Raw genomic sequence first — 72,089 nt, 5'->3', positions numbered from 1 at the left:
CCACACACACTATCAGCATACTCCACTTTCTGATCCACTTGTCACTCATTGGTTTATCTGTGTGGCCACATGGGTATCGATGTGGTGAGACAGAAAACAAGAGCACAGGGTTTGCCCAACTTCCTTGTCACATCACAGTCCAATTAAAGGCCACTAGCTCCTCGTCTTAATGATGGAATGGCTTGCAAATAAAACAGCAGCTGTGCTGTCACGAAAAAGCAGCATAAGGGAGACGCAATGAAGCTTGTCAAGTGCGACTGCACGGTTTGGTTCTTTTTTTTTTGCCATGTCAATACATCAGGGGAGTTTTATTTTCAGAGAGGCCATTGAGTGCAGCTGCATGGTCACATGCCTCACATTCCTATTTTAGACTAAATGAACCTTTTAATATCCATGCATATATGACACGTGAATCATTTGGGCTGGTTGTTGCACCAAACATTTGATTAAGGTTTATTCAAAAACTTAATAAATGTCCATGACCGGCTCAATGGACAGTGACAACCAATACGCATACAACATACTGTATCGATATACTTATTAACACAGTATGTAAATTTTTACAGAAGTGATTACTGTTACAAAATTAAATGAATATATTGTGGGCTACTATCTTTTGAATGCAAGTAAGTATTTTAAAATACATGTATATAATATGATTTGTAAGAACACACTTAAAATACATCTTTAGGAAGGAAATTCCATCTCAACTTAGTTTTGCAGCAAATCAGTAGACTCACTTGGAAGGTGTGGAGAACCATTCTGTAATTTTTTTCCCCTCTCAGGCTTTCTAAAAATGGCATTTTCAATAAAATGATAGAGCTATGCGGTACAGGAAAATTAGCAAATGATGATTAATGTTTGCCTCAGTGCAGATAGTGGCCACGATTATAGACGTCTCGTACGGTACCACAGGGACTTTTGTATGAGTTATTTTCGGTATTTATCGAGAACTGTGTTTAACATCCCAGGTATCTAAGAGACCTGTATTGATCTTTAACCCTAATATGACCTGTAGAATAACCATATTTCAAAAATGTAAAAGTAAAATACATTTTTAACAAATCTGATTGATTTAAAATATTAACATACTGACACACGCATTATATTAACATGTACATTACCTTGGAAGATGCAATACTGTTTAAAAGGGGAAAAAAAAAATTTCTTCAAACAACAAGCAACCTGGATGTCTTAAACCTTCAATCCCTTGATTTGTATCTCTGCACAGCATACACTCGCCACATGTGTACTCACAGACTGAAAGACTCTGACACTGCATCTTCATCATGATCATCATCCCCTTCAGAGGTTGAGACTTGTAGTGGCACTTGCAGCAATGTGCCAGCATTTGTCTTCCTGCCACAGATTTTACTGGGCAGACAAGATATGACTGGCAGACGCCTCACCAAGTCCTTCTCTATAGACCTACTGTATGCAGACAGTGCAGGTTCACTGACAGTGTGGTATGGGAGCCTCCCGCTGGTACTTCACTTTAGTAAACAGAAGAGAAAGGCACTTGCAGAATGTTTTGATGAAAGTCTGAATAAATGTAAATGTAAATGTGAGTCTATTTCAAGGCCAGAAAGTTTGAAGAATTTTAATTGGCTTCATGTGAGTGATGTAGACTATAGCTTATGTAAGGAGTGACCTGTTCTGCTTCATGCTGTAGTTCTGGACAAGACACTGAAACAAGAGCAAGCAGTGCAAGAGCAGAAGTATAAAACAGCCATAAGCTGGAATTAGAGCCTGTATGAGAGGCTGCTCCACATGCCAGAAGGCAAAAAGCTCCCTTAATTTCTTGGAAAAGCCAGCTGGCTATAGTTCTTATCCATTCCCCTCTGCTTGACACAGTGCATCCCAGTTACTGTACACATGTTTGAAAAAAGCATATGTGAAGTTTTTAACTTTAGGCTATGCATTAATGCTAGCTGGGGAAAAAAAATCAAAGTTCTCTGCATAAAAATTGTGTTTTTGATCAGAACAGAGCTGTGTCAGCCAGCAAAATTACAAAAATATGATCCCTTAAAGCTGGACTTCAATGGTCAGTACAATGTGGTTGGTACACTAGATAAGTTAGATAGCGTTCATTGAAATCCACAGCACCCTAACAACACAATCTTCTTTCATTACTATGGAAAGGGCCCTCCCAATAGCTGCATACTAAATTTTCACTTCGACATAAAAACAATTATTTCTGAATTTACATGGGGCCAAAAAGGTATCTAATTAAGACATTAAAGACACTACAATTTTTAAAACAAACCTGTATTTTCAATCCACTGTTTACATCTACTGAGACCAAGGTCCTATGATCATGCAGAAAAATTAGCCTCGATCTTCTATTGTATTATTTCTTTTCCGAGTTCAGATAGGGTGGGATTGGATGATGTCACAAAAGGGTTTGTGACCACTTGGGATTTCCCAAGACATTGCTGCTGTCCCGTGGTGACCATTAAGGACACTGATCTGTGCAAGAAGAGGGCCCAGGTTTCAGTTGTATTGTAGCCACTATCATAAAGACCACTATATTTAATAAAAAGTATCATGTTCTAGAAAGAAATATCTACAGGCTGTATAAGAGCGATAAGAGAATTGGGTATCTCCTCCATAAGAAGTGTGGAATACATAGAACTAAATTATAAGGATTCTGCCAAATGCAAATAGTACATAAGATGCTACCATCCTGCTAAGGCATATAATTAATATAGCTACAGTTTAGTTTTATGATAGTGATATATTCTCTGCTACTGTCTTTATCGATTCAATAGACAACACAAGTATAAGTAAAGGAGATAGAAAAGTCAATATCAATGAAAACAAGTTGATCAGTATCAATAAAAACAAAACTAAGTCACTCAACACATGCTAGTGATACAGGCAACAGAATGCTGAACACCATATGGAAATAGATACAGAAGGAAGGAAAGCTATAAATGGGTTTGTGAAAAATGGGCAGATATAAAGAAGCTTCTTCCCACCAGCGCAAGCCACTGAGAAAAAATACCCAGGCAATGCTATAATTTTACATGTGCACCATAAAATGGATGTAAAGGCTTAAAAGGGTTTTTTAAGTTGTAAAATATTTTAACAAGAATACATAACTATCAATTAATTTTCAAATTAGAATGTCACAAAGCACATGATAAAGAGTTTTGTCTTGACTCAATGGCTAATAAGCCAGCATGATAAGCAGCAGATGAATCATTCTCCTGAAGCTCTTCATGGTGGTGAAGAAAACTTTTCTGTTACTGTTGCCACAGCTTGTTTTCTAATTGCATAAAGCAGCCAAAAAGACCGGATGCTCCTCCAATGTATCTCTGTGGGAGTCAGCTCAGAGACAAAGAAAGCAATTAGCAGATAGCAATTCGAAATAAGGAAGACAGACGGGAGAAAAAAGAATCACAACATTTTTAACAATATACTAGAAAATAGCATTTCCTACTTGTTATACAATTATGTAATCATTTATAATAAAAATTGTACGTCTGCTCTAAAAATTGTAATAACAGTACACATTCACTGTGAGAACACAGGCTGTTATGTAGGTAAAAGGGATTTATAGTCACAGAAGAACCTCTGCTGATTCATTGTATTAAAATAAGAGTTATTTAAGCTTGTTTGTCTGTGTTGTGACATTTATAAACTCCCTACTCACAGCAGCAGTATAGTATGTACTATACTGCGGCACTGATTATTTCCAGTAAATTATCAAAAAGAAAAGCACATTGAAATTTACAATTCCCATCTTCTTTAATGTGAAAAACACAATATGCGCTGCAAAATAGCAAGAGCAAATTTCAAATGTGATTTTTGAGGATAGGCCTAGAGTGGACCAAGGCCACTATTTTACAGTAAGGCCACTTACTGAGAAACATGCATTACTATGTCTAAAAAAATCTCTGACGCACATTCCTTTTCTTATTTGAAAAAAGACACAGTACTTGGTGACTACGTAACATTTACATGGTATTTTTTGACTTTTGCAACTGCATATGTCAATGAATATTATGCTCTGTAGACAATATAATATATTGAAGAGCTTGATATTAATTATAACATATTGGTAGTTATGGATTTATGTTTGTTGACAAGGCTGAATGTTGTTCTCTGTGGTTTCATGGTGATGTTGGTTGGACTGGGTCCTTGTGTAGAGCCACTGTAATATACGCATGGGGTGTAACATCACGTCCTGTGTATCTTGAATGTAATACAGAGCTCCATATTCTGCTGTGTAGAGCCCCCTCCATAACGTTACTGTACATCAGTCAGATGTACAATATTAGAAGCTGTGCGAAATGTTTTATACTATATAAAGTATACTTCCTTATACTGTAAGTCAGAGATAAAAGTTCTTGGAAGACAAATTAGCTCTGTGTTCTGTAAGGCATAATATACAGTGCAGGGATGGGTAAGATACAGGGATAAAGGCTGATAAAGGACGGAGAATGCAATTCAACCTTTGGACTTTTTGTGGCAAATTATAAAGACTTCCTAAATGGATTTAGAGTGCTGGCCAGGGGGAAAATTCCACTCCTCTCAGCCTATAGTTAGTCACTGTGTGCCTTGTAAAGACAAAAGACACTTGATGTTTGGAAAGAATATGTGTAGCTTATCCCTCTCAGCCAAACAATTATTGATCTAGGCTTTATTAAAGTCTGTGAGACTCGTATGTCTTCATAGAAGTCATTCTCTAAATTGGCAAGACTGCAGCATGCAGGAAAGCAATCTCTCTGAAACGCTGGGCACCTGACAACAGTGTACACCTTAATAACCAGATATTCTAAAGTGGACAAACACAACCCGTATTTGCTGCCATTGTTTTGAGTGAGTCATCATCAATAATGTAAATGGACTACATGGTAAGGAGACGGTTTAAATTAATCTTGCACTTAGTCCTAATTGTCTGCATTCGGTTCTTTATATTACTTCCGTAGCTACGATCGTTGTCATTTTGTTGCTTATCTGAAAATTTAATCTTAAGTGATTTACAATTTTCACCATTTATATAGCTTGATGTTTTATGTAGCAATACAGGTAAAAACTTCTATGTGATGAAAAAACAGGGCACCTCATGGGACTGACAAACACAAGTCTATGTACACTGGCTGAAGCCGCTTGTCCCGAGCAGGGTTGCGGCGAGCCGGAGCCTAACCCAGCAGCGCGGGGACACACCCGGGACGCAACGCCAGTCCATTGCAAGGCACCCCAAGCAGGACTCAAATCCCAGATCTGTCAGAAAGCAGGACCCGGCCAAACCTGTTGCGCCCCCCGTGCCCCCCACAAGTCTATGTACTTAACCATTATTTCACCTACTGCAACTATAAACAATATTAAAGTTAAAGTACAGAGCGCCCGTGCACTGGGTCCTAGGCTTAGTTTGGTCATACTAGATTTGGCTTCATAATATTTTTACTAACTTTGAACTACATTAAAATTAAAACTAATTTAATGTGACTGAAGATTAAAATACATAGCCTCCACAGATTCCTATTCAATGCCCATTGCTGACCAATTCTTTGGATCAACATGCAAAGTTTGTTAACTTGTTAATCATCAAGAAGGAAAACAAACCCATAGCCACTGTGGAAGTGAGTTAAATTAATTTGGTCTCAATCCTATACGGTTTGGGTGTGTTTAACCGCTAACAAAGTGCTGGGCACAGAAGTGCAGATTGTTAAATATGTATTGTATATATGTGTATGTTAACATAAACGATTTTGTGTTCTGTATTTTGTAGATACGGGGGGTGCGGTGGCGCAGTGGGTTGGACCGCAGTCCTGCTCTCCGGTGGGTCTGGGGTTCGAGTCCCGCTTGGGGTGCCTTGTGATGGACTGGCGTCCCGTCCTGGGTGTGTCCCCTTCCCCCTCCGGCCTTACGCCCTGTGTTGCCGGGTAGGCTCCGGTTCCCCGTGACCCCGTACGGGACAAGCGGTTCTGAAAATGTGTGTGTGTGTGTGTGTGTGTGTGTGTGTGTGTGTGTGTGTGTGTGTGTGTGTATTTTGTAGATTGTTTGCTTCATACCTTTTTCACATACTGTTAACTGAGGATGATACAGTTGAAGAAAAACAATCATTACTTAATGCAAACCGACTGTTCATATTCCCCAGAGGACCTCAATCCTCTGCATTTGTCCATCAATGATTGTCCTGGCCCTTCCATCAGCAGGCTTACCAGCAGGGCAAAATAATGTGTTCCTACCTGCATTCAGAAATGACATGTGTTGAATACAGTACCTGAAATGCAGGAGGTTAACAGTCTCTCATGTTATAATTCCTGCACTTTGCACTTCGTTGCTTTCATAATAACATGGTGTTCAGAAGGACCTGCAGTGTAGCCTCAATTGCAACCACTGTCAAGGTGCTGAGAGGTGAAGGACCTCTATTAGTTCCTGGGGTCAGATTTATAGGTGGGTTTTATTTCAGATTTATTTTCTTTCCCCTGAAGTGCTGTAGTTAAGGCGCTTGAGGGGACTCTTTGTCCAGAGCAAAGAGCAATTATAGCTGCCATGACCTGCTGCCCTACATCAGAACAGATTTCCAGTGTATGCTTACTCCAGGAACAAATTGCATTAAAAGGGTTCTTAAAAAGTGCAACGGATTATTTGCTGAAGAGCACCTACTGAACAATCTCACCGCGTTAGAGCTGCATCTTATCTCCTATCAAGTTCAGTGCTTGACTCTACGGGCCGAGAGCAGGGAACGGCAAAGGGGGACTGAGGCAGCGTACGGATTCATTTCACTTCACACAGAAATCAAGGACTTGAGGATGAAGTCTGCTACCTAAAAGAAGGTCTAGGAAGAGTGCAGAAAGCAACTTTTGCTTCCTGTGAGTTACACCATTGTACAAGTGCTGCAGCTTCACCCTCCAGTGTCCTAATAGAGTGAAATGGATTTTGTTAAGTGCTTTTAAGAGCAGCTTACGACACTGTAACCCATTCCTGGTCCTTCACACAGCAGTGAGAAGACTGCAAAATCCAGATGGTCTCAAACGCTGTTCAGCTAACAAAAAGGTGCTTAATTGGCATGGTCATCGAAGACAAGGCCTCACAGACAGATGGATGAGGAAGTCCCCCATATGCCTGATCATAGTTGATGGACTGCAGAGTTTGCACAGCATGCAGAGGCAAAAGGGCACTAACTATAGGCTTTGTACTCCCTTTATTGCAGGGTGAGGCAGGAATGGAAACGCGGTTCAACACGAAATTGGACGCAATGGTCTGTGACTAAGATACGTGCTCTTAACTGAGCACAGTCTGTAACTGGCTTTGACATTTTATAATGCAAGTGATACCCAAAGCCAGAATCCTATCACTGAGAAGAGAGTGACAGTGTCTTTCAGGTAGCAGCACATAATTCAGTACAGAAACTGAAGAACCAAATCATTACACATCTGAAAATTATTTATAGATGTTGATAGGTGCCTACAAATACGTCATTTCCCAGTAAGTCTCGTTTAAATATAGGTCATTTTCATGGGATTGAAACAAAAACAGATGGAAAAAAATTTCACTCTGTAGCAACACCTTGTAGAAATAAGGTGTCTACAAATTGCTGCAAGATATATGTGGCAATGACATATATTTACTTATTTAACTGACACTTTTCTCCAAAGCCCTTTTTCATGTTAAGATACTGACAATTATCTACCCATTCATACAGCTGGGTAATTTTTCAGGAACAATTTAGGGTAAGGATTTTCCTCAAGGGTATTACAGCTGGACATAGGAACTGAACTTCTAACCTTTGGGTCCAAAGGCAGCATCTCTGACCATTACACTAACAGCTGACCTTTACAGAATTGTTTGAGAGTCGAAGAGCTGAAAAATTTCAGCTTTTTATTGTGATATTTACATTCAGTGGGATTTAATTTTCCATACACATTAGGGATTAAAAGTGCAAATTATGTAAAATTCAGCTACATTTGATCGTGCCCTTAATGCAACCCTGTGACCATGACCAGCCAGCACCTGCATATGTGGGATGCTCAAGTCATCCATCAATGGTCACTTGACAGTCATGGATGGCTTGTGCATATATGTCATATAATTTTACAAGATATCATAATATTTACAAGAACGGTGTCTTTCAGTTGGAATAGGGCAGAATCAGATCTTTTCACTGTTCAAATGCTGATCTTAAGCTCATTCACTTTGCAACCAGACAGTTTCAGTCTCATTTGTTTGATTTCAAAGCTTTTCCTGCAGCAGGGAATAGGCTGCCTCATGTAGACACATTGCCTTGAAGGTACTTATTTCAAAGCTCAGGGCACTGTTACTTCCAAATTACTATCAGAAATCGTTCTGTTATGCATGGCGCAGTGTTAATCTGTTTTTCTGAGAAAAGACCACAGGTAAGATACCACTGCAGCATCTTTCGACTACGTTATACCAGTTTTGTTTTTTGGCTGGAACTGTGATTTCATCAAGAATCATTTTTTCTTTGAAAGCTCTTTGGAGAGGCAGACCCACTCATCTGTGAAAGGTACAAACATCTGACCAGAGTGCCCTGTTCAGTTCCACTCCATTAATTAAAGCACCTGCTATTCTCTATGAACAGAAAGCATAACACCATTTCTTGTTTTGCACTTGCATGTTGACCAGACTTCAGAGTTTTGGAACAATGCTGGCCTTTGCACCAGACACTTGTAACGCTTACAACCTTGGCCTTCGCGGCTTTGCTGTTTCTTTGATTCATACCGTGTAAAGCCACTGGCATTCTGAAATTGCATGATGGCTAGAGTTTAACTGAAATCGCTACAAACAAAATTGCTATACGGTGCAAGATAACAGCAGAATGAGCCTGCAGTTGACTTTAAGACCCACAGAGCAACTGAACATCTCTGATTCTCATAATCCTCAAAATTATGATGCAAGGCTGTGGGCTACTGACATACATTTACTGCGTGCAAGGATGACAAATGTTGAGTCCATCGGCAGGGACAGGGAGTAACAGAATTAGTTCGAACGCAGCTGGAGCACACTGTAAACAGGGACATGCCCAAAGGCGGTAACTGCTCATAAGCACCTATGCGTGCTCGTGTTGATGAAAGATCAACTGCGAAAAATCTGCTACAGACACCAAACAGAGGGATGTGGGAGGCTCACTTTGTGAGAATATATTCAGTTAATTTTTGAAGGCCACAGTAAAGTAGACAGGTCTTTTCATGTACGTTCCTATTGTGACTGAAAAAATATTTTTAGATTCATACCTCAGAGTCTTGTTTTTCTCAGCTCTTCTTACCCTTAAAGCACCATTTTCATGCTGGACCCTGGATGGGAGGCACAGTTCACAGGTACGTTTACTGATGTTTCTTGCTGAGGATGCTTTTGGCTGTTTCAATTATATTAGCCGCCTTTCTTGCTAGGCTGGGGACAGTCCTGGATGGAGGCTGCTGATGGTTTGTGACCCTTTGAACCAGTCCTGTCAGCCCTGTGCCAAAGACAATAAATGATAGCGGGTGTCAGACATGATCACATGGTGGTAATGGTGACCCTGCGTTGGTTTTCTTTTTCATCCTGGGCATAGACCGATAGCTGAATGGGTAGGGGGTTGGGGCGTGGGGGGTGACTATTGTGGTAGGTATACAGCACACACAGACACACCCACTAGTGCCAACTGTGTTCAAGAGGGAAAAAAATCACTGACATTAAATCCTTCAGCTAAAACAGGGCTAGAGGAGAGCTTTTTTTTTCCCTCAATTATATTTTTTTTATATGAAAAATAGATAGTAGCCTTTTTCCTTATCAGCAATTATGTTTCTGGTTATTGGGACAGAAAGCGATTTCACTGAAACTTCTCCTATTTGCTGCCAGAAATTTGAAATGCTCTCACTTCAGGACCTAGTTACTCCCACCATGTCACAATGACGTGGCATTTTTTTTTTAGAAACAAGTCATAATAATCCACCGCAACTCTGTCTTCCTACAGCTATGCTTAATTCCTACTGCATTGAAATAAAGCACAACTACAGATTTTCATGATTACATAAAAATGTTAAGGTCACAATAAAAATATCCTTATCTACTGCTCCTTCCCTTTCCTTCACTTCCTGCTCTGTGATCTTGTTTTCGCCATCTGGATGACATCAGACAATTTGTTGTCATCGTTTTTGGTATTGCGAACAAGTATTTTCTTGGCACGAGATTAAAGAACATGTTCAGTATGAACAGCAATTTAGTATTTCACTTAGCCAAGAATGATACAGAGAAGCCAAAATGTTTTTAATATCTCATTAAAAGGGTAATTCCATTATCATGCTTAAGGTACAGCTCTAAGGTGAAAATCCTGATGTTCGTGGCTTCAAGAGTGGTGCTGCTTTTCTGGGCTTTCGCAGAATATGTAGTCTCGGAACGCGCTGGACGTAGAAGCAGACCTTGCTGTATATCGGAGATCCCAGAACTGAATCCGAACCGCCTCATCTTCTCTCCCTTAGAAGCACGGACAGAACGGGCCTAATGCATGCTCTCTGGGCGGAGGGCGGAGGGGGGCAGGGGTTCAGACCTTCTCAAGCACTCCTCCGTCTGCGGCGCTGTGATCTGTGCTTCCTCGTCTCTCCTCCTTACAGGAGAGGAAACACAGCCTCCTTCCAGGGAGGACTGAATCCAATTAAGGATGTTTCAGGAGTTGTGAGGCAGATCAGTGTTAGAAGCCGTCTGTGACCTGCGGCATGGTGCGGTATGGCCAGCTAGCACTCTGCCATCGGTGGACCTGTTAATGGGCCTGTCTCTACTGCTCTCAGCCCAGCCTCCATATCCTAAAAACCAAACAACAAAGCAAGACACGTCTTAGAGACAACACTTACAGTGACAAACACTGTTCCTGCAGAAATGTTTTTGGTATAAATTTGCTGTCATTTTTCTGGTGATTTTTCTTTAACACGTGACAGGTGTTCTATAGGGCAGCACAGTGGCACACGGTATAATGCCGCTCCCTCACAGCACCTGGGCTGTTTGGGTATAGGTTTGAATCCAGCTCAGTGAAGTTTATTTACTTGTTCTCCTGGTGTAAGTGTGAGTTTCCTCCAAGTGCACCTGTTTACTTCCACCCTCTGTCTAAAGACTGTTTCAGGTGAACTGAGAACTCTAAACTGCCCTTAATGTGTGTGTGTGTGTGACTCGTGTCCCACCTGATGTGTAGCCTGACTAACCTTTCACTATATGCTTCAGGGACGGGCTCCAGACCCTGAGCTGGGCAAGTCATTAATGAAAGAGAGTGAGATGCACTGTAAAAATGCCGGACTAACTAGTGCAGTAAGTTATGTCTGTGTAGATGTTTAATGCAAAGGTACGAATTTGCCGTTTGTACGGTGCATGCACACAGATCTGTAAAGAAGGCTTATTTGTGTTCAATTAGCCCTGAGAAGTTCAGCATACAAACTGCAATTATATACATTCACACTCATACGTAGCTTAAAGAAAGAGTGAAAAAAATGAGTTCAGCTTGAGAGTGTAATAGCATTCTGTGACAGGAACCTTTTCAAAGCTTTGTTGAGGATATTAAAATGGCATTGATTTATAGAGGTGAGGCTGGAGCCTTATTGGCTCTTTCTGCCTTGCGGTGTGCGGTTTCACAAATTGAATTTTTGTGAAGAAAAAAAAAGATTACAACTTCCATGGTATAGGAGCATCGCTGTGGAAAGCAATGAGCAATAACATCTGCTTTGTTTGCATGCACAATTTACGCAAAGGTATGCACTGTGAATACTGAAAATCTTTGTGCTTGTCTCATGGAAAGACTGCAGACTGTGCTGTTGGGGCTCTAAATTAGAAGGTCTGATGGAAGATGATGTGCCACATATTCTGTTGGACTCTTCATCATTTTAAAGCAGGGAGAGTGGAGGCTGAAGCCTTCTTCTGAAGCCAAGGCAGTGTGGATCGCATCCATCCATCCATCCCTACCTGGACTGTGCCTTTTTTTCTCTGAATTCCTAGATGGTGATGTGTCGGTATTTTGCATCTGCTTTGGTCACCAAGGATCTCTTTCTTGAATTAGATGTAAATTAATGTCTGACTTGTAACAGTACTGAGGCAGTGTTCTGAATTCCATGTTTTAGCTAACATCACATAAAAAGTACACTGTGCTAAAGAAGATAAAATTTATTGGGGATGGGAGCTTAACGTCAACAAAAGTCATTGTCACAAAAATCACAATTATGTTTATTTGCCTTCATTTTTTTCCCAGCCATAGGTTTTCATACATCTTCGGTGTTTTATTTTATTGTTGGTTCATATTGCATGTTAACATCAAAATAACTATATGCAGCAAAGAGAACAGATTTTTATGTCTCTTTTCATGTATGATGGTTTGCCAGCTTGGGGGGAGGGGGCTTCTACATCTTTCCTGATATTCTTGATTCCTTCAGTGAAAACATTTAAGACAGATCCTCTATTGTTAGAGGATCACACACGCAATGTCTACAACCACTTGTCCCAAGCAGGGTCATGGCAAGCCAGAGCCTGACCTGGCAACGCAGGGCATGTGGCCCTAGGTGGGGAGACACACATCCCAGGCAGGATGCCGGTCTGCCCCAAGGCACCCCAAGCAGGACTTGAACCCCAGACCTGCCACATAGTAGGCCCTGGCCAAACCCACTGCACCACCATGCCCATTGATGTATTTATATTTAACCACTCTGTTTTATTCATTTTTTTAATTGTGAATTTTATTCTGGAAATGTATATTGACCTTGAGTGACTAAAAACATTAGTCAACACCTGTGGCTAAGAGGAATGTGTTTAGATGTCTCTTGTAATTTGTTTCTTCCCTTAGGGAAATAATAAAAGTAGTATGGGATTTATTTAATTATTTTGTTATGCTAAGGACAGCTGGATACGGACACTGAACTTAGTAATAAATGTTTTAATTTTGACTGCTTTGAACATTTATGATGCACAAGCAAAGCCTATGACCTCGAAAGCAAAACATTTATTTGTGTAGTCTAACTCCAAAACTGCATTAATAGCATTAATGTGCAACATTGTGAAAATGTCAGTGAATCTCATAGTCTGCCTTGCAACAGTGAAATAAACACCGATGTTGCGTAAAGGAGTAATCTACAGCAAGGATCCCTAGGGGCATGTTCTCAGAATTTTTAACATGACCAGTTGCACTGGCATTTAACAAACAAACAAGTAAATAAATAAATAAATAAAAATTGAGAAGATTTAGCATGTCATCCTTGCACATTTATCTAAAATCAAAGTTATGCCCAAGTCAATGTGTCTTTATTCAACGAATTCAGCAAACTTCATCAATAAATTTCGCAATAACTGTAACAAGTTAGCAGCGATTTGTCACTCTTCACACTATGTAATTGATAATGGAGAAGGAATCATTGGATGTCATGCAGGAAGAACATTTCACAGATGCCTCAACAATCCTCTGACTCTTTTGTTCATCAGCATGTAACTTTCAAACATTTTTGATCTTTCAGACTACAGTTTTGCAGCCATTTATTACAGAGCACAGGAGGTTACCTCTTTGAGGAGGTAATTTCTACAGTCATTTGATAAAGGGAACCAATAATGTTAATCTTTGCCACATGGTTTTGCAGTATAAAGTTCCTAATTGGTATGCTCCTTCAGTGCGATTAAGAAAGCCATTCATCACTGTCCTCCAAAGCAACATTAGATGGAATCTGTTTTCCTTCACAATACTGCTCAAGGTGATCTGCAACGGATGCTGATGGACATGACTTTTTTGGATTTCATCTGGAAGCACAAGAACGTTAGAAGTTGGCACTGCGAACGGGACACTGTTTAGTGTCGAATTAAAAACAAAAGTGTTTGATTGTAAACATATCGTGGCACTGGGGAAAAACATCTGGAGAGCATTGTTTGCAGGGAAAATTGGCACATGGGAAGGGACTAATTAAAAACCCCCTAAGCATATTTATGTCCCCTGGTCCTACACCTTCACAATTATCCCACCGGGTGAAGTTAAACAGACTCACAGGAGTGAAGACAAAAATATCGTAACCATACACTACAAAGCTGAATTCGTCATTATGAAAACCTTAACCGCACTTCCTATTCTTTTAAAAAAGAAAAAAAAAAAACTGAAGTGGTTGCAAGAATGACAAAAATGTTAACAGTACAATTTTTATTTGTTTTAATCTTGGTAGACACAATTATCCAAACCAACATGTGTACGTCATAAGAGCCAGAAACGATTTAGCACAAACACGGAGGGGTATGCAAGAGCACATTAAGGGGCAAGTAACAGGATGCTAAAAAAGTAAAAAGCTTAAGCAGAGGGCCCAACGTGACTTTGAAAGTCAAGTCGAGGAGGGCAGCAGGCAGAGCTGAACAAAGACTTCCATGGAGAATGTACCAAGGGGGTTACACAGCTGCTTATACACAACAAACTGGAAGATAGTGCAAAACCTTCAACGGCAATGTTTTCAACCATAACAGCAAACATGTCAAAATGAGAGTCTTACGGTATTTTCTTAAAAGAAAAAAAAACTGTGCATGATGTGTACAAAATCTGTCTGCAGTTTTTACACTTCGCACTCTTGTAATATCAATGTAAGCACTGAAAGAGTTCTGCCTCATGCAAGTTCCATTGGATTTTTCAGCAATTTTAATACCAAGGAGTTATGTTAAATTGCCTCAGCCTCACTTAGCAGAAGGTCTAGTTTGAATAAACATCTCCACGAACTCATATCTGGGCAACCATTACCTGCAGTGAATGTAATTAACACCAATGATCTGACCACTCCAGGAAGCACTTGAGCGTTGGAAATGGAATATGAATGACTTCCCACAGTCCAGCAGCAGCGACTTCTTAAAACACAATGGTCTAGAAGGTCCAGACTACACATCTTACAATGTACACAATTTCTCACCGAGAGGGAACTTGCATTTTTTCAGCTTAATTTATTTTTAAGCTCTCTTGTTGCGCAAGTAAGAAAATTAATGCAAAGGTGTCAAATTAGAAAAATAAAAATGGCAAGAATAAGAGCCACATAACAGTGTAGACTGAGGAGTCTAAACCAAACGAACCTCTGCCGAGTGGTGTAATAAAGCAGTGTCCGTCACAGTCTTTCAGTGAGACTATGGAATTGAGGGCAATGTTGATAATATCGTGGAAGAATTAACATATCGTTGAACCAGAGACCCTGTGTATTTCAGTCTAATGTACGTGGCAGAAGATGCCAACAAATTTTTTTGGGAATAGGAACATTATTAGGATTCTTTTGCTCCCTGGAACTACTGATTATCTCATTCTTTTCCTTACTGTTTCAATTTTCTCAAAGCTTACGTTATATTATTTTCTACTCAGTGGAAGGAGACAGGTGGCTTGGCTCTGCCACAAAGGCCTTGCTACCTAATGGGCTCAGAAAGTGCAGCGTAAGAACCTGTTTTTGCACACTGAGGAAGTTCCTGAACTTGTCCTACTGTGATATTAATGAGGTCAAGAGTCAGGCACAGTGGTACTTCCCCACAAGCATATAAAAACATCTTTCTTCATGACTTAATGTTCCAGAACCCCAAGGCATCATTCACATATATATTACATTAGTACCAGCTCAGTAGTGGCTGCAGAAAGTGCATTTCTTTGCAATAATTGGCAGTATTGAAAGTTCTCAGTACCGTATCACTGTCTGAACGTAATTCTAAATGAGACAAACACCAAAGCAATGCAGATCTTTCGATTTACCCATATTTACTTACTCAAGCGTCAGTATTTTAGCACTGAAAACGAGTAAATGACAAATTCAAAAGTAAGCTGTCAAACATGAGCAAACGAATTATGCAGACACTTCTGTTATTAAAGAGCTGACCTTTCCCTAAATATGCAGCTTCACAACTGTGTCTATGTATTCCTCCCTCTGATTGAAATGTCCTAGAAGATGACAAGATGGCCTTAAACCAAAGTTTAAAGCTGTCTGGTGCATTGTCTTGACTGTATTTACATTGTGTTCATTTGTGAGCTTTTCTTGCTCCCGGTGGAAACTATCAGAAGGATGACAAGTACAAATGTTTTCTGGCGCAAGTCTGAACCACAATGATATTGAATTCCACTTCACTTCAGAAACCGTATCCGTCTATGAATTGCCGCTGTCTTTCAGAGACACACATAACTGTGCAGCGCTTCAATTATATATATATATATATATGGTGATGGATGACATAGGGTCCAAGCATGCCAACGCCTGTGCTCCTAGCAGTAATAAATGCAGTCAATATAAATGTAGCAATATTCCAATATCACTGGAGACATAAACACAATCATGTGTCAATGATTTGAACGGTATTTCTTAAGTTATGCCATGGTTAAGAATGAGAACCGGTGTATTGTGCCAATGTTACATGTGGGATTAAAGCTCCATTTGTCAGGGGGCTGTCCTTACACCGGTTAATGATGCGTGTGGCCCCGGCATGTGGATATTGCTGTTCTTCAATTAACTCTGATTAGGGGAAGGTCAGCAGATGGCCGAAACTGGCCCGAGAGGTATCCTAGCAACCGGGTCATCCGGAGAGAGATGGCATACTGGAGGAGTCGTGAGAGAGCGTCTTTGGAGCAGAAAGTTCCTGTTTGTTGTTTTGTCCTTGAGGTTCCGTTTTTATGTTCATTTGGAAGTTCTTTCTGTGCTTTCTGAGCACCTTGTCCCTGATACAGTTCACTTAGCTTTCCTTATGTGCTTCTCCTGAAGACAGCTTATGTAAATCATTACTAGGGCTGTTAAAGTTTCATGAAACTTTCATTAAGGGATACAACAATCCATGTAGCATTAATGTTCAATGGTGTGTAAAAATGAAAAATACAGCACAGAAAGGTATTGTTTGCAGTTCTTCTATTAAGCCCTTTGGCTGAGAAAAGTTGTTCTCTTACATTGTAATATCATGTTTTTTGTCTTTTGTCTCACTATTCTCCTCAGTATACAATGAACATTATATAATGTACAGCTGAGTCTTCAAAAAGTCAGTTTTTCAAAAAAAAAAAAAAACAAACAGCTGATATTGAAAATAATGCAAATAACATAAACAACATACATGTCTTAGTAGCTCTTGCCGTGTTTCAAATATTGTCGAATGGGACTAGAGGCAATCATTTAAAACATGGCACAAGTCAAATATTTTCTTTTTTTTAAAATATTAGGATTCTGAGTTAATGTATGTAAAACTGATTTTGTAGTACCTCTGAATAAGACGTGCATAGATTTCAGGAACTCAGTTTTGAGCTTTAAACTGTTTTGTGAATGCTTTTAGCGTACAAGCAGTCAGATATACTTATAGTTTCTTGCTTCTGAAATCAAACAAAAGAATAAGGCAGGCAGAAACTTTAACCAAAAAAGTCCAGCTTCAAACATCCAGGGCTAAATATTGAGTGTACTCTGATTCTTACGGTAGTTCCTTTAATGTGGAACATATTAAGTAAAACATTAAAATACTTTATTTTAGCTGTATTGACAATCCATATATTTAATAACTATACAGCTGGTAAGATAGTCCAGTAGCTCAAAAAAGCAAAATCATAGAAACATTCAGAACAAATTTGAAAGAAACTCCATTAAAAAAAAAAACTTCACAGTTCACAAAACTTTTAAAACTGTGAAATGTTTTTGAAGTTTTCATGTGAAAAAAAAGATATATATTGTTCCTTTAGTGCTATTTTCCACAGCAATGCAACAAAAAAAATGTTCTCCTTTCTTCATGCATAATATAATCCCTTCACCCACACACTGCAGTAGGGAACAGGGCACAGAGGTAAATAATTGAGCAGTCAGTAAAAAGGCAGCTGTAGATGTGGGCGGTGTACAGTAATTGCTGTGGAGTACCTGTACACTAGCAGTGTGTCCCTCCCGCCAGCCTCTCCCTCCGCACTGAGTCACAGTGCTGTGGGTTTGTGTGGCTCTAACGCTTTCCTTTCCTTTCCTTTCCATCCCATCCCATCCCATCCCATCCCATCTCATCCCATCCCACAAAGTGCAGCTTGTCCAAAACCATGTGTCCATGCATCATCCCATTAAAGATGGGAGACACAAAACTAAACGCAAACGTATCAAAGTGGTGGTAAACTTTATCATTTCATTGTTTTTATTCAGAGATACTTAGTATTTTACCCTTGTACGCAGCTGTACTCTTTTTCCCAATGATTCACTTTAAGAAGCTTACCCAAAAGTGCTGTAGCGACACCTCTTCTAACACCTCAGGGGTCTGAACAGGCAACATTTACATTAAAATCATATCTTCAATGATTGCACTACCTGCTCCCCTGTAATCTCCTGGAATGAAAGTATAAAATTATGAATAAATATATGAGGAGATAATGTTGATTTTTCTTGATTCTGTTGATGGTGTGTGGCTCTTAACAAATCTCTTCCTTTGAAGATGTGTGACTCAAGAGAGAAGTGTTTTCCATTGTTGTTGTTTTCTGTTGTCCAGCAGTGCCGCAAGGGCTGCTCAATTGAATTATCTTTTTTTTTTTTTCCTTCTGTGTGTTAAGTACCATTGTTCTCAATTGTTCCTGCACAAAATGACAGCACAAAATGTTCTAAACCTGCCCTGGGAATTAGCAAAAGCATATTACAGAGCTTGGCGAATAAAGGGCTTTGAATCTTGAATGACCCCATCTGTGGCCCTTAAAGCAAGAATATAGGCTCAGCAAGAACTCAAATGCTGGTTCCGTAGTTCTGGTGCTTGGACCTCTTTCCACATTGCGAAGAGTAGACATACCGCAAACCATGGAGTATCTCTAAATATTGATTGAAATCTTCCCTAAGAAAAAGCTTTAGGAGGTTTATACATTTGTTTGCCTTCACTGTCTGGATGCAGTTCTATAAGCACTGGTATTAACAGAATTTGCTGGCAAATAGTTATATACATCTCACCTTGGAACTGCCTTTCTCTTCTTCAAGTTTTACCTGATTTTGGCACTAAGGCAGTTCCTTTACACAGTGTAATTTTTTTCTGGTTCTACAGCTAAAGAATAAAAGCCATATCACTGCTGGTAACACATTGCTCTATATTAATATACTGTTTTGATGCCTGTATTACTGTCTTTCCATTAAAAGATATGAGAAGAAGTTTATTTTACCGTTTGATGAGGAAAAAATATAAGTTCAATATAAGTTCACTATTATGCAACATTTTAGATGTACTAAACACAAGAAAACAACACACAAACCAATTCGGGGGATGATTGGGAAAAGCTGGAGTAATATTTGGCTGAAATCAAAACAATAATACTTTCATAACCTGGTGTCCCTGTGCTTTTTTTTGTTGAGATAGAATAATTTTGAAAAACTTCAATTTTTTAAACTAAATGTTGATGCTCTACCTTATTTTCCCAGTTCAAAGGCAGAAAAGCAGCAACTGCACCCCAGAAAATGATGAAGACTTTGTATAATGCTGCGGCAGTCAGCGAGGGCTCAGCGAGCGCTAGCCTTTGGGCTGGGGAGAAAGGAAGGCCGTGGTGCCCTTGAAGGCCAGTTCACTGAACCTCTGGCGCACACGGTGCTACAGTGAACTGGGGAAAGAAAGCCCTGGGTGAGAGAGCACACGGCTGCACCCAAGCGTGGGGTTCGCACGGTGCGCTCCCGTATGTTTCACAGACATCGCACTTAAAAACAAGGATCTCTCACATTCACAAAACACTTGCAGAATTTTGCATTTGTTTATATTTCAGTCGCGGTTATTGACGCAACAAATGTCACCGAGCAAAACTAAAGTATAAATGTAATATTCGGTACATTTGGTAAATCTTTCCAATGTGTGATATTGTATTCCTTTTAATTACTTGTTTACTTATGCACCGGCACTCAAGAATGCCAGGTGTCCAATTACTTTTTCTAGTTATGCAACAGTTTAAATGTCATATGTGGACTGTGTAGGAAGAGAAACATTCCAGAATTTTCCTCATAATAGAAGATGCCATGGTTGTGTCAAGTTTGTCTTGTAACTCGGTTAGGCTTTGTTGTTTTTTTTTTTAAACTGTACATAATCTAAAGGAATATGTCAACAGTGAGTTAATATACCGTTTGTGCTTTTAAGTGCTTTATGCAAGCCAACCAGTCACTCCGATTACCGCATCTATTATACCAGGCTTACAGCGACACTGTGGGTACATTATGAAAATGGAAGCAAAGAAATTCAAGAAAAGCAAAATTTATGTTTTAATTCAGTTTACACATAAAAAATGTGTTTACATATCATGCATTTAAAAGGAATTTGCGAAGTGAGCCTAAAAAAGAAAAGAACCACACTAACTCATATAGATAGATGGATAGATAGATAGATAGATAGATAGATAGATAGATAGATAGATAGATAGATAGATAGATATAAGTTAGTGTTAGCATTTATATATAAAGTTTAAAGTTAAAGTTTCAAGTTTATTGTCATAGGTACAAGTACCGTGTACAACTATCATGAAATTCTTCTTGAATGCTTCTGCACAGACTATGGACAAGACAGAGACAATACAAATACTGTACAAACAAAACAATGACAGTGAGTAATGCTAATAGCAATGACAATAAATAACGGTAACAGTAATAACAATAATACCAGTAGACTGCCAGAGAACTCAGAACGTGGGAATGAGAATGCGAATGCTTAGAGTGACAGTGTAATTTACCAATGTGCTTGGAAGGAGCAGTCCAACTCTAGGTACTAAAGGTGGCACATTGGTGATTGTTGTATACTCTTACAGCAGTGCGGTAAAAGCTGTTCCTGTACCTAGCAGTGCGGGTTCGAATAGACCTGAGCCGCTTTGCAGACGGCAGAGAAGAGAAAAGTGCCCGTGCGGGGTGACTACGATCTTTCATGATGCGCATCGTCTTTCTGAAGCAGCATGTGGTGTACGTGTCCTTGACTGCTGGTACCTGGGTGCTGATGATTTCCTGAGCCGTTTTGACCACCCTCTGTAAGGCTTTTTTGTCCTGTACGGAACAGCTGCCACCCCAGGATGTAATACACTCTGTGAGGACGGACTCCACAGCACACCTGTAGAAAGTGGTGAGGACTGTAGTGGGCATCCTGGCTATCTTCAGACACCTGAGGAAGTGGAGATGCTGATGGTCCTTTTTGATGGTTGATGCTGTGTGCTCAGACCATATATATATATATATATATATATATATATATATATATATATGTGTATATATATACATACATTTTTTTTTTAATGAAAAGACAAAAAGATTGTAGTTGTAGCCAGCCAGCAAGGAATCTTTTACACGAGCTCATTCGCTGAAATTTCTGTGAAGTACCAATCATTTTTGGAAGCTGTAACAATCAAAAATAATTACCTGAGAACATTTTACAGTAATGATAACGAGCACATAACCTTTGCTTTTCTTAGAAATAGTTCAAGGCCAGTTTAAATCATATGCACATCAGTGATGCACATTCATTATTTTAGTCTACTTAACAAGCCACGTTGCATGACTACTTTGATAGAAAAGAAGGATTTCTCATTTTGTCATTGTCATTTTATGCCCTTATCTAAATTTGAACTGCTTGCCAATATGCAGATCCTACTGTTGTTTCCTCTTAGACAATAAGTTGTTTTAACTGAAACTGTTTCTCTTACTTAGCTTTTCCTTGAATATTAAAGGATTTATTGCATGATTGTGCACCAGTATTCCTATTATGCTATTTACTAAAGTTTCCTTTCCGTACATCAATGTTTCAGTGAAAAAAAATGATGCATAAATGAAAAATGAAAAGTTTTAAGAGAGTCAGATTTGGAACGGCTGAAGAGATTATACACAGACCCGAATCAGGCTTTCTATTAAATTGATTTATTTCACATCCACTATTAAAATATATATTTCTGACATTATTGTAAAAGAACAGTGTCATTTGAAAAGTCGTATTATGAAATGGATTTCATAGCACAACTTGCAAACAAACAGCACTTCTTGTTCAACCTCTGGCCGGGCCTTTTTTTAACAACACATTTTGGGAAAAAATAAATGAAACTTTCAGTCAGAGTGATTTCTCTTAATTTATTCCTGCCAGTACATGCAGATCTAAGTACATATGGTGCTGAGTTTAAGCGATGCGGATACCCACAGCCTACACAGAAGTCAAGCGCTCAAGGCTTACTCATATTCTTTCCTGCACAGTGAATGCAGCCCAATTACCCATCCGCTCTGGGATGACTTCTTTGGAAAAGGAAACTGATGCCTTTAAAATTCCTAATGAGATGATTTATTCATTTTTATTTTTGCACTTGAGTTCCTTTGATCTTTGGAGCAACGACTGGTTGTTCTCCTTTTGATCCCAGCAGGGGGCGTCAGCACAAGGCTACTGGATGGGCCCATTGCCCAGGTGTGTAGCTCTCCTCTCTACAACAGGCAGGACTTGACTCGGAACCCAAGGGTCACATCTGACAGGCCCGATGATAATGCACACTTCAGAACTAATTGAGAATTAAATGCAGCTGGCTGTTGGGATGGAAGCAAATTGAGCATAATTCCATCTTTTGAATATGCTTTTTCACTTGGATGCATTTTCACATCTAAGTGTTGTATCAGTTACTCAACCTGAATTTCTTCAGAAAACACCCAGCTGTATAAACTGATTAAGTCTAATTGCACAGTAAGTTGCCTTCTATACAGCTGCAAAAATGTAGTGTTACAAACATAATACAGATGATTGGCTATTGACTTGTACTACTATTATAATCAATGCACGGCTGTGCATCCGCTAGGAAAAGCATTGCTGCTGGCAGTCATTAACTTAGCTGCCAGTGGAATAATTACAGAGATGTCAATATATATTTGCAAGCAAACAAACTGGAAAACACGGAGCCCAATAAGTTCATCAGACTATATTGCAATAGGACGGCATCTTTTTAACTGTAAAATTCTTACAGATCATATGAAAATATACTAAGCCATTTTTTTTCTATTCATTACTTGACTTCAGCCGTAATCAACTGAATGTTGACATTAAACCTCCATCATTCTTTGTACTTAGAATATGATTTTTCTGTTGCTGTCACAACAAACTCTGCTAAAACCATTCATTCATTCATTCTAGTAAAAGTATTTTGATTGCATAACTCTACCCATACAACTGTGCCATAAAAACACAAGATGAGAGCTATTACACAGACACACACACACACTCTGAACCGCTTGTCCCATACGGGGTCGAGGGGGGACCAGAGCCCAACCCGGCAACTCAGGGCGTAAGGCCGGAGAGGATGGGGACACACCCAGGATGGGATGCCAGTCCGCCGCAAGGCACCCCAAGCGGGACTCGAACCCCAGACCCACTGGAGAGCAGGACCCGGTCCAACCCACTGCGCCACCGCGCCCCCCTGAGAGCTATTACCTTAATTCTAAATAAAATTCAGACTAATGGCAGCTCTCGTCAAGTTACTTAAACCTTTAAACTCTGTTCTCGATTGAATTTCCTTAAGCCCCTTGCCATGTCTCGCTGAAATCAAAGAAATTTAATGATTCACTGTTTACCCACCAGACTACAAATCAGAAAGTGCAGTCTGACTGGGTACCACTGTCTCACACTATCGGTTCGCTTTGAACTGCCTCCTGTCCCAAAGAGTGCCAAATGAAAAACACAGAGTGAAAAAAAAACTTTCGCAACATCACAATCACAATTATTTCAGTCACAACTTAATCGCTATCCAGTTTGCAGAAATGTTTAAACCATATTTATTGGCTGGTCAATACATTCTGCTACGGTACGGTAAGAATATTGGCTTTACAACAGCACCATCTACCAAATACTGGGAGAAGTGAGTAACTTCACCTCTGCTGCCTTTCCACATTCTCCCACTGCTATTTTTACTGAACACTACTGATGGTAATAGTTATATTGCTTGATGCATGTCTCTCTTTGCTTTCTATATGATTTTTTTTTAATTAAATACTGCAAGGAAATGTGTTGGGAAGGGTGTTAAATAAAATAAGACATTTACCTGACACTTTTCTCCAAAGAAACTTACAATCTTATTACTTACCCATTTATACTGCTGGGTAATTTTACTGGAGCAGTTTAGGGTAAGTACCTTACGCAAGGATACTACAGCTGGGATTCACACCTGCAACCTCCGGGTGCAAAGGGAGCAGCTCTAACCACTATGCCGCTAGCTGCCATAATACATGATCAAAATACAACACAAGTGTTTTTTGCTGTCGTTTTCAGGACACCAGCTCTTGCATGACTCCTGCAACTATCTAGCCAGTAAGATGAAAAGTTTCCCATTCTCCCAAGGACAATATTGTAATCACATTCTTCTATGTACAGGCAGCATCTGAACCAAGTCAGTTTTTAACTCTGCCCGAAATGTTTCTGAAATATTATGCCATAAAGTTCTCATTCTACATGTAAGCCAAGTATCTGAAATGTACATTCTTTCTTTAAAAAAGTTGCTTAGAAGAATTTTTCAAGGAAATTTTTTCTGCAGTTCATGTGTCTACGGAATGTGCTGACCTTGCTGTGCCATGACTCTTTGACAAAAAACATTGAGGAGAGAAGATACATTTCAGGCACAGCAACTCTCTCAGGAACTACAGCCTTAAAGTTCTCAGTCAGTGGGTTTAAATGTGGCCTTAGCTCTGTAGTTGACATTTATTCCTATAAATTGGTCAATCTCACTTGCATTTCGTGTACACCTGAGCGACTCAGTGCATGTGTAAGTGACTGGCTCCCGACTGCATGTAGGATGCACGGTGCCTTACATTTATTTATTTAGCGGACACTTTTCTCCAAAACGACATACATGTCATAGAAAATGCACAAATTATATCACATTAGGAGAAAGCGAGACGTAGTCGCAGACGTGATTCTTAAGTAAACCTAGTTTGTTTCTTTCCGCTTCGTGCACCGATGTTCATCACATGAGTAGGTGCATAAAATGTCTTATGCCTTATGATTCCACAGGTTATATCAGGAAAACTAGTGTACATTTTGAAAATATTGCTGAACACATAAATGACAGGAAGTACACACACACACACACAATGTGTACAACTGCTTGTCCTGAGCAGGGTGGGGGCAGACCAGGGACTAGCCTGGCAGCACAGAGTGCAGGGGACACACTGTGGATGGGAGGGCAGTCTGCCACAAGACACCCCAAGCAGGATTTGAACCCTAGACCTGCCACACAGCAATCCTCAGCCAAACCTGCTGCGCCACCGCACCCCCCCTTGAAAGGAAGTAGTAACATGAAAGAGTACTTTTTGTTTTAGTATAAAAGTGTATCATAAATATATGTTGGATAGTAATCCATATTATTGTTATGTATAATATTAGAATAATACAAAAATTGTTCTTGGTTTTCACATATATATCTATACATTTAAATATATTGTACAAAATATTTGTTATTCTGATACTAAAATGTACTCGAATATTACAGTAAATATTACAATAAATGAAAAAATATTTGGGAAAGAAATATTGAAAACAAGTGCAATATTTTATTCAGTTTGAAGGCAATATCACTTGTTTTTGCAATTGCAGTTGTAGAATTACATAATTATTTTGAACTCCCTTTAAGGTTGCAAAGTACTTGAAGAAAACTCTTTAACTCACCTTCTATTGTCCCCATGAGTAAAAATAAAGCTGAGAGATTGGTTATTGAGGTCATTCATTAGATTATGCATGAACTGGGTGTATATTATAAAGACTTTATGATCCATGTGTGTGGAACAGCCTGCTCTATACCTCAGATTTTGTTTGTTTTTAACCTTACTTTGCAGGTATTTGCATATAATCTAAGACAAAGTTTTTTTAACCAATAAAGTTTAGCCACAGTGATTACACTGTAAGTTCCATTCCTTAAAAAGTAGAGAAGTCACTCTTAGATTTTAATGTTTCAAAACAAGAAACCAAGTACATGATTATGCACCACACAGATGTACAAAAAACTATGACATATGACATATGCTTTCTGTTAGCAAAGTGACCAAGCTGAGTTATTATGAGATGAGCACACTCTTTTCAAACACTATGAACAACTTAAAACATTTCACTGATTACTTGGAAAACTGTTCGTATGTGCAAGGAATATCAAATGTCAGTCTCTTTAGACTTAAGATGTGAAACTGATGGCAAACAGACAAATTACAAATGAAGAGACATATGCAGAGAAATATATTGTAACAAGTGCATCACCGTACATGTGTTTTCTTATTTACGTTACTTCATGTAGCAGACATTCTTCTCCAAAGCGACTTCCAATGAGCTCTACGTAGTATTACCAGTCCACGCACCTTATTCACCAAGGTGATTTACACTGCTAGATATACTACTTACACTGGGTCACTCATCCATACATCAGTGGAACACACTCTCTCTGTGTAACTCACACACTATGGGAGACAGCATGTCTTTGGACTGTGGGAGGAAACCAGAGCACCCAGAGGGAACCCATGCAGACAGAATAAAAACTCCACACACGCTGAGCAGGGACCAAACCCTTGTCCTCTCACACCACCCAGGGCACCATGCCACCCATTTATTTGCAGAATATACAGTGAAGGATTTCATTGACACGTTGTGTATGAGGTTCCTGCTTATGGATTTTAATATTTCAGATGCGTTCAGATGCGTTTCCTGAAAGACATGCTACTGTCGCACATACTGTGGCTGTTTGAGGCTCTTTAAACTGCCTCATAATTATAATGAAATAAACTGTGAAATAAATTATTTTTTTTTAGAAATGTAGAATTCCTGTACACAAAACAATACGTGTGCCTGGGTTTCTCTGGACACTGAGAGGTGAAAGTCCTGTCCTACTCTGGCCTTTGGGTGTCCGTCAGTCCATCAACCGCAGGCGCGTGCACTAGCTTCCCCGTACATACAGCATACAGTAAAACGTCAACAGTCTAGTCTCTTACTTTTTTGCACATTTCTTTTTCTTTAATTTTGTACCTGTCTTTCTTTTCATACTTTACATTTGAAATAAAAAGTTTTTTTTTACTCTAATTTCCTTGTACCGCTTGTTCAAAAGAGGGTCGCGGGGCTCTGGAGCCGACCCCGGAAGTAAGAGGCGCAAGTAGGGTACACCCTAGACGCACACGGACGCATCTTTGAACTGTGGGAAGAAACCAGAACACCCGGAGCAAACCCATGCGAACATGTGGAGAACATCCACACAGACAACTGGATTCGAACCTACCTCCGAACCTACCAAATTATTTGCAATATTACAGTAGGTTTACAAAGTAAAACACAAGCCCATGGGAAAAGTGGAGTACTGTACAGTATTTCGGTAACACTGCCGTTACGCGTAAACTTGAGTTATACCACAAAGCCTCCCTTATGGAATCCTTTTGTAGCAAGCCTTTTTTTGTGCTCTTTTAAGGTCCTTAAATGTAAAAAAATGTAAAAATGACAGAAAATACCATTTCAAGTTGAGTATTACTTTTGGTTCCTTTTCCCAAAACCGTTACATAGGGGAGTAAGCAAAAACAAGACTGTACGGGACACGTGCAACTCGGGCTATGTTTGTGACTAAATGACAGCGCATTTCCATCTTTTAAATGACCACATGATAAACAGCACAGGATTACAGTGACATTCTCATTTGAGGAGTTTTAAACTGTTCGCAGTAATATAGTTAACAGTAAAATAAATGGACATTTAGGGAAAAGTGATGCCTTGAATCACCGTTGAACCGTTCAGTCTCCCTTCTCTTGTTTATGAGCCACTTTATGAGACTTCCTTATTGGACAAATTGCCATTAATAAATTAATTGTAGAAAACGCCGCTAAGTGTTTTATAGGACTGGGCTCTGCAGCTCGGGGAGTGAGGGAGTGGGGGAGTGGGGGGGTCGAGGCTCCGTGGACTCCACCGTACAGGTCTCGCGTGACAAGAAGCGGAAGTGCGCGAGGCGCGCCGCCGTCCCCTGGGCGCGCATTAGGCCTGCGGCTCTTTCATCTTTCATGTCACTTTGCGTCATATTACCCTGCCTGGCCTCTGTTTTTACACCGAAGCTGCATCTCAGGCCCATTGCTTTACTTTTTGCACACTTTCCATTTCCAACCTCCTTCCAAGGCTAAAAAAGATGTCCACATTTACCTTGTTATGCATCACCTGAGGAGATGCTCGCCAGTAACTAACATGCTGTGATCATTGTACAAGCTGCTGTTTTGAAAAGTTATGCTCCAACAAAACCAAGAGCTCTAGAAATAGAGATATCTTAAAACGACTTCCTTTGAGATATTTCTGTTCTGTTTCTCGATGAACTCGCAAGAGCTTTGCGAAAAAGCATCTCTGATTCAGGTCTATAAAACACACAACCATATGATTTTTTAATACTCTGAGTGGGATGATTTTTTTCTCCTCCAGCGGTGGTCCCTCCTTCTTCTGACCTTCTCAGGACATGCTTGTTTCGCTGGATCCTTCACCCTTCACAGTCCCTCCCAACAACACACTCCACATTCCTCACATTTTCCCACCAAGGGTTCAATAACATGCACAGGCGTCGGCGCAGTGAACGAGTGTGTCCTTTCAGATCTCAGTACCCATGAACTGTAACGGAAAGGCATCTTGAAAAGAGCTGCAACCTGGGCAGCTGTGGGAAAGAGACGCTGCCAGCTGAGCTGTTCTTTCAGCACCAGAACCCGATCTGAAACCGGTACCAAAGTTCACTGCTGGCAATAGAAATGCTGCACCTGTCAGAGACAAGAGCGCCTTGTCGGATCTGAGTTGGAAATGATTCACAATTAAATAATTTTAGGTCCTTTCTGCTGGTACAAACCTAACACCGGAAGTCACTTTGAAGCAGGCGATCCCCTAAATGAGGGGTAATAAGAATAAAAGAAATTAAATAAGAACAGTGTGGGCCAGTGGGTAGGAGTTTTGTCTTTAGAACAAAGTCCAGGTTCGAATCCCACTCGATGCTGTAGAACTCCTGCTCATTAATAACTTACCCTGAAGTAAAACAGTAAAAATACCCTGCTGTATTAAATGTTAAAATTATTTCAGCATTGATTGGTTATGTACGACAGCAGGTCGAAATGCTCAAAGGCTTCAGCCAAATCTGTCTTAATATAAGATTTCGGGATCCCATTTTTCACGCGTGAAGCACGAGAAAACGTCTGTTTTTACCTAAGAGACACGAGTCCCATTATAAAAATGGAGCTGTGCCGTTACGTTATGGTAACACGTATCAGTGAGCAAAAAAAAAAGAGAGAGAAATAAATAAATGTCTCGTTTCGCAAACATCTCAACCACAAACAACACGAACTGGGATTTAGGCTGCAAGGCACCTAATTCGTTTTCACTTCTTTACCTGAATCCTAGTAACAACAACGTCGTTTGCGCGACCGTAAAAATAAGTTGCCATGATTATATATATAGAAAATGTTATGTTGGATCATGGAATGTAGTGAAGGGTTTCGCCCTTATAGCCACTGTTACACATAAGGAGCGGACACGTGGGACACATGGCTGTGTGTGTGTGGTGCGGAGATACTGCGTTTCCGAGGAACGCGCGCTTCGCTCCGGCTCTCGGCAGCCCCAGTGCGCAGCCCAGTCCTCCCAGTCCTCCCAGTCATCCCCCAGTTCTCCCAGTTGTCCCCCCCAGTCCTCCCCAGTCCCAATGGCCGCGGCTCGGCTCCAAGGCGGTCACACAGAAATCATTACATCTGGAAAAACATTCCCGGTGTTGTATAATATTCCTTCCAGCGCACTGTGAACAACTTCCAACTGAACTGGACTTCTGTTAATAACGTACATTTATTTAATTGCTACCCGTATATTTATCAGGGAATAACTAGTCAACGACTCGCTGAACAAGTGTTGAGTGTACAAAACAACAGTTTGGACACTCGAAACCAGCACACAGAAATTTCCAAACCCTTTCACAAGTCTGAAGGTGAATTGGTCGGCAGATTCATTCTACTACTCATAATATGAACGATTAAAAAGGAAAAAAAAAAGTGGAAGAGCAGAAATGCGGGACTCCGTAGGGCCTTTTTCTCTCTATGGAATTGTTTAGGATCTGACGCTGGCTGGAGTAATTTACAAGTGTTTCAGTGTATTCTCTCTCTCTCTCTCTCTCTCTCTCTCTCTCACACACACACACACACACACACACAGTACCAGTCCTACTTTAGTGCTTAGCGTCCTTCCCTTGTGCTCCTCCTAGACCAGACCCCTTACAAAATCAGCAATGAAACACTTGAAGGTACAATCGCTGGATGCTTTGCTCTCCTTATTTAACCTCGTTCAGAATGCAGTAGAACACAGACAGGGTATTGACTAAGCAAATATGTCTTTAGAGGTAACACCAGTCCACGAACATTGATCTCATTCCTCCAAAGCCTATTTATCCCTCGTTACTAAGAGTTTGACTAATCCTGCAGAAGTTCTTTCTTGCTGAAGCGTTTAGTCGCATAATACTCACTGCTGGGAACTGGACTCCTTTTCTTTCTCATGCTTGAAAACTTAAGGGGAAACAATTAATAATAATAATAATAATAATAATAATAATAATAATAATAATAATAATAATAATAATAATAATGGCTCAGCCAGGTCTATTCGTCTTAAATGCGTAAAAAATAGTTTCATATAAAAACAGACAGGAAAGCACATGAAGGAAATTGAGCCAGAATTGACAACTAAATATATTTAGTCGTTAGTGGAATAAATCCTTTCAACGCACTCCGTATGTAAAGATGATTATGACCCGACATAGTTCTTACCTCCGTGCGGTGTCGAATTTAGCGCGTGATCTGAGGGTTCGAAAAAGATCAGTCTTTTAACCCCATTGTGTTTACTTGACGAGCGGGTCTTGACAGAGGTTAATGTGCCGTGAAGGGGTTAAATAAATGAACATTTGCCTTTCTTACTTTCAAAAGACAAATTATATATTTTACTTTTTTCTTCCCGTAAAATGTAATAATGAAATACTTTAAACTTGCTGGAGTAAGAATACAATGCATGGAATTAAACATGATATAGACATGTTGCGCGCATCGAAAATAAATAGGTAAGGCACTGGGACAATACTTTTAAAAAAGTACGAGAAATATGTGGTCAGATGGAATAATGTAGAGATGCATAACTAAAGACTGCTCCAATATTCAAAGTCCATCTCCAGTTTCCAAGTAGGGCAGTGACCCCAATAAGAATAATACACATAATAATAAGCTATTATTTTACAGCAATCCCTGTAAGGATGTCGAGCAAAGCTCAGTAATGCATCTTCAATAAAAGTGACATTTGAAAACATGCTGCAGACAGACGCTGTAGATTAATTCATAAATGTCATCACCGAGGTGGGACGCCACTTTGAGGGAGTTTTTCAGTAGCTACAGTACAATCCAGGGCAGAACAAATTAATGGAAACTGGGAACATGAACACACCAAGTGTGTGTGTTGCCACTTTCTCAGTGAACTCCTATGCCATCGGTATCCTGCATTATTAAATCACGACAATGGGATTTGATTACGCGTCTGTGCGAAGAACCCTTCACAAGCCATGCTGAGTTTTAAAATGTTACCTGAATTATTTTAAACACAGTTAAAACCAGTATTAAATTTGATATGAACATACTGAGGGTCTACTGCGAGCACGGAGAAGGATCCGTGTGTGAGAGAAATCACAACTGTGTAACTGCTCAAAATTCCATACATAAAATATCCAAAGACCTTGGAAACATTTTATAGACTATAAACAAACATTAAAAACCGCAGAGCGATGTGCCATCACATAAAAAAAAAATATTTCCATGTATGTTTTGAATGCCTTTGTGATGGAATATGAAAAGCTTATTTTTGTATTTTTCGTCATCTCAAACAAGTGGCTATTTTTGAAAAGTGTATTTCGAGCCTTACACGTCGACCGAGGAAACGAAGCATAATGTGTGCGAAGAATTAGAGATCAGCAAGACAATTGATTTTTTTTTTTTTTTTTTTGCAGTCTATTTTTGATTTTGTGAAAAAAAAAAAAAAAACAAAAAAGCAAATGAACAAAAATGAACCCCGCGAGGAGGTAAAGGGACGAACCAAAGGCAGCAGAATAGCGCAGCGGAGCCGCTTTTCCACGGGAGCCTGAAATACTCTAAATACTCTTAGATTCCACGCGGAGCAACGTGCACTTACAGCCGCACTTTTACAGCCTTTTAATGAGTGGAGCTCATCTCATTTCCCCGAACCTGCTGTCAGCCACCTATTAAAACTCGAAGGCGATTGCAGGAGCAGAGAAGCTTAAGCGTCTTACGTTCAGTTAATGCTCACTTTGCTGAACACAATACCCCTATGCATCGGCGTCATGAAGTCTGTCCAGGAATGTTAACCTCCGCTAATGCGAACGATGGAACAAAAATTATTGCGGCAGGTAAATTATTAATGGAAAACCGTTTCTCCAGGACTGCTTTGTCTTCAGGTGGAAATCACAGTACTACGAATAAATGAGCGGAATGTGCACTGCACAATTAGTTCCACTTATGTTTAAGTTTGGTAAAAAGAAAATATCAGGTGTATGCATTGCACGATTACACAAATATTAAAACACATAACAGTCTGGGCTACGGCAAGATTAAAAGAAAAGCAGAAGAAATTCTGTGAGAGCACATGACATGATAAAACACTGCGCACATCTACCTGTGCACGCATATTTGTTTGGGGATGTCTTTGTATTTTTTTTAGCATGGAGCACTGAAATGTTATACTTGGACGTTCATAAGATGCGTTTGAAGAAAGAGCAGAAGAATTTCGGAGCGCTGAGTTTTGCAGTGAAAACAAAGAGCCCTGATGCGCTGCGCTCGCTCCACCAGCAGGGGGCTCTCCAGCTGAACTACTTCCAAAGCAGAGCTGTCAAAACTTGGCACCATGGGCATTTGTCTTGCTTTACAAACTCTGTGACACAAGCTTCTTCAAAACATATTTTTCTAAAGATCTCAGATACATACCTATCAATTAGGGCGGAAGCCATATCGCATTAAAACTGATAATACTGAACTAAAAGGAAAAATCCATATTTAATAATATTAGGATTCTTCGTACGACCATATGAAGTACAGTAACACACAATGCGTAGAGAGAAACCAAAGTCTACTTTGTGGTGAGATACAATCTCTGTACACAGAACACTTTGCAGAAAGGGGTAGCGCTGATTTTTACAAAGACACACAGCTGTTTACCATATTAGAGTGCACTTGCCTAGGTGGAAGTAGGCTGTTTAAAGGTCATGCCAAAGCATATAAAGATCAGTTGGTTAACATGTCTAAAAGAAGAGTGCTGTTTGCATCAAGAATATGGGCTGCTGGTGCACGGCTTTGTACGTTAGGGAGCTGATACACACAGAGAAATATGAGCTAAATGATCTCATCCACACATGGCCATAAGGAATCTGGAAGAGAAGAGCACAGGACAGTGATTCCTGAGCACACAATTCACTTGAGCATTTCTATACTGACTAAGAGGGTGACTGAAAGAGCAGGGCACAAGGCAGTGTGGTTCTTCAGCAGAAGCTCAGCTGAGCTTTTGGATACTGCAGAAATGCTGGGCTGCAACAAGAGGCTAAAAAGTGTAGGGTTACTGGGCAAACAAATGTTTTGAGCATTTGGATATCGACTAAATGCTTGACGGAAAGAAGAGGGTACAAGACAGCAGGGTTACTCTACAGATAGTTCACCAGCTCAGATGAGTTCAGATGAGCATTAGGATGCAGAATAAGATCTTCACTTACACTGAAGGGTACAAGACAGTAGCTTTCCTCAGAAAACATCCTTGAGTGTATGAAAAAGGACAAAATGCCCAATAGAAGAGCAGAATACAAGGAAGTGGGGTTACTCAACACACAGCATTTGGATGCAAAAGAAATGTTTTGCTGACTGAGCTTTTGGCCAAGTCTCAATCTTTTCTGTTTGACAGTTCTTCTAGCTCCTGAAGACTCCTCTTCTAAAAGTCAGCCGGTGTTTAAGTAATACTATTTCCGTGGGTGCTAAAATTCTCAGATTTCTTTTTCCCCCACAGACATTACAGTTATTTCCAAGCTGAACATATGCAGGTTCATTAGGATATAAATAATGTTCTTTTGAAGTGATAAATCTGATCTATTCCAAAAAAATAACTAATTTCTGAGTACTCCCCACCGGAAAAACATGATGAGGGTAAGGGAATTCTTGAATTTCTAATTCTATAAGAACAAAAGTATTTAAAAAAATAAGTACAAGAGTACTGAAATGTTGAATTTTAAATTACAACAAGAAAAAATAGCAGTTACAGTGGGGGAAATTAATAATGAACCAAAAAGTATGTGTCCTTAACTTTACTGTTGCTCACAGAAACAAATTAACAGCTGAATTATGTCATTAAACGGGTGGTGGACATTCCCGTTTACACAGGATTTTACATTATTTCCTAATAAAAAGTAACGGAAAATTATTTTACAATGTAAAAAATAAAGTGTGAAGGTCTGTAGTCCACAAGGTATCTACTTAAGTACAAATTAGTAAGCGATTACAGTTCTGCGAAAGGAAACCAGTCGGTATATGAAACTAAAATCGTACGGAAATATTTCAAGGTGTTCTGATGCGCTGTCATACGAAACAAATGTAAACGAAAGACTTTCAGTAAAAATTATGAATGCTGCGGATACACACTAATAAGAAGTATTCTCTTTCCGTCTTACACTTCTGTTTATGTGTGAACTTAACACATTAATATATACATAGACACATAATGCGCAAAAGTTTTAGGAACTTAGATGTTTCACAAAAATATTTGTTTTAGATGGTTATTTAATGTCTTCTGCATTAGTGCCAACGGGAAAGAGCATATTTTAAATTTACAACAAGCATTCATTTTGCAAAAAGTTACAGTATTACAGTACGGGTTTTGTATGTCGTTAAAGAAAGAAAGTACACACACACACACACACACACACACACACACACACACACAGAGCCCAAGACCGCTTATCCTGAGTGGGGTCGCGGTGAGCCGGAGCCTGACCCGGCAACACAGAGCACAAGGCTGGAGGGGGAGGGAACACACCCAGGATGGGACGCCAGTCCATCGCAAGGCACCCCAAGCAGGACTCGAACCCCAGACCTGCGAGAGAGTAGGACCCAGCTCGGGACAAGCGGGTGTTGACGATGAATGATTACTAAGCTTTGTAGGAAGTTTATTAATTAAGAGCATTATTTTTGGAAGCATTCTCACTTGACAGCTTCTTTCCCCAACCAAGTGCCTAAAACTTTTACACAGTACTGTATATATAGATGCATATAAATAAACCTTGCACACTCCATATCCTAAAAATGACCCATTTCGTTCAAGATTCAAACGTACGAACGAACACTGAAGACTTGAGAGCAGAGAATGGATATTGACATATGTCATTTTACACTCATTTCGGGTACTTTTCCAGAGGAAGCACGAGACAGACGTTTGCCAAACGAATGTAGCTTGACATCTAAAATGTAAAACAAGCGGGCTTCAGAATAAGATTTTTTCTTCTAAATCGGGAGTTGACGTTTGTGGAAAAAAAACAATAACTCTTGTAGCTCAATAATCAAAACGTTTGATTCAGCAAAAGCGCACAAGTCTGGAAGAATCATGAGCCATCCTGCTTCAGACGATGCATTGCTGAACATAAATACAGTACCTAAATCATTCTTCTGGACACTACTCAACACAAAGTGTACATTTTTAACACTTTTTATAAGAATCATTTTCCCTACCAGTGACAACACAATTCCATATCCTAAAAATGACCCGTTTCATCGGTTTTGACTAACGTTTAGCTAGATAGATAGATAGATAGATAGATAGATAGATAGATAGATAGATAGATAGATAGATAGATAGATAGAGTGCCTCAGGACTTCTCATCTGTTTTTGTTCCCACGACGTTTGCCTTCGCTACTAAAAGCAATAGAACCATTTTAGTCAAAATCCAAATGTAATCATGACGCAGGGTTGAATTCTACACATAAAGATATCTTCCACAAATTACAATACATTTTATGCAGAATCTACTACAAAACAGAGCAGCATGCTAAAAACCAAATATAATAAAGACAGTAATGAAATATGTACCTGTATAATTACAAAAAGAAATGATAAAAAATAACAACACTGGAATTCACATTTGTTGGCAGACACTGTAAGGAATTATTAAACATACCTTTCTTATTTGAATGAAAAAACACGTTTGTGTTCATTACAAACCATCTATTACCTGTCTACGGTGGTTTCAGTTTTCGTCAGTCTTTAAAGTTAAATTTGGGAAATCTTCCAGTCGAGAGAGAGAGATTGCAGGCTGGAAACTATTTTTTCTTAACACAGTTAATCCGAATAAACTTGCCTGAGCTATTATTATTATTATTATTATTATTATTATTATTATTATTATTGTTGTTGTTGTCAACAATTGTCAACTTGGTATGTCAACTTTACCATAATACGTGTTTGGTCTAGAACTAAGACTGTATCGATGGTGACACACTACAGTCAACCTTCTAATCATGCGTTACAAAGAAGGTTATTTTAGTACTGCACATTTCAAATGGTAAAATTAAGAGTAACGCTAAGAATAACATTGGAGTAGCGGCAGAAGAAACTCAGCATTTTCTAGAAACTTCCTCCGTAACCTAGAGTTTCCTGTGTCAAGTTCTTCAAGTGCACAAAATAACGTGGTAACACGCAGTGCGTAGATTATTTTGCAAAAAGGTAGGGCCTGTTGGTTAATCCATTTACAAGAAGAAAGCGCCAGATCAGATGCCATGGATTTTCCATTTTACTTTCAGCAGTTAATTTGCAAAATATCATACGAAATCAAGTATGAAATCACTTGCTCGTGGCAGTGGGGATTAGTAAACTGTGCCATAATTTACTTTTTGTCCTTTCGAGGGCGAACCTATTCACCAGCTAATAAATAATACGAAATACTTGACACAAAAAAGGTTCATCTAAATCGCGGTATGTCTTTTTGTGTCATCTGAACGGATATTATATGGATTTCTTCAAAGTATGAAGTCGCAGTATTAGGAAATATTTTAAAAAGTTAGAAAAGTATTTCCTATGAAGTATCTAACTGGTTTAGTCTTTTTCTGAGCAAATGAACATATCTAAAAAAGGAGTACCTCGTGTGAGTGTGGTAATTTAGCCATTATTCAGACAAAAATAAACTTCTCAGATGTGGATTTTCGAGAGTCTCTCTGTGTTTTATAATGCTCGACAGCTGCACACAAACAAGAAAATGTGCCTGATTTGCATTCATTGCGTTCGAGGCAAACCGTTAATACTGCTGAAATGCAGTGTAAGTGTTACATTAAGACAGGCAAGTCGAGAAACGAAGCCGAAGGTAAGAATAAGAATGAGAATCTGGATAAGATAAGAATGAGGGAACTTCCCTGGAAGACAAGCGTCACGTGACCCTCCGCCTTGACGCTCCAGTACTTGCGGGTGGGGGCTGCGCCAGCGCGTCCGTGCGTGGCCCTTTAGTTATGCACTTTAATAGAAGCAAGATGCTCAATCAATTGTTTTTCCTAAAAGAACCATATAAAAATCAATTTCACGGTTCAATTACTGAAAGTACTCGCAGAGAAACTTTAATAGCCTACAGCGGTCAAACAAAAAAGGTAAATAATTAAAATCGCAATAATAAATCGCAGTAACGTTTTATGTTGCGCTTCGGCAAATGCTTTTCAGATGACGGAAATTATGCGAGTTCTGGCACACGCGCTCGAACGTGCTCCGCTCTCCTTCTGTCTGTGATGAGGGAATGAAGAAACATTTCGCAAATGGGATATACTGTTGCACATGCATCCAAAGCCCCCCTTTATTCACTTAGTGTGGATTCTGACCCTGGAATGTCTCAGTGCGTATTTTGATGTGCTCCCTAATTGACCCAAATAAAGCGCCCCCTCCCCCCGTTTTTTTTTTTTTTTTTTTTCCTGGCAGGGTCCCCTGCTTCCACCAAAGCACGCACCATCAAAACTGCTGTGGATTCATGGAAAGTAACTCCTTGCGCTGAGTAATGCCCATTCGCCAGTGCGCTCGTCCAATGGCAGGGTGCTCGCGGTGCGTTCCGCCTTTGACGCGCGCTGAGTTCTCTCTTCGCCTTCAGCAAGTCCTCTCTCGGATGCCCTGCCGTCTTCTCCGAGGGGCGTGAAACTGAGGAAGCCCTGAAATGGTGGATCTCGGGAGGCAAGACACGGGGAAGGAGTACTTCACTGCGCTTAAAGCCGACACGAGGAGAGTTCTCTGAGCGCTGGATTTTTTTCTTTCCTAACAAATATGCCTAGCAAAGCGGGAGAAGTCCAGAATTTAATATCGGCTAAGGTTTCATCGTTTTTCATCGAGAATTTGCTGGGATCCAGAAGAAGTGAAGAGAGGAACGATGGGAGCGGGGATAGCAGTGCCGAGGTTTCCCACAGCGACCAAGAACAAGGCAGATGTTCCAGTCCGACGTGGTGCGAGCAGTCCAGATGTCCCAGCGGAGACTCTTCTTCAGTGTGGTACAGAGAATCGACGCTACACTGCAACCCGAGTAAGTGATCGTTAATGTTTCTATGTCGAACAGATGCTTCCTACGAGGCTATCTGTGAGCACACTTCTGAAATTCACGGAAAGTACCACCAGGCGAGAGTTTTTCGGTACACGTCAGGAACCGAACAATGCAGAAGAGACCGTTTTGAAATCTATAGCTGCTTATTTGCAGTCTTGATGTGAGAAATCAGTGGGAGTAACCCATGCAGAGTGACTATGGGATAGAACACGTGTGTGTTGTACAAGTTACACCCCAGGCCATATGAACCCAACTGAACCCAGTTGACTTGAGTTCTAGAGATGACCCAGAATGGTTCTTAACCAGTACACCAGATCTAGAGAATATTACACTGGAGATTTTTTTTTTTCAGGGGAAGTACAGTGGAATGAGCATACGGTAGTAAAAGACATGATGATGACACAATGTATGGAAAGTAGGCAGAGTGCGGTCAAGCGACGCCTCATGTGTCCTCCTCCCTCATACTAACCCAGATCTGGCTTACATTTAACCTACTGTTCTTGGAGTATACTGAAACGAGGGTATTTACATCGCTCGCGACTTGAGGCCACGGGGATTCACAATATTAAAGAAGACGTTCAAGGCTTTTAGATTGATTATTATATATAGGGCTTCGTTCATTTCGCTGTGGCTGCTGAATTAAGCACCCCTCCGGAAACCTTTCCTCAGGTTTGTGCTTCATTAAGTAAAGTCAACAGAAGCAGCACGAGCGAACGGATGTTCTTTTCACAAACCACGGGGTTCGGGGCAAGACTTAAAATTCTTTAAAGGCTCTACTCTGATTCGGCCAGTAAATCCGTAACGTTGTAAGGGAGGTACGTTGCCAGGGGAGTGACACGCAACACACAGTGACAGAGTGGGCTACGGTGGCCTACTTTTTCGATCGCTAGGGATGTTTTATTTAAGAAATGACGGCTGAACTCCATAGCATAGCTCGTATCTCAGCAATACCGGGTCCAGCTTCCCCTGAAGTTATCTCAGCCCGTAATTTCGAAATGCGAAACACGAGGCACGCTCGCGGAGAACATGTTTTTATTGCTATTTATTGTAGGTCCAAAGGAGGATACTCGGTGTTCGGAAGAGCGGTGCCATGATTCCCGGACGGCCAGCGATCGGGACTCGCCGCGTGTTTCGGAGGCCGCGGAAGAGCGCGGGGAAACGCCGGGGTGCGGATCGGAACGCAGCAGACTGCAAAGAGACAATGAGGAGGAGGACGAAAGGCTGGCTTCTCATGAACGCCCCGACCGGGCAACTCCGACCCAGACGTCCTCCCGCAAGAAGAAGACGCGCACCGTGTTCAGCAGGAGCCAGGTTTTCCAGCTCGAGTCCACATTTGACATGAAACGGTACCTGAGCAGCTCGGAACGGGCCGGCCTGGCCGCCTCGCTTCACCTCACCGAGACCCAGGTGAAGATCTGGTTCCAAAACAGGAGGAACAAATGGAAACGACAAATCGCTGCGGACTTGGAAGCAGCCAGTCTTTCCAGCGCGACTCAAAGGATTGTCAGTGTCCCCGTTTTATATCACAGTTCTGCACCCGCCAAGTTGTGTTACAGCATACAGCAAGTGTCTCCGCCTTTGGTTAGCTTCTCTAGCAGAGCCACTTATCCGGTTTCTCCCTTCAGTAATTCAGTATCGTTCTTACGGTCGCAAATGTCGAGTCTGATATAATGCTGGATTCCAGTAAATTACGGAATGAGACACGTGCAGTACGTCATATTGCGACTGGCCCACGACACGTGTATTTGCAGCATCCAAAGAACAGTGAAACACACAAGCACTGTACATACATAGAGGGTAAAACATTCATATTTATAGTACACGTTTCATAAGTTTTAAAAGAATTCTTCAAAGTACATGATTCTGTGTGCGAGTTTGCTAAAAATGGGCTTTAACTTAAAGTTTAAGTCTGAACGAGCGGCCTCGAAGGCTCCCTTTAGCTGTTTTTGTAAACACGTTCAACTAGATCACTCACTGTATTCAAATTCAGAGTGACTGCCGGATTTTTGCTCCACAAGAGAATCTGGAATCTTTTCGAATAAAACTGATGATGGCAATCTGGTCGTGTGCTCTGGTTCTTGTACCCTGCTATGGCCCTGTTGCGCTTCACCGCGAGGCGGCCACGGAGCGTCTGGTGATCCACGTGCAGCGCTGACACGACTCCCATTAAAGACACCAGCTACCCATGTGTGTACAAGCCATGGCCTTTGCAGTTCACGAATGGACATTTAAAGATACTCGCATTAATTACGCCGACTAAGTACTTTGTTCAAGGGTACCACAGCAGGAGTGGGATTCGAACCTGAAACCTTTAGCTTGCAAGTCAACAGCCCCAAACACAACAATCCACTGCAAAGTGGAAATTCTTACTTCAGAATTATTGACTTTGCAGTGCAACAAATAAAGACAGTTAAACTAAGTAACTGTACACTGTTTACAGTCTAAAATGGACATATAATTATTTTAATGAGACAGGAGGACCAGTTTTGAGATAACGCATTAAAGTGTGAAGAAAGGGCTTATGATGCGCTGCATACGTGTGCACACATAGTGCTTTCAGCCGTACAGCACCAACATGTGCGCTCACTCTACTGTAACATTTCAATAAGAATACAAAGCATACTTCTGAATTAGTTCAGCTCCAACTCTACGGTGCTGAAGTGAAACTAGCAAACTCTTTGTAACGTAGCAACTACTCACAGTAAGATGTTTAGCAACACAACATCAAAAGAAGTCTAAACTAAAGTCTTTTTTTTTTTTTTAACATCTTTCTCGTTCCAGCCCATTCCATCCGAAACAGTATAGCAACACAACTAGGCCGACATTCTTACAAAGGGACCACATTTCCTAACTTCACAACAAGATTTTACAGGTAGTCGGGTTTAATAAAACAAAAACATTACACCGATTCAGTGATAATATTCAGCATTTGTAATCAATTATTTTCATGAGCATATTTTCTAAAATTACTATTCTTAATTTTAAATAAAATCCAAAAAATTAATACTGTGCGCTAGTTTTCACTTTGAAAAACCATTTAAAAATAAAAATCCTTAATTCCGCCCACCCTTATTCAAACTTTTTTATATCCTACATTGCCAAGTATAAATGTCTGAAAACAACGTAAATATAATAAACGCATCACACAAGCAAACGATGAGATAAATATATCCAAAAGCCGGGATCTGCAAAACGCTAACTAAATACTACAGTATTCCAGCAAACACAAACACATTGTTAAAGTACAAATGCCATTTGGAGATTCTAATACCTAACATGTGAACTTTGTACACGGAAAAAAACTGAACGTGTAATTTACAAAATGTAAATAAGATTTTATTATCATTCAAGAACAACAGTGAGCATTCAAAATAACCATTCTTCAAAACTTTATTACTTTGTGATTACTGAACATATTAATTTAATAATTAAAAAAGCATCAAGAATGCAAGTCATATCCACTATAGCCTACAACCACTAACGCACAAGTAAAATGATACAGATTAAGAGATCAAAAGTTACAGTTTAGGATACTTTAAATTGTAATGTGACAAATTTCACAACATATCAGTTTTTTTTTTTTTTTGTTTTTGCTTAAAGAGAGATAGTTATGCAAGAGAAGAGACGTAAATAGATTAGGATAATTTCTGATCTTCCCAACAAGGGAAAGTCACATAACCTTATCCATTATATTTATTATTCCTTATTAAGCTGACGCCTTTGTGCAAGCGGATTAATTTACCCATTTACGGAAAGTGTTTCTTAGTAGAGCTATCCAGTCCAGGGTAAGTGCTTTATTCGGGGGTACCACAACAGAAGTGGGACTCGAACCTGAACCCGTTAGATTACTACTAATTAAATGTAAAATGTTTACAGTCGAATATTGCCATACAATTCTTTCAATGACACAGTAGCACCAATCACAGGCTTGCAAAGTCCAGAGATGACTTTCCCGGCTCTACCTGCAGCAGCCAAAATGTGGATCCCGCCCTCTTCTCTGATTGGCTGAGACGCTCTATTTATCGTTTGACCAATGGACGGCTGCAATGCCGTGCTCTTCCGGTTGTCGGTGTAGGCGCTCCACATCCACCGTGCCGTCCTACTCATGGAGCGATGATGCTCGGAGCATCAGGACGCCGAGGACGCAGTTTTCCGGGAACGCGCTAAACGTTGCGAACGCAGAGGCACTTGTGCATATCTGAAAATATGAGTAAGGAAAACACGCCATGCCGACCCGCCTCGCTGAAATTTACGATCGACAGCATACTTAACCTCAAGCAAAACGGCAAAGAGTTTGACAGCTCGGGAGTACAGAACGCGGCAGAGCGCAGAAATGATTTTCACCGAGTGGACCAACGTGAAGTTCAGCGGAGACACGACCTCGACTACAGGCTGCCACAAACAGGTACCGTCTGAGCTCATTAATCAGCCGCAATTTTGCACGACCAGCAGCAGTACACCTCCGCTCCGGGGGGAAAAAAAAGAAAGAAGCGCATCAAAAGAGAGGTTAAATTATAATAATGTTAGAAGGGTCCATAACTCAAAGTCAAATTTTAGCATACACTATGATACAGCTGCCACTATATTGCTCGCAGTCGCAGTTACATTTGGTTCATTTACTTACTGCATGTTTTCTGGTGCCGCTTCGCTCCGCAGAGCAAATCAGTGCGAGCTGCTATGACGCCGCCGCTCGCGCTCTGTCGAGGTGCAGCGACGAGCCGCTGAAAACGACGCCGGGCACGTGCGCGAGGACGGATAGCGCGGACAGCTGCGAGGACGCGGACGCGGCGTCGCAGCACAGAGGCGCCAAGAAGAGCAAGGCTATGGCCAAAAAGAAGACGCGCACCATATTTTCCAAAAGACAGATCTTCCAGCTGGAGTCCACATTCGACATGAAGCGATACCTCAGCAGCGCGGAGAGGGCTTGTCTTGCCAGTTCCTTACAGCTCACCGAGACTCAGGTGAAAATCTGGTTCCAGAACCGCAGGAATAAACTGAAGCGACAGATATCCACGGAACTGGAGGGACCCAATGGCGCTGAGCATTTCGCAGATGCTGCGAAGACTGGCCACATCCCGGCTCTGTACAAAGAAAGCAATATCCTGGGCAGGTGTTTGCTGCCCATGCCTCTGCCCATCGTGTACCCTGGAAACAGCACGCCTTACCTGTGTTTCTCGAACGCCAGCAAATACTTTAACCTTTTCGATGGAGATGTATGACTTAAACTCATCATCTGCCTGGGGAACATAAATAAATAAATAAATTAATTAATTAATTAATTAAAAAAATAAATAAATAAACTCAACGCCAGTGAGAGCAGTTGGCATACGACATGGTAGTTTCCTCAGTTTGCCTATAATAATGAAAAATTCGTCGGTCTGGTTTATTTTAATGTTTGGAAACTGAGCCAAGACAGCTATCTAACATATCGAAATGAAAAATCCGGCAATATTACCTTAGCCTAATGGTTAAATAATTTTGATACATTTGATATTTCACGACTCTCTAAAAGTCTTTACATTAGTTTAGTAGTCTGCAAACAAACTGATGAACAATAGCCTATAATATGCTTTACATGGAATATGTTTTTCTTGTTTTGAATATCAGCATAGATCATGTTTACAAATACAATTATTCTTGTTCTTAGCTCATTATTATTATTATTGTTATTATTACTACATCTTCATCTTTACACTACCGAACACCGCCAAAGACAGGTAAATCTTTGCATGCATTTATATAACTGAAAGTGTTACTTTTAAATTAATTAATTCAACGTCTTATATTTAAATGAATGTATAAACGTTTTTATGTTTTTGGCTTTGAGCATGTTTTACTAAAGTGTATTTTCATTCAAAATATACCACTTTCATTTTTTTTTTGCCTCCTATGGCCGGGTAACACTATTTACTATTTCCTCTTGCAACTGTTATTAAACCTTGAATTCGAAAACTACACAGTATACAAGTATAGTTTTATTTTGCACATTATTATTATTATTATTATTATTATTATTATTATTATTATATTTGCTGTTATGGCTTATGCAATAATTATGGATTGGCTTGAACTACATACACCTGCATGAATAGTTAACAGGGCATTTTCTAACTGATTAAAGTGGCTTAAGCTGAAATATCCCTTTACCAAAAAGAAAAGAAGCTCAATAAACTCGTATTGCTTCTTTAAACCAGGCTAGTGGATTTGGGCCTGTTATGAGTGTGTAGCTAATAACTGTGACTAAGCCTGGCTGACATCCATGGGGGAAATGTCACTGTGTTTGACTTTAGGGCCACTGTTGCTTTTCACTTTATTTATCCATGCAAATGAGATTAGACACCATGGTGTAGAGGGGACTCGGGACACTTTTGTAGACAACTGTGAAGGGGCCCGATTGAACCGTAACGCAGTAAGGCTGGCAGCTTGTGGGGGACAGGCAGTCTAAAATCAGAGTATTTTTTAACAACTCAGATTCCAGAAAATAGAAGTTGCTAAGATTGTTATTTCAACTGTACTGTACACTGTACCCTGCAGAATGTTCTAGACGGTGATGAGTGTAACCCAAAAGCATTAGTTTAAGGTCAAACTACGGTTATTGAAATTAGCAAGTTTTATTTTCATAAAATATACATGCGACATTGTATTTATAATTTTAATACAATTCACAGTTTATTGAATGTATCTGGAATGTAACAACACCCTGGAGAAGTTTGGACTCCTATCTGAGATTTAAACATTAAAAGGAGGCCAACAGAGTTCTATTCTGAGGCCATGTTGTACACTGAATTAAGAGTGAATATAACACGGTGATCAGAACTGGATTCACACCACAGTACAAAATCATTTGTCAGACCATACAACTAATTTTGCCAAAGAAATAAAAATAGCAGATGAGTCCTGAAAATTTCTTTGCAGGCCTCCAGCACTTTCCAGGTCAATGGGTCTTGTACCGCACTTTCAGCTTCTTAGTATGTGCGTTGGCAAAGGGAAGGGTACAACAGGGTATTTTCTATCATTTCTACTGTAACATTTAATACAGTAACTAGTGCTCCATATCCAACACAGTAGAATTTATTTTTTTTAAATAAATGTTTATAGGGTTTATGAAGTATGAGCTTCTATTTAAAAGAGACTTTTCAGTTCCAATAATATTTTTATGTCAAATTATATTCTTTGCGCACGTCCGTGCAGAGTTACGTCATTTATGACCAGATCAGAAAATCCTTTCGTATCGAACCTCTTACCATAAACGCCCTCAGTTAATACGGACAAATGGAGGCGCGAACGACGAGACTAAATTTACTGTGGTAACAGTAATATTCACTGGATGAGTGTAACTGGAACTTGGAAGTAGAACAGGGCAGAACTACAAGCCTATATATATATACTATTTACAGCCTAGCAATTCTCAAACAAAAGCGTGAAAAACACAGGACCTTGTACTCTGAACAGTTTTAAAACCGCAGTGTTATATATATATACACGTTGTTAATAAGAGTTTTAGGCATCGAAATGCGCGGGAATTATTAATATCATTAATTCCTTTAAAATTATTAAACACCCGGCTCATTCTGTCCCACTGAAGAAGTGTTTCAAGGATGTGAAGAGCAATAATAAGATTGTACATTAAACTGTATGTGAAAGTATTCAAAGGATTATGTCAAGTGTTTCTGACCACACGATGTAAAGTATAAGTATAATACGGACCGTATCTGTAATAGGATTTAGTGATTATCATACTCAGCTGTCTTGGTCGCGCGCTGCACGTTATTAGTACTGTACTGTACTTTCAGTGTCAGGTAGCCCGAAAAGGCTGAATAAACACATAATTCAAATCTGAAGAAAAGTGAAAACATACTGATACTGTAGCTGACTTAAAAATGTGTCAAAAATCTTTGATTCGTCTCTACTGGACATGATTCTAACAAGAAATCTGAATGAATTTGAGATTGAATTATGCCCGTATTTCCTCCGAAGTATAACATGTAACATGTAGGATTACATAATTAAATGTCTACAGATTTTTTTATTACAAGTGATTAGAAACAGACAGAGTAGCACAAAGTTTACAGAAAACCCCGGGCGACATAAGAAAGCAGAGAGAAAAAGTATTCAGGAACTTCGTTTCTTCTTTAGTTAAAGACACATTGATTCATTAAAACAAATATACAGTGGACTTTTCCGAGAGCCACTGAGCCCAATATTCAAACCGACTGGCATTCATTTTTTTCTCATTTCATCTTACATGTGTACTGTAACTCACTGTTATACACTGACTGCTCCTGGATGCGCATAAAACTACGCATCCACACAGTACCCCTCATTTCCCCCTCATTATAATTGATATTTATTACCCAAATCCGTAAAATAACAACAAACAATACTATTCTGCCTACTCTTAAATGGGATAGTTAATTAAGATTTTTTTTTTTCCTATTTAAGCCTTATTGTCCTAGAAAATAGGATGGGGTTATTTTGTCAAGTACCAACTTCTTCAGAAAGGCTTAAACTGCTGATCTGCACATATAAAGTTAGAGGTCTCTGCTGGAGCCAATGAGTAATTCAGATTAAGTAACCTGATCAGGAAACCAACAGCAAGGCCCCTCCTGGTACTTGGAGTAGCAACTATCAGTCCATCTCCTTAACTATGACACCTACTTTATCAGATAACTAAACACTCAAAAAAAAAAAAAAAAAAAAAAAAAAAAAAGACAAAGCACCTCTGAAACAAATTACTGAATACTTAAAGACATAACTTAATAAAAATAAATAATTGGTCAATAATTGTTCATAATAAAAAGAAATCACTGGTGACCCTTTGATATTCAGCCACATATTTGGCTCTTGGTAATTCCTGCCAGCATGTACAGTATGGGGAGGGCAAATGAAATTCACATTGCAATCAGAAATGCCTGCTAATTCTGGTGCTGGTTTTAAGTCTTTTTCTTTCTGTACCTAGTGAAACATGCTTCCAAAAAAACAACATATGTAGTAGGATATGGCTTCGTCAGGGCAACGTTGTATCATACTTAAAGTCTGTTATATGGCCAAAGTAACTACCATACTGGATTGCACCCACACTTTACCAAACAAGCTCTCATCCACTTCTGAGAAGCAGAAAAGAATTACAGCAGTCAACAGTTCAGAAAGTTAGTGGTTTTGGGGAATGGACCCCTGTACATTTATAATCCTGGGGAGAGGGGGGTGCTTTTCTGGGTAGTCTATGGAGCCATAAAAACAGCCTTATGATTAAAACAAGATTTATTATTCTATTAAGGAAAATTTCAATAGCCATGGTTTATTAATGACATTGATACTGGTACACAGCGACAGCACATGTATGGAAATGTATTTTAAACAAGTGAAAATGGCCCAAAAATATTACCTATATCCAGGCATACAATACATTATGTTTTATACTGTATGGTATACCTTTATCTTTCAGAATACAAACATTCTTCAAAGTTGATTTAAATTTGTTAGCGTTTTAATTAGTTTTACTGTCTGCAAGAAAATATTCACTTTAGAAACAGAGACTATTGTATGACAGGTTTATACATTAAAAGATGTACAAAGGGAAGTTAAGTTTGAAATGTTAAGTATGAACAATATTACAGTATTACATGCAACAATGACAGGTAAATACATGTGCATCCAGCAATCTAAAATCAATCTAAATTCCATTTTTTGTGACAAACCATTTCGAAATCAACTGATATGACCCCGATGATTCGTTTTCACATAGAATTTGAAGGACATATGTACGCTGTATACGGATTTCTATACCCTTAGTTTTGACAGCAACAGTTCAAGCATTTAGAGTGGAGGTGGCGTGTTCTTCACAGCTACAATATTGAATTTCCTGCTGTAGTCTCTTAACTCCATTAATGTCTCTGGTCTGTTAATGGTCAGGACGGAGGTGCCAGTCGGCAGACTTCCTGACTCTGCTGGCGACGGATGCTCGCGCACGCCAGTCAACCTTCTGTCGCGCTGCACTCTGCTCTCAAACCACAAGGTTCAGATGACCTTCCCCCTTCCACATCCACTCTGTTGTGAATTGTTTTGCATCAGGGTTTGTCAGACGGGAAAAAAATCTATTAGAGCCAAATACCTAATCAAAGGCCTTGACATAAAGACACACCATCTGCACTCATTTAGGGATAGTCATGACTAGAGCCCATTGTGAATGTTTTATACCAAGTTATTGATTAATGCTGCTGGTAGCTATAAAATACAAAATACTCTACTAAAGCAGTTTTAAGTTTCACAAGGCCATTCTGGGCAATGTAAGATGGAACTTTGCCGAAATTAATGCTTTCAGAAACCATCAGCAGTTTTCTGTGCCTCAAAAACGATGTGGCACACAAAGCATACATTTCAAATGTGAAAATTGCTAGTTTTTTGCTTTCCTTATACTTTACCAATTTTCATGTGTAAGACTGCAACTTTTATATATATATTTTTAAATAAACAGTATAGATTATTGCATTTAAACACACACACACGGTGAGCTATATTAAATAAGCAATGTCATAATATAGTCATCAAGAGCAGCTAAATAAATAAAAAAAAAATCTTGGTGCTAGTAAACACCACTGAGGGAGCACACCTCTTTTTTGGTGCATTTACTGTCCTTGAGTGATACTTTTGATGATGTTTCCAGGACTAATGTGGTACATTCTTCATACACTGTAATAGAAAATGTACTTTCATTCTATTGTAAAAAAATGACATAAAACAGCGGTAGAACAACACACACCGAAAAATTTCATATTGGCAGTAAAACTTGCACTTGGCAGATTTCTTTAATTGTACACAATAATCATTGGTGTACTTTTAACTGCTGACGTAATTAAATTAATTTCACTAAATTAACTGTAAGACCAGTACCACTAACAGTGGGTATTAAATGCATCCATGCACCACTTAAATGCACTTTTCAAAAACATGCACGGTGTGTGATCTTATCTTCCAGTTTCAGTTTTAATAGGTTGTTTGGGTGCAGAAGATAATAATAACACCTAAAGTGCCCTTTTCACAGCCATTGGAAATGTCTCATGTTTCTGTGCATTCTGCCAGGGTCTTAAAATGCAGCAGCTAAAATGCCCTGTGGCTTGAGCTGCAATGTGCGGATGAATATCGGTGCACACAGCAAAGCGTGGGACCATTCATTTAGCATTTGAAATGCCATGAGGGTAGGAGAACAAGTGTTACGTTTGCTTTACATTTGAAGTTAATTTAGGTTCTGCTATGCTGTATTGTGGCAACCAAATCATATATCTAAAAATCATATCATCATGTATCTAAAAATCTGGTCAATACGGCCTCTGAGTTGATACTGACTCCTACGGAAGGGTCATGCCAGAAGTTAAATAACGGAGGCATATACTTCTGCTGTCAGATGGCATTGACGTATACTTTGACAACTGTGAAAACACAGAGGAATGCTGAAGTGCAAAACTGAACATAACTGGATATTTATTGCATTTATTAGCTCTAAGTGGCGTAAAACTGCTGAGGCTGGATATTACACACATTTTCCCATAGGGATTTTGTCTGTGCTCAGTCTAGTAGCTGGCGGCTGATCATCATACAATGACTGACCCACATAACAAAAATAACAACCTGAACAAACATGTAGAAATAACGTGTAAAGTCATAAACACGGGAGGGGGTGCGGTGGTGCAGCAGGCTTGCCTGGGTCCTGCTTTCCAGTGGGTCTGGGGCTCGAGTCCTGTTTGGGGTGCCTTGCGATGGACTGGCATCCTGTCCTGCGTTAGGCTCCGGCTCACTGCAACCCCACTTGGGACAGGTGGTTTCGGTGTGTGTGTGTGTGTGTGTGTGTGTGTGTGTGTGTGTGTGTGTGTGTGTGTGTGTGTGTGTGTGTGTGTGATAAATACAGAATATAGTCAGAGAAAAGAGCTGGAAGAAAACACCCTCTTGAGAGAGGGGTTGCAGCCTGCTTCTTCCACCTCACAAAAATGAAAAAACGTGATTCAAAGCTGGAGCGACAACTATTATTGTGGCACATTAGCCAAGGGATTATCTGCTGGTCTTCAGTATGACAGTTGGTTTTAAATAAATTAATTACAGCTGCTCATGTTCCAGTCTTTTCCAATTACAAGAGAGGCAAAAGCAAGTCTGTTGCTATCAAACCTCCTTCATAAAGTATCATATATTTTATGCTCCTGGAAAGGATATCAGTATGCATGGTCATAATTTGCATATGCCTGCTCAATACTTTCCTTGGTTCCTATCTGAAAGGACACAAAATTATTATTTGGAAAGACCCAGAAAGCAACACAGAGCAGGGATGTTAATTACTTCAGTTCAACCCAACTGAAGAAACAAGCTGTATTTTAAAAGAACAATGTTAAATTATTGTCTATATACTGTTTTAGTGGGCAGTGCAGAATCTTGTGGTGACTGTATGCAAATCCTTAAAGGTGGTACAGTGCAGATGTAAAGCATAACACTTTTGTTATTTCAATGAGACCATATTTGTTCAGAGTATACAAATATAACTCATCGATTATAATGCATTGTGCTTTTCTGTAATAAACTTTTCATCCTTTACACCCCCCTTCGTTCCACGGCCACAACTGTATTTCAGTTACTTCTATGATGCCATTCACAGATTTATCAGCCTCCTCCCCCCAAGGGCCATGTCGCAGTGTATCCATCAGCATGTTCTGCACTGGGTGCAAGGCCTGCAGCGATGGACACATTCCACAGAGGGCCATGGCCACCGTACTTCACGGAGGAGCGCTCTCTGTGGCGATGGAACCGCTATCGTGTACTCTGAGCATTAAACTCACACTTCTGGTCGCTTGTGGCTCACGGAGTCTGTTCTACACACCGAGCGTTGGACTCTTTCTGCATGATTAGAGAGGCCCTGTGGGTCACTGAAGCTGTGGTTCCTCCCATTAGTTTGACCTCTCTGACCTTTCTCAGTCATCTGACAGGGGTCATTGTCTTCAACAATGAGCTTGCTTGTTCCTTCAAGGCAATTTAGTGCAATCTGAGGAAAAATCTGCCTTATGGTGAGTGGAAGTTTTATTTCTCTTGTATGTATGTATGGATCTAGTGCTGTTCAAATACAGCACTTCTTATTTTGGTTTATAATTTCATTATGTATTCACATGACACATATGCATTCAAAAATCCACTGAATATTTAGCTAGAATTATGTAAATCTAATGAAAAAAACTGTTAATGAGAAATGCACTACTCATATTGAAAGGTTAGAATTAAACCAGTTAACTTTTTCTCCCCTTGTGTCATAATATGAATGCACACCATATTACAGTGTCGTGCTACTGCCTTTTTTCTGGTGTTCTACAGCTGGTTTTGGTCGGCTACTGCTGTCAATGTCACTTTAAAAAGAAGAACCACTGTCATTTTTATGTCATTGCTTAAATACGGACTGCACACACTTAAAATGACAACCAAATGAATGAGCTGTATAATACAAAACATTCTTGTCATGTTTCATGATGTCTTATGGATCTAATTTACAGCATCACAAAATGCCAACTTTGAATTAACACATTATTGAACGCCACCATATCTATTGCATTCCCACATATAAGAATGCAATTTTTTTCCATCTGATTCAACTGGTTGTGTAAATTGTTTGTTTGTTTTTAATTCAATTAAAAAGACTATCAAGTAATGATCTATTTCAGATTGCGGGGAGAATGATAAAGCACTTAGCACTGCTTTAGGTCAATTCTGTCGGCTAGTTTATGATTGCCTCTAAACACAGGATCTATCAATACCAGTTACAGGTCAGTGTTAGTGGAGGTGTGCAGCCTTGCGCAAATAACTGAAATCCAGTACAGAGCAAAACTGTTGAATGAATATAAAAATGTGAATTTCCCTGAAGATGGAAAACTCAAAAAATAAATCATAAAAAAAACCAGAAAGTTATAAATTGGTTAGAGATTTAAAATCGTAGCGGTTCAGTAACCCAACACATTAGGGACTTTTAACTAGCTTGAGGTCTAATTCATAACATTTTTGTGTCTTTCTGCAAAGGAATATGATACGTGCATTGCGAGGGCAAAAAAAATATGTAAAGTTACCAGATGAGATATGTTAAATACCCTTACCTTTATGGAGTTAATTATATCAACATCATCATCAAATCTTAGATGGTGTGCATAAAATACAGACAGATACAGACATTACAAAGAAAGAGTACAACAAATAAACACAACATGATTCTTCCATTCATAAAATGTAGCTCTCACTTGGTCAGAACTGGAAAAAATGAAACGTCTCAGTGATCAGAAACAGCACTGCTCTTAGTGAGTAAAGCCTGAATTTCAGTTATGCATTGCTTTGTGTTGTGGTTGGGACAACAATAGCTGAGACAGCAGGACCTTACAGATGGACTCTCTGAATCCTCCATGGAGACAAGGACTGGGACCAGGATAAATAGGAGTCAAGCCGCTAAACAGGGTCAGGGCCTTGCTGGTTTCTGCCTCAAGGCGGCTTGACTAATGACAGCACTAAAGATCCCAGAGGTCAGCGGGCTCTGATCCAGTGCAGTGGTTGACTCAATCGAGACTATTTAGTTCATGAATTATCAGTACAGCTCTGCCTCTCAGTGTGCAGATCTATAAATCTGTCACAACAGATACACTCATTTAAAAGAATAATAAAAGGACATTTACCAACGACTGCATTACAATGTTTTAAACTGAAACAAACCAATAAAAAACCAAATATTACACTTCACCATCTTGGATGCAGATAGACAAAAGACACTTGTTTTCAATATTTAAAAGTAATTTAAATGTACGCTCTCTGTTTTTCCCCATGCCAGGTTTTTCTATAGGAAATAAGTCACATGTACCACAGAATAACACACCAGTGACTAGTAACTTGTCCTTCCATTGTGGAAACCAAGGACCACATGTCATATTATAATGTGCTTTATAAAGTCTCTTTTTCAAATAAATAGCATGTTTTCAGTCATACTTAAACAGGAGTTTTCAAGGAAAGCCAATTTCTTTTTTTTTTTAAGCTTAAATTCCTACTTGTATGTTGTGGTGAATGAGCAAAATTGCATGTGATGTGTGTAAAACGTTTTCTAAAAGTACAGCATGCAAACGCAAAACTTCTCGTCATGGTAAATTTCACATGAAAAAGTCTTTAAACCTGCTCTGTATCAGAGTAATAAGCATGCATATATATATATATATATTTTTTAAAGTACACTGTGGCTCTATAGTATAACATGCATATAGCATGCATATAAGAGCGGATACTCAAAGTCATCATAAATCAATTTTCAAGAAAAGAATTCCCAAACGGTCTCTGAGGTCTTGGGGGAAGCTTGTAATAAGACCTCTATGACACTGCACATTACAACATAAACAACATCCTATTCGTTAAAGTCTGAAACAGGAGAGGAACACTGGGCATTTCAACATTCCCTTAAGAATTTCAGATGGCTTATTGATCCATTAATTTAGTAGACTTCTGTGGGTTGGGGTAATGCACAGTGCTTCAGTAAATTGAAACGGGGGTAAGGGAATACAATGGCCATCTGCAGAAGATGCGGGGGGGAAGCACACAAGGCAAACACCTCCGACAAATAAATAAAGATGCAGGTCATTTTGCTTAGTGAGGGGCCATTTCAATCTGTCACAAAAAGCACGGTGAGTGAGATGTGAGAGCTCTCATTTCTGATTTATTAATTTGGTCAGAGAAGAGCTGCCAAAGTAACATGACATCATCCCTCCATTTACTACCAAGTCTTTTTTTTTTTTTTTTTTTTTTTAAGTCCAAGAAAGTTCTAAATTCATTAGGATCTACAGGATAAAGTTTAAAAAAGAATATTTTTAAAATATATTCTTTAAGTTCTTTGTCATGGTTGACATTTAAGTTTCTGGAATTTCTAAGCAGAAAAAATACATTTGGTAAACTACCAACATTTGCCTTCAATTAGCACTTAGAGGTTCTGAAAGCCATTGAGGGCCTATGATTCATTTGTGGCAATGGCAAAATAATATCAATGTTTCAATGCACGAGGTCTTGAAAGAAGAACAAATATCCATCAGAACCATGACAGGAATACAAACTAATCTTTCCCACATTTTGTATGTATATAATCAAAGCTGTGCAGCCTGCAATGTTTTCTTGTGATTTTCAAGAGTCCATGTCCACTGCCAAGCAGACAAAAAGGGAAATCAATGGTACAAATCTGAGCAAAACAGAAACGTGAGACTAATGGGCACAGAACTAAGGTGACAGAGCTAGGGATGAAATTCATATTAGTACAGACAGCAGAGGCCAAGACACTGCAAAGCCCAGAGGCCAGCGGGTCATTCTGACAGCATATGCACTGTTAATGGACGCCTATTGATGGGGCAGTGTGAAACCACAGTGAATATTGCATGTCACCTGGTGGCGCAGAGTCTCCAGATTTATAGATTTCTGCTGCTGCACTGCTATGGGCCACAAACGCCCCTTTCATCCTCTGTGTGATCAATAATTCCTTTTTAGTAGGACATTACCAGCACATTAGGAAAAATATGTGAGGCAGACAGGAGGGAAATGAGTGAGATATCGTTAATTAATAAACATGGCAAGAAGCATAAGGTGAAAAAGCTCAGTGGCAACAGGGACAGTTGCCTCACTATTGTTTGTGGAAGTGGGTTCTCCTAAGTGCCTAATGAGCTTGCACAAGTCATCTGTGAGAGACGGAAAGTCAGACCACTTAGTGTGATATTTTTTGCAATTCTTAACAACAAAATTGCAACCAGACTCCAGAATTAAAAACATAATGCATGCTACTTCATTTTAGCACATAGCTGAACATTTATACATAAATTACAGTATAATTTTGTTTAAAAAATCATCTTCAACTTTAATATTAAAATTTTCTAAATATTTTGAAAAAAATCAAGTTGTCCCACCAATCTTACACAAATAAGTCATTTATATTTGCATTGTATAACATGCTAGGATCACTGCATAAGAACATGAATCTGTAGAATCCAATAAATTAAGGACATACTTTTAGAGGAAACATCCGCAAGAGATCCGCTGAGAGTGCTGAAATGTGTGAGTTCATAAAATATTAAAGTCCCCTGTTTATTTTCACAGACACAATAATGGAAGCATACAAATAGCTATGATGAATCTCTAATAAGTAGCAGGTAGTCTAAATGGTGAATGTTGTAAAGTTATTCACTGGTGAAGAAATTTGTTGTTCTGATGAACATTCACAAAGCCTTGAGAAGCAGCTTGTGATGCAAGACACTGAATAAGAAATGACAAAAATTTCATGAGCTACCAGTTGCTGTAATCAACTACTTGTTGAAACCAATGCAATGTGACGTTGACAGGACTGATCAAGCCGAAATGGCTTGTATCATATAGTGGGACAATATAGCAGAGAGCAACCGTCCAATCTCAATGTGGCCCAATGTTACCCGGTGCAAGGAACAAAAAGAGCAAAATGATGAAAACACTTAATTGGGCACACTTGGCATGCACAACCATGTCATTGTGCCGGCTGGAAAGTGGCGCCAGTTTCATTACATGCTAACGAGCATTATCAGTTAAATTAGGTTTTGCACTAAAATAATAATACAGGGTAGTGGAGAAAAAAGAGATTTCTTTATTAATAATGAACAATGGTGGCTATTTATACTTTGATAACAGTCACAATGTTGTATGGAACATTACGGTATGCCCTTCACAAATTATCTTATATTACTATTCGGAACAATACTGATATTTAACATACAAAATAAATACAGGCTTTCTACTGTTAAGGATTACTGGGGCGCACGTAAAAACCTAGCAGATTTTGAGTGGCCCTGACAGTCAAAATGTTTCTCCTCCTTTAGAAACTGAGTCTTGCTTAGTCTTGGAAGTTTTTCCATCAGCGTATTATGTCTGGGATTTCTGAAAAATTTGAGATGCATTGTTCTGTTCATTTTTCACATTTGGGAAGATACAGGAAAGATCTTCAGATCAACCAAAAGCAGAGTTGTGGAAAAATAAATGCAATTAAATATCTGACAATTTACCCCTTTATACGGTCTTTTTTACTGAAGCAGTTCTGAGCAAATACCTTGACCAAGCTGGAGTGAGGATTTGAGCTTCTGTCCTTAGATTGTGAAAAAATACCCATCTGTATAAATAGGTAATCATTTTAAGTAGCATAAAATTGTAAGTCACTTCGGAGAAAAGCGTCAACTAAATGAAGAAATGGAAGGCAACTAAATCAACCTGCATCAACCAGAACCAACTAGTACTACCTGCTACCGCAGACATTTACAAATTAGTGGACACCTTCATCCAAAAGACCCAAAAGACAAGATATCAAAGCACAGCAAAGGAAAAGTGTCCTTTTTTTGGAGGGGGGGGGGGGGGGGCTAGGAGTGAGATCTCTGCTTTTAGCCTCATCCTAGTATGACCCTGAGTGTGCACACATGCATTTCACTGCCAACTGTGGATAAGAATCAAGAATCTTGAATCTTGGTCTCTAGTTCACAGCTGATGGAAAAGGAGAACAGGAAGTCAAAATACAGACTCTCCCGCATCAGTAGTTCTGTGGGCACTGTATTAATCTGTTGCAGTGAGTTGCAATGAAGCCGGCGCTTCGGATCTGAGCCTTCGAAAAAATCTGTGTTTGCCATTAAGTCTCTTTCTTGTTGTGGAATTTACAAAGCCAATGAGGTGTATGCTTTAGTAAAGGCTATATTTAAGCAACTGCAAGGGCGAAAGTCAGGAAAATCCTGAACATAGAACACATGTTCAAGCAGGTTTATACAGTCATTCATAGCACAGTATAGCATAAATCACACATCACAGGAATTTGTTATTGCTTTTGTATCTTAGTAGACTGAGTAGTAGATACAGAATGTCCTTCTGACAATCATTTCCTTTATTTAATGACAAGCTGGCCACTGTGTATGTTCTTGGCATAAATTAACAGCCTATTAGCAAAAACATCAGTTCTCCATAATCAATGTAGTGTTGTACCCCTAAGACCAGAGCAGGAGGGCCCTTTGTGAAAATTATCTTCTATACTCTCAAACAAGGTAACACAAACCCCAACAGTAACCTCTGACTGGCTAGTTCTGATGTGTAAACACTAAGCATTAACTGGTCCTATTCTGTAGAGTGAAACATTGGTCCTTTATGGTATTGAAGCATCCCTAATATTTTATGTTGGTTACCTTCGTTATATGGAAGTCTAATAGTATTTGATTGCTAATGATTCACAGTAAAAGGGATTGCGACTGACAGCTGACAATGACCAATGAAATGAACAGAAGCTAACAACAGAGAGGGCGTTGCTGACATTTCACGTGGAAAGTTACCTGATTCATTTTAAGGAAAGACAGTTAAAAAATGAAATGTAGAAAAAATCTGAACTAACGAGAACAGGCTGACAGAAATGCAACGGAGCAAAAGTATTTTTTGTCACAAATGGGCTACAGAGTAAATGTATCTCATTACTGCTCATTTCTGTTTTAAAACATACAGGTTTAGTTTTCATTTCAAGGTGTTACTGTTTGATTTGTATTGGATTGTGTATCTTTACTTATCCATGTATTTATGAAATTAAAAAGAAACTGCACTAACAAAAGCTTTGTTAATTTAATCACAATGGAAATTGCAACTGATATTTTTCCTTCTCCTCCTGTTTTTTCTTTCCTGTTGACAGATTCAAAAGCAGGAGTCAGCAATTTTGGATATTTCGAGCAGAACATAATATAGGGGCCTCAGGCTATAATACTGTCAGCAAGTGGAAGACACACTGCAAAGTAACACACATGCCCCCAACACAAAGAGTGCATTCTTATCTGACTTATTAGAGTGGATTAAATGATTTTTACATGCATTAGAGCACAAATCAATAGTGACAAATCAATAATGGCAATGTGTGATCTACTAGTGTGGATTTACCTTCCATAAAACAAAAGCTACATGAAGCCGTTTGGCTGCATGTGACCTCATGTAAGGCACCAAAGGAGCAAAAAGACATATTAATAACATTACTCTGCCAAGAGTTGTCCAATCAAATAAACTGCACAGAATGACACGGTGGTCAAGTGTATAAGACAAAAGGGTTTCGGGGTTGGTAGTCTCAAAGTTCTGCTGTGAAAAGTGCATGTAATGTTTTTGGTCTACAGGTAACATCACTGCTTCCAAACCCAACTGTGGCACCAAACTACTACATGTGATCATTAAAAACAGTCTAAGACTATTTAAAAATTCATTCTGTGATGTTTCACCCTATTACTCCATTTGAAGGGCAACAGCCCCATAACTGTGAACGCAGGTACACACTTCCTCTGATGTATATGCCATGTATGTGGAGGGACCACCAATTACTATTTACTCCACATGATTCAGGCTTCATTGGGAGACACACCACAATAGGAGGAAAACAGTTCTCAGGCATCATCACAGAGAACCCTACGTCTGACTATAGGTGTCGCTCTAATAAGGGCTCAGAGAATCCCAGGCAACTCACTCATCTAAGATGCAAGGGAATATGGCCAACTTAAATTATTTTGGCTTCCTCATTATAAATGGTAAGTGTGCCACTGCAGGAGTTTGGACTAAAGTTCCTGCTATAGAGGAACTGGCTATTTAATGATAAGCCACTATAGAAAGCCTAAATAAAATAAGGGCTATTTGCCCTTTGGTTCTTCAAATACAATCAAGGCTGAACAGAAATATGGAAAACCAAAAATTATTTAGATCAGCTATTCTATAGCTGGGTTAAATGGTTGGTTCCAACCTTGGTATCACAGTTAGTCACTCCATGGAGACGGTGCTTTTGGCGGTGTCTGATGCACTCCACTTGGCTACAGCCACCTCCCTTTCCTCGGTCCTCATCCTCCTCCATCTGTCTGCAGTATTCAACACTGTCAACCACTGGATTCTACTCTCCTCTCTTAGTCAGCTTGGGATCAAAGTAGCGGTACTAAGATGGACTGAGTCCTACCTGTATGACAGATCCTATCAAGTGGTCTGGCAGAGCTCCCATTCTTCTCCTCTGCCTCTCTCAAATGGTGTCCCACAGGCTCAGTACTGGGTCCTCTTCTCTTCTCGATCTACACCTCCTCCCACGGCCCGGTCATAGCCTCCCATGGATTCAAATACCACTGCTATGCTGATGATATCCAGCTCTTCCTGTGCTTTCCACCTGGAGCATCAGACATTTCTGCACGCATTGCTGCCTGCCTGTCAGACATCTCTGCATGGATGTCTGATCACCACCTCCAACTCAACCTCTCCAAAATAGAGATTCTTTACCTCCCAGCTGGCCTGTCTTCCTGTCATGATCTATCGATCAAACTGGACAAATCACTCATTTTGCCCACCTCCTCAACTAAGAGTCTGGGAGTGATGACTGACTCAAGTCTATCTTTCTCTCAGCACACAGAAGTCACAACCCAGACCTGCAGATACATCCTGCATAATATCCGCAAAATCCGTCCTTACCTCACAACTGACTCTGCCCAACTACTTGTCCAGGCTATGGTGATATCCCATCTGGACTACTGCAGCTCTCTCGTGTGGCCTTCCCGCTACTGCCATCAAACCTCTACAGCTGATACAGAATGCTGCTGCTCGAGTTGTGTTTGAATTTCCAAAGCGTTCCCATGTATCTTCTCTACTTGTTTCTCTGCACTGGCTTCCTATTGCTGCCCGGATAACATTTAAGACCCTGCTTATTGCCTTCAAACGCATCAACAGAACTGCTTCTAGCTATTTACAAGACTTGATCAACTGCTACACCCCAACCAGACCGCTTCGCTTGTCCACCTTTGCTCGCTTGCCGCGCATGAAAGCTAAAGCACGGAGGTTCTCAGTTCTGACTCTGTTGAACTGGAATGACCTCCACCTCTCACTCAGAACTGCTGAAACTCTGTCTATATTCAAGAAGGGTCTGAAAACTCACCTTTTTGGGATTCACTTCGCCCATGATCTCTCAAGCTCATGTATGGTGTAAATGTTCATGCACCGTAACTTTATGAACATACCCAGATAAGCCTTTACACAGACACTACTCCTGTATTGTATGTAAATGTTTGTGTACCTTAAAAAATAAATGTAGGAAGGTGATCAGGATTCGTCTATTCTGAGTTTGATGTACCTACTCGTGTGATGAACATCAGTGCATCAAGTGGAAACTAAGTTTACTTAAGAATCAAATGTCTGCAACTATGTCTCTCTTTCTCCTAATGTAATACACAAATTGTATTTCTCTGAGCTGTATGTCGCTTTGGAGAAAAGCATCTGCTAAATGAATAAATGTAAATGGTAAAAATAGTAACTGCTGCCTAAATCTGCTTTTGTTAACTGTTCTATTTTGAATGTTTATTGGGCAGTTGTTGCTGCATTGCAGTTACTGTAGCCCGCCCTGTTGACTTCACTGTTGTAACCTAATATGTCTTTGTCATATGGTTTTAACATATGAAATACTGCTGCATTTTGTGCACCACTTGTGTCGGCTTCATTATGGATTCAGATGCCTCTTTGCTATTTTATTACCTTCTACACTTCTCCCTGTCAGCTCCAATCACATGCGCCTCCACTACTCTAAAGCAAATTTGTCTCACTTGGTTTGATTTGCTACTGGCTAAATTTAAGGAGTTCTAAAGTGCCCTCTAATAGCTTGTAATAATTGTAAAGGGAAAGAAAATACTGTTCTCCCTTGAAAATAAATGAAATTAACAAAATAAAACATATAGAGAAAAAAATAAATGCTCACGTCCACATAAACTGAGATGCAGGCATGTTTTTAATAATGAACACAGATTGAATGTTAAAATATTTATTTAGCACTAAAATTGCCTAGCTAAACGGCTGTGTCCGTGTGTGTTTGTATGTGGTGCAGGGAAGGCTAATAGAAAAACACATCTTTGGTGGATAAAAGACATTGACGATGCCCCTTACAACACTTAGGCTCCTGTGATGTCATCAGTGTTCTGAGCACAGTTAGACAAGCTTCACTTCCACCCACATAAAATCCCAAAGGAGCAACTGGCCCAAGAATAAACACTCCGTGTACAAGGACCACCATGTTGTATCCTTCCGTAGACAAGGTTAATCTGAGAAAGCGCTATGTGCCACGCGTGCACGTGCACACACACATACACATACATACACACACACAAATATATGTGAAAGAAAGAAAGAAACGACAATGTATAAACTGCTGATTCAGGGAACCATTCTCTCGGCTTAGCCATGAAGGTGAATTATTTGGTCAGAATCCTTGTCAGGTGGATTTTCAAAGCAAAATCAGGATGGTGCCATGTAAATTCTGCCTTTAATGATCAGTTACGCACTGTAACTGTCTTCCACATTGCTCTTAAATCATTACAGTTACATCAAGTCATTGACACTGATATAAACTTTAACAATTTTAGTATTGCATGCTTCTGCAGAAAGTGATGTAATGTAGTGTATGTAATGAGGTGGAATTCATATGAACCCTCTGACAGATTTATTATACTGTAGAGTTTTACACAGTTCAGTGCTGCTGAATGGCAAGAGATCATGACAAATTTAAATTTTGTAATACATATTGACTTTGACTTTCCAAAATGGAATTATTTAAATTTGTGGTTAAGAAGTTGCGGCTGCATATGCGAAAGTTACCAACGAATGTACTAACTGTCAATGTCAATAAAAAAACAAAGTACAGAATAACTGGAAGGGGGAGAGGCAGGAACAACAAAAGGGACTGGAATTAAACGGAACGTTTTAGGTTTCTTAGTTTTCACTGACTTGCTCGCATTGTTTGTGATAATAAGATATGTATGTGCCAATACTGCAAAGGAAAAACACTAAAGGTACTTCATGACGAACAGCTATCATAATTGTGCTATATTTCATACAGGATTTGGAACACAATTTTCTAGTCAACATCCTCCACTACTCCAAGGTGCAACTCTTTGTTGTAAATTTAAACTCCAAAAGATTTAGTATCGCCTGAATCATACTGTGTTTTAGTTAAAATTTCTGTTAAAATGTGCCCTAAGACCAGGGGTAATTTAGTGGATGGAGGGAAAAGCCAAACCATTTTACAGCCTTCCTGTACGTGCCAAGCAGTAAATCAAAACAACAAAGGAAGAACACTGAACCTAGGGCGTAACAATGAATGCACAGTATGTAATAACAAAATACATTATAAACAAAAGCAGATGATAATGTACATATGTACACATGCAAACAACCAGAAAAAAGACAACTGATTTACAAACAGAAGTGATGGCTTTGATGGTCTGCTTCGTTGTATGTCTGTTAGCGGTTGCCATCAGAAAACCTTACTAAAGAAGTATATCTTTTGCATTTTACATGACTCTAGGGCTTACTGCTTTCGCCTGTCTGCTTTCCTCACATCAACCGAGCTAACTAGAACACTTCTAGGCCTGCCACTGAGTAGCTGTGTGTGAGAGAGCACTGCAATTGCATCTGCACGCGCGCACACACACGCACGCGCGCACACACAAACACACACACACACAAATGGGACCCATTTTGTAAAGAGCAATAACAGGAGAAAAATCTTTAAAGGTTCATACGTTAAATGGACTTACAAGTTTGTTTGCACTGGTAAGCGTGGTATAGAATAGCAATGCATGTACTCATTATGGGTTGAGCATTTTAGTTATACTGTATGCTACTACTGAATAAATATTTAGATCAAAAACAGTAATATAAGCATCTCTAATAACTGGATTTGTCATTAAAATAGAAAAGCATTATGATGAAATGACTTTTCTGCTTTCGAGATTTCACGTAATCCTATGAAGTGTATCTTTAGTGCACATTTTACCAGGTCTCCTTGCTAAAAACTTGTATCATAAGCTTCCTTGAATGAAGGCATGTGCAAAAAAACTATACATGTGTAAATCTACTCTATGGAAATTTTTTAAATGGTAAATATTCCCTGCCTGAGGCAGCACAGAGTTGCAGTTCGGAAAGTACTGTAAATGGTTTCAGTTATTGCTTACATCCATTTCAATGTACATCTTTTTGACTTTGAAAAAAGGTTGACGTGAAACTCAGTTTAAGAAACTGCTAAAACTCCGATTCAGATTTAAAAGTGAATTTCCTGTTACTGCACGCCATGTTCAAGGGTTGCTTCAATGAGCATTTTAACAGACTATTCACTGGAGACACAGGAATATTTTACCCTGATGCAAAATTCTTGAACATTATACATTTTTCTGTAGATAAAAACACAATATGTTCAGAGGAAAATCTGCATGTAATTTGAGCTGATAGAGCCACAACATGTTTTACAAGGTGATTTATAGCACCTTGCATAAGTGTTCAGATCCAGCAAATGTCTTCAAATGTTGATGGATTATAAATGTCACAGTTACATACAGTATTTGTCCAGTTAGTATTTTTATTGCAAAGCCACACCCACAGACACATATGGAAACCCAAATTCATTTATTCTTCTGCAGATATCTTAAACAAAGGCTACAGCTGAAACATGCTGTTTGCATAAGTTTTCAGGCCCTCTGCTCTAGCATGATAACACCGCGTTGCCCTACCATTGACCTCTGATTTTGCACCAGTGAAGAAACTCCCCTCTTTATTGGATAAAAACCCAAAAAGCAAAAGACCAAAGAACACCCTAAGGATGTTAAAGTTTGTATAACAAAGTTATACAAATACATAGAGGAAGAAAATGGTACAAAACAATATGAAAGCATATACACATCGTAGTAGTGGCTCAATAATGAGGTACTGCCCAGAACAGGCTGTTCTGCAAAATTCACCATCTGAGAAAAAACAAACCAATCACTCTGAAACAGCTAGAGAACTCAGGGCTCAAAGAGTGGACTAAAGGTACATCAGCCAACTATCTCAGGAGCTATACATAATGCTGACCTTCAAGGGAAAGCAGCAAGAAAGATGTTCTTCCTCAAGAAGACCCATCTGCAAACCCTATGGAGTCTGCCAGACAGCAACCATCTGAGAACCTGGAAAAGTTAGAAAATCTATTCTTATCAGATTGGCTGAAACGGGTACTCTACAGACACCCTAAGGCATCTTTATGGCACTTCATCCTCTTTGCTGCTGCCAGATTGTATGCTAGTGAAATGAATGACAAGAATAATGATGCTTTACACTCCATAACTTAGCAAATGTACTGACAATAAGTTGTGCTGTGCTTATTATCAATGGAATTTCACCTGCTACAGACAGAATTTTTTAACCTTGCATAATTAAAAGCTATTGCTTTTGAAAGACATAATGATATTTAAATTAATCTTACATTTCATGCAACATTACCCCTTAACACCTTCAGTTCTTCTGAAATGGTAACGCATTTTAAGACAGCACCTTCACTGGCTACAAATAGAGGTGGTCCCCAACTACGATGGAGTTATGTTCCGATAAACCTATCGTAAGTCGAAAATGCATTTAATACACCTAACCTACCGAACATCATTGCTTCTTATCCTTTAAGATGGTCGAGACTGTCGATTGCAAAAGTTGAAGTTCACGTGAGATGGCCATTACGGGCTTGCTGCCTTCATCAAAGTCAAAGTGGCTTCATTGTCATTTCAACCATATACAGCTGATACAGTATACAGTGAAACAAAACAACGTTCCTCTAGGACCAATGTGCTACATAAATACATAACACAAAACCACTTACACAGGACTACATAAAGCGCACGTGTGCAAGACATGTGCAAAACAACAGAAGACAGTACAGTAGTTACTAAACAAGACACAATAAACACAGTAAAAAACAGAAGATATTACAATATAATAATAAATACTGTAGATTTAACCATTGGGGGCGGGCGCAGTGGGTTGGGCCGGGTCCTGCTCTCCGGTGTTTCTGGGGTTCGAGTCCCACTTGGGGTGCCTTGCAACGGACTGGCGTCCCGTCCTGGGTGTGTCCCCTCTCCCTCCAGCCTTACGCCCTGAGTTGCCGGGTTAGGCTCCGGTTCCCCGCGACCCCATATCGGACAAGCGGTTCAGAAAGTGTGTGTGTGTGTATGTGTGTGTGTGTGTGTGTGTGTGTGATTTAACCATACTAATTAGAGTTTCTCCTCAAGAGTAATTGCCTTCCTTGTCTTTTTCTCTCCAGTAGCATGAGACACAGATGGGCGTTTCATACACATGATGGATGCACAAAACACAACGGAGATACAGGGGGGTATCCAAAAAAATGCTGGAAACACAGAACAGTGTAGAGTATCGGTTGCATACACTAGTGACCGCATGGCAGACTGGGAAATGCAGATCGCTGCCGCTGCCCAGCATCACAAGAGAGTATTGTACCCCATATTGCTCGCCCGGAAAAAAAAAATCAAAATTCAAAATTTGAAGTACAGTTTCTACTGAATGTCTATCGCTAGTGCACCATTGTAAAAGTTGAAAAATTGTAAGTCGAGCCATCGTAAGTCGAGAAGCATCTGTATTGTGTAAAACAGAACTGATGAATTGATATACTAATATTGTTATCTACGACAAAAGCCAGTTATTTTAGATAAATTTCAGCCTTTTAGAGCATGACCATAATAAGAGCATACATGTGCAGAAAGTCCCGATAGATATTTCAACTTCTGAAAAGAAGCACATTTAATCTTTTTAAAATTTCACTTTGATTACTGCCTTTTTATAGGTAGATGAATTTACCTCTTGTTGTGAAATGGTCACACCTTTTTGAGCATTCATCTTCAGAGAAACCAATTACATGTATGTCTGCTTTTAAACAGACATGAAGAACCACCTATTTTGCAATAAAAATGAATGTTCTTGACTTTGCACTTAATGGATATACAATCTTGATGACCAACACGTTTCGTTATCACAACATATTTTTATTTATAAGGAATTCACCACTGGAGAAACTATGAAGCTTATGTCACAGCACAAGTCATCACTTAAATAAAGCAATTTCTTTTTTCTGAAAAAAGGACCAGAAGTCTTTCAGTCGATTAGTGTCTGTGGGAGGCATTAAATTCTAAAGAGCACTTCTGAAGAGCACTTTATTTAAAGAAGCTGAACACAACCCCCCACCTTTTTTCTTTTTTTTAAAAAAATTCACATTTAATGAGGCTTCCCCCATGCCTGAAGCAGAACTCAGAGAAATCACATCATTTGGAGTGGCAGGCTGTACAACAAATTTTGAAATATCAGTTATTAAAATAACTAATTATCCCAGCGTTAATGGGACAGATTTATAGAAAAACGTTAAAGACTGTGTTATTATGGCAGTTAGAACAAAGAAGGTACTGTGCATATCCATAACTATGCTGGGTAAAACAAAACTGTGTTTCTGATACAGTATGTGGTATCATTCAGGAAAGCAATAGTCTGAAAGCTTTGTAAATGCTCTCTGCATTTTACCTAAAGGAGCCTGTGAGGTGTTTTCAAATCAGTCCTATAAAAGCTTTCAGACCAGCATCTACTTATTTTAACCTAATTAATATTGAAGAGGTGAAAAATATGAAACACATTATTAATAAATATTTCAAGATGTCCGTCTCAGATTTGTTTTATGACAATTCAAATACAAAATAATTGATGAAGTATTAGTTTCTTATTCATTCTGGAGCAGAAAAGGACTACGTTTGAAGTGAATCACAAAATACAGTTTTGAAGACCTCACTGGCATGTCAACAGTCATTTTATTCTTAAGGTACATCTGATGTTTTCACCAGGTAGTTATTCCTCTAAGGATGGTTCAGTTGATAGGCTTGATAGGTTAAGCGCTGTAATAAGTCAGATTTCACTTTACAAAGAAAGCAGGGAATTTTCTGTAGCTGAAGGAAGAGGTTTTGGTTGCAAAGGTCAAGAAGGTCTTTCACATTCCTCCTCAGGTTTTTTTTTTTTGAATGTGAGCATCATTGTTCTAAGGGTTTGCCTTCCCATTTAGCTGCAATAGGAAAAAAACTCTTGTCCTTTACCTGTAACATACCAAAGTGCTCTAAGGTAAACTCGGTGGCCTTGTTCCAATAGTTCAAATAACAAAAGCATATTGTCTGAGAAAGTGTACAAAATGTTGTATGACACTCAAACTGAGTTTCTTTTGAAACAATTAAACAAAACTTTCTTTCCTGCAAGTGTCACACATATGCCAAAGAACAGGAGTTTGTTTGTGACCTATCAGCAGTATATTATTCTTAAAACGCTCAACAATTGAGCAAGGGGATACTGGTCAGAAAAATTCTGAAAATCGACTTTAAAATCTGTATATAATTCAGATGAGTTTTAAAGAAGAATTATAGAAACAAACATTTTCTATGGCCCAAATCAATATTACAATTTTAATACAACATGAAAGTGGTCACTCTAAGTATAGTCACTTTTGTGTTACTGGTGGAAAAAAGTACAGTCAAACTCAAAAGTAACAACATCTTGAATGTTCCTTCAAAGCTAACAAGCACAGGGCAAAGTAAAAAAGTAGCAAAGGTGCATATTTGATCCTCAGTTTTTCCAGTTTTCACTGCATACTGCATATACTGTATTTCATTCTTTTTAGTCTCCTTTGGTACTTGAACACAGGTAAGTTCATGGGCAAGCGGCCATTGTTCCTTTGACACACCTCACTGCCTGCCAAAGGACTGGATCATGCAGGAGAGCTGGAGCACGGCCAAGGTATCACCCAAAGTGTCCTAGTAATCTGCTAGCAACCTGTAAATTCCCAGGACGTCCCAAGGTGGCACTGGTGCAGCAGTCAGCTGAAACCCTCCAATCCACTCAAGACCCTCCCTTTGCTGACAAAACAACTCCTGGACACAATCTTTTTGACTACAGGAGACTGTATCTGTATATCCTTCAAAGCATCAAACTTTATATAATGAAATAATACCAATATCATATTTAATGGTATGACTGTTCTTAAAATTCCAGGTTATGAAAAATCTCAGTGATATTCTGTTAATATCCTTAAAGTTTAATTTCATAAAAGTAGTCTACTGACCGTATTTAAAATCCATTTTTAGCATACTGAGATCAATTGGATTTAGTATTGGATAATGTAAAGGATTTGTTCTTTGAATTGAACAAGTTTTCATGTCTTTACTCAAATAAACTACTCAGAAAATGCTATTATCATAAGTTATCCAAAGGTTCTAAGTATAGCACAATGAAGTTTCTATAGAGCATTTAAACAATTATCTCGGAATTTTTCATTGGAAGTGATGAGCGATGATGACAATATTCATGTTATCAGCCCTTCTCCATCTGGGTAACTGAACACCAGGGCAAAACATTTTGTTAATCTCTCTGATGAAACAATAATGACATGCAGATGTATGACAGTTGAAGTTACTCCTTGAAATGTACTATTCTTTGTGTATTATTCATGTTTTAACTTTTGAAGTTTTTTTAAAAAACTTAAATTTACGCAAAATCCTAACAAATATTTTCAGGTCAGCTGTATGTTAATTTTAAATGGAAATAAAAACTGTCATGATAAAACCATAAAAATAACAGATAGCACCTTTAAGGAAATTTCTGAAAGAAAAAACCAATACCGTTTTGACTACCCAACCAATTGCATCACAGTAAAACTTTAACAATAAAATTACATAGTAAATAAAATAACTGCGCAATTAAAACTGAGATGTTAAAAAAAAAATATTGGTTTGAGAAGCTATTTTAAGCCACAAAAAGATTGAAGCGGTATTATGATCCCTAGGTATTTTCTGGCACACAACTCCTTGTCTTAGTCAGTGAGAATGCTGGTTCTAGAACCTTGACTACAAGTCCCATGCTCTGTGTGCAAAACGCTGACCACTGACCCATCAGAGCTGTGCACATTCTGGGTGCACATTTTGGCAGATAGGAGGAATGGTGATCATGGTGCTGAAGCAGAAGGGAGAAGGTGCTGCCCCGGATGCAGAGGCCAAAGGGTGATTTGACAAACAACATTCAAACATTTGACCGGCATTGACCCCATCAATAGAGTGCTAGGCTGAATCAGGGCCCAAATGTGCCCCACACTCATTGACTCAACTCATGAACCACAAAACTAGCATTCAGTAGAGAAAAAGCATATTGCCAACTTCAATTAATAAAGAAACTGATTCAAAGGCAAATACAGTTAATCATGATGCTGCTCGGGAGTCCTACTGAAAAGGTTCCAATTTCTGGAATTCCACAGGTAGCAGAATGCCCCAATCTGAAAAAATTCCAAATCTGGTGATATTCATTCTGTTGCCAGACACTGACTTTAAAACAATTAATGTCTGGTGACATACACCGATTACAAGTAATGGAATGAAAACAGCAATTTCGTCTCAATTATAGGTTGTTCACCTCTCTATAAGATCATAAAATATCTCAAGTTATTTCCATTACTCATTTTTAAAAAATTAAAAATGTACTTTTCTATGGATTTAAATTTTCAAGAATAGAAAAATGACCTCACCTACAAAAACCATCGTGTATTTTCACACACAGTTTCAGATAAACAGTAGGAGTAACAATAACAGCAGCAGCATCAGCAACAAGACCAGAATTCAATGAATATTTCATATCATGCCACAAAGCTCATATCTCGCCTCTCTCGCTTGATGGTGAAATAAGTCATCTGAGGATTTCTACTTTGAAACTGAGCAAATGACCTGGGGGCCAATGGCCTCTGAACAGCGACACTAGAAAAGGAAGACGGTCGCTGGCAACATTTACAAACTGGGTGCATGATCAAAGTACAGGGGTCCACGTCTAGACATACTAGGTGTGGACCTTGGAATGGGATTCATTAGAATCGGCTTCCCTGGTGCCATTGTTGCAATCCTGCTTCCCTGGGTTTCGATCTGTGACTGATTTTCAGGCTGGTGCCCTAGCGCCTGTGGCCATGGGGTATGGGTTTACGCAGTGCTGCATCCACTGCAAACCTGGAGCCTTCCTGCCCATCACATTAGTTCATGCTGACGCATTCATCCACCTCCACGGGGCTTTGAAACAAACACCACTCAGTGGCCGCAAACATATTGTACATGACATGGTTTAGAAGCTGTACTTTGTTTCATCATCTCAAAACAATGTTTCATATTTCCCACCATTGTAATGTGACTGCTTCTGGGTTCAAGACTCCTAAAAGTGACCACAATGATATAAAATAGACTGTTGTTGGTATTTTCATATAATCTGTCTTAATAATTTGTTTCCAAAGAGATTTACTTGAGATATTTGTTTTACCATACAATAACATCCCTGTTTACCATGGACAATGCCTTCATACACCTTGACAATACCAATAATGTGTTTTTTCAGGGCCAGTGCCATTTTCCTTTTTTAAACAAAATTTTGCCTTTTCTCAGATATCAGTCAACAGAAAGCTTTAATCTTTCCAGGCTATTGTGGCTGAGCTAATGATAATAAACTAAATTTACAGAAACGTAATCATAGGGAATCAATAGGAATCTGCTAAGCAACTGACACTAAACCGTATGTGAATATTAATCACCTAATTGACTATTGACTGCCTCAGTAGATGGTTCTTGGTTTTAAATTAATACTCTTCAAAGAACCACTTCCTCAAGGATTCCCTTCTGATGTGTGCTTTGGGCCACCACCACCAGTGGTTCCGCTGCCAAAACCCATGGTGCATCGAGAGGGTCTCCACAAAGTGTTGCCTGCAGTGACAATTAGCTGTAATTGCTGCACAGGCGAGAGCTTTGAAGACCAAGAAAGTTCCCCAGGCCTCTGGCACTGATGGATGCAAGGACTTCTATGACTTGTCATTACCAATTGTGTGTAGATTAATATTTACAAAGCAGATTTCTCAAAATACGTACAAATGGAATGATTACATGTCCATGGAAAAAAGGACTAGAGCTTTTTATTTTAAATGTGGTTCTTATTCTTTGGTCTCTCTTCTTTACTTGCTGAAATATTAAGCACTAAAATAATAAAATGCCATATGTGGCACATATTAAAAGGATAAAATATATGATTTATACCGAATCAAAATAATTAGTATAGATGATACAATCCAAAAAGAAAAGGAACCAGAAAATAACTGAACGCATTCGGTACAGATCAAATGAGGCAAATGAGATGGCAAGCTTTGTAAACCACAATATTTTTGTGAAGGTAAAATCTTTTCACATGAAACTAAGTAGCACTGCAAAATCAATAGTCGCACAAACACCCCTTTTTGAAGTTATGAGCACAAATTAATCCAAGGTGACTATATTCAAGGTGTTGAATTAAGATGAATGCAACTGTGGGAAGGAGGGGGAGAAACAAAAAGTTTGTCACATTTACTGTCCCTCAGCACAGACACGTTTATTAATTATTCATTAACTTTTTTGTTCTTGTTCTCAGGGAAAAAAAAAAGAAAGAAATAAATAAAAATAAAGTCAAGTTGCGTGTTAAACTAATGTTGTAACACATGGCGGACCGCTAAATGTTAAAAAGCTGGAACAGAGCTTATGGCCACTTAGTGCCTTGAGGCAGACAAAGGGCAGATCATATGTTAAGTTATTACGATAATGAATAGGTGAGTAATGACCATGGGAGAGGGTTCCCAGCTTTGGTCTGGGGCCCTGTGTAGCTAAACAGAAACACGTGTTGCAATATTACAATTTCAAAGCTGTGACTATCAACAACACTCTCAGGTTTTCGCTTG

At 39.3% G+C, this 72,089-nt stretch overlaps 1 protein-coding gene across 1 annotated transcript; it reads left to right on the top strand.

The window, feature by feature from the left end:
• Positions 1-42,548: 42,548 nt before the first annotated feature.
• hmx4 (H6 family homeobox 4) lies at positions 42,549-43,686 on the top strand. Its single transcript, XM_018737875.2, has 2 exons — positions 42,549-42,872; positions 43,124-43,686. The coding sequence occupies exons 1-2, from the start codon at positions 42,674-42,676 to the stop codon at positions 43,684-43,686; spliced, it is 762 nt and encodes a 253-aa protein (XP_018593391.1). The 5' UTR covers positions 42,549-42,673.
• The last annotated feature ends 28,403 nt before the right edge of the window (positions 43,687-72,089 follow it).

This window comes from Scleropages formosus, chromosome 16 (genome assembly GCF_900964775.1).
Source record: "Scleropages formosus chromosome 16, fSclFor1.1, whole genome shotgun sequence".
In the NCBI taxonomy this organism is placed as follows: domain Eukaryota; kingdom Metazoa; phylum Chordata; class Actinopteri; order Osteoglossiformes; family Osteoglossidae; genus Scleropages; species Scleropages formosus.
The sequence above is the reverse complement of the archived record's forward strand: the minus strand, read 5'-3'. Positions and strand labels throughout refer to the sequence as shown.

What these genes read in the sequence shown, in the direction of transcription:
- hmx4 (XM_018737875.2), top strand. Translation starts at nt 42,674, where the DNA reads ATGAGTAAGGAAAACACGCCATGCCGACCCGCCTCGCTGAAATTTACG. An exon ending in CTACAGGCTGCCACAAACAG is followed by an intron (nt 42,873 to 43,123) that starts GTACCGTCTGAG and finishes TTCGCTCCGCAG; the next exon opens with AGCAAATCAGTGCGAGCTGC.